We start from the raw sequence: 68,749 nt of genomic DNA, 5'->3' as shown, positions 1-68,749 counted from the left end.
TATACACTGTTCTTTCATTGACTAACATTGTCTTGTTCATTGCACAAAGTCGGCCTATATGTTGTTTGTCTGCACTGTCTTGTCTTGCCTTGTCTTGTCATCCTGTGCACTTCTGTTGTATGTCTAGTTCTTAAAGACTGCACCTTAAGTATAGTTTAATTTTTTAGTTAATTTTAATTTTTAAATTATAGTTTAATTTTTTTATCTCTATGTTATAGTTCTATGTTTGTCTGCGTCACTGTACTTTGTCTGTGTTATGTGTAGCACTTCTGGTCTAGGAGGAATGCTGTTTCACTTCATTGTGTACTGCATCTGCTATATGTGGTTGAAGTGACAATAAAGCTTCGTTGACTTTGACTTTGACTTTGGTGTATGATTCATTTATATTACTAATATACAAATCATTTTAATAAAAAATATATTTGATAACCAAACCTGCCAAAATGTCTGCTTATAAACATTATCGTCATATTTTCTTTGTTTATTTATTTTTTTACATACAGTGTATATAGGAAATACAGTGACTCAAGCTGCGATGGGTGAACACAGACACACAGCAGACAGTGGAGGTGGCACATGGTGATGGGCATATGCGCCAATAAGTTATATACACATCATCTAAGGGCATCTATCACATTACTTCAGCTTTTACTTGTATGAAGGGAGTGTGAGAGGATGCCCCAGGGTGTGGCAAGCCTGAGGCGAGCTTGACGAAGCATCTCATTCCATTCTCAGGGAACCGGGTTATGTACGTAACCCGGTGTAGTTCCCTTTCGAGGGAACTCAATGCTACATCAAGACTGGCTCTATGGGAATGTCAATACTCATGCTGCCACATGCCAGTCGATGTCTGTCCCAGGGGCCATGAGAGAGCATGAGCAAACCAAGAATTAAACATCAACTAGCCCCAAAGGATCTGGGACCAGGTTATAAAACCTGATAAAGGCATGCTGAGAAGACCAGCCTGTGGCAGCACAAATTTCCTGGAGGGAACACCCCTGGCCATGGCATAGGACACGGTGATACCCCTAGTAGAGTAAGCTCTAACACCTAGAGGCAATTTTGTGGTTCACAGCAATGGTGGCCACATACATTTTTAAAGCAGAGGGGGACAGGCCCCGAAAAAGGCGAGACTGTAAGAACTCTAGCACTGTACCGACCGGGTAGTGAACTGGTCCTGTCCACGCTGATCACACCAGAGGTGAAAAAGCCTCTACTTCGGAGCATACAGCTTTCTAGTAGAGGGAGCCCCAGTATTCAACAGCATCTCCACTGAGCATCATCTCCGATGAGAGGACTGCCTCTAGGAATTGGTTCCCTCAGGGTCCAGACCCAGAGCTTCCACATCTCAGTGTGGTGGTGTAAGCTTGCCCCCTGTGCCTGAGAGAGGAGATCTTTCCTGACAAGAAGCTCCAAAGGAGCTCTGTCTAGGAAGGAGACAAGGTCCACGAACCACCACCTGTGGGTGGAGACGCCACTCCCCGGTCTTCAGCACCTGCCTTGACAGGAAGCCTGCATCCTGATTTATGTGTCCTGGGACAAAAATTGCAGCGAAAGAAACCTGGTTTCTGCCCAGAGCAGAATCTCAGGCACCAACCTGAACAGAGGGTGCAAACGCACAATGCCCTGATGATTGATATAGGAATCTACTGTAGTGCTTTGTGCACACCAACACAGGGTAGCCCCTGAGGTGTGGGAGAAAGTATTTCAATGCTAGAAACATGGCCCTCATCTACAGACAATTTATGTACAGTATCTCACATTTTTGTAAATATTTTATTATATCTTTTCATGTGACAACACTGAAGAAATGACACTCTACTACAATGTAAAGTAGTGAGTGTACAACCTGTATAACAGTGTAAATTTGCTGTCCCCTCAAAGTAACTCAAAACAAAGCCATTAATGTCTAAACCATTGGCAGTGGGACCCAAGGTCAGTAACCTGGGTCTTTTCCACACAAGAAAGGTACAAAGCCCGTGGTGCATAACTCTTATGGCTCTGAGAGGATGGCTGCAGGGATGAAAGCCTGTACCCCTGAGCCAGAGCTTGAACGTCCTAACAGGCCCAAAGAGATAACGTTGGCTGCTGCTGCCATGAGGCCAAGCACTCTCTGCACCTCAGTGACAGAGAGGCTTTGGCCTAACCAAATAGCTTTCACCGCTGACAGTATGGAAGCCACCTAAGAAGGAGACAGACATGCCTGCATCATGGTGAAATCCCAAACTACCCCAATGAAGGTGGTTCTCTGAGAAGGAGAAAGTACACACTTCTCTGGTTGCAACTTGAGGCCTTGAGGCCTTAGGGCGTCCTTGTCTCCAGCTCTGAAGGCAGAGTCTCTGAATTTTAGCAGCGCGCACACACCTTTGCAGTCATCCACGGCTTCTGGCTTGATCGTGTGGTGATGGACTTGGAGACCATCACGTCATCAATGCACTATCCGATGTAACTGGTCACTGATGACATGCATTCCTCCAAGTCTGTGGTTTCACTGTTGGTTGCAGCCTCCCTGAACATGTCCCAGCCAGTGTACTCAAAATCAGTGCATTCAGTGTTTGATGTGTCTGACGAGTGGTCTGTATGCTGGAATCAACATAACAGAGATGTGGTCTCAGTAGCCAAGGTGGGGGCGGGGCTCTGCACGGTACACGCTGGGAATGTTTGTATAAACAAGGTCCAGCATGGTCACTCCTCTGGTTGCAAAGTCCACATGCTGATGGAATTTAGGGAGAACAGACTTGAGATTTGCATGAAATCTCTGGCGATAATAAACAGTCCGTCGGGGTGAGCATTTTGGAGCTCGCTAATAGCGCTTTAGAGCTCACACAGAGCCTCCTTAGCATTAACGCTGGGGTGAATGTACACTCAGACAATGAATACGGTGCTGAATTCCTGTGTTAAATAAAATGGTCTGCATCTAACAGTCATAAACTCCACTAGTGATGAACAGTAATTAGACACAAGCAGTCCTTGCACCATTCCATGTTGATGTAAACACACTCACCACCACAAGTCTTACCGCAAAAAGCTGCATTCCTGTCGGCACGAAATGAGATTAGCCTGGCTAGCTGAATGGCAGCATCCAGAACTCTGTCACTGAGCCACGTCTCTGTAAAAACAAAAATGCAGCAGTCTCTGTACTCAAGCTGTGTAGTTCGCTGGAGTTGGATAGGAATATGGAAGGGAGTGCCGGCTGGCTAGGGTTTGCTTTTAGCCTAGCACAGTCACCTGTCCTATTGTTGTGCTACCACTTTTGTCGACTCCTCTTCCGGCCACTGGCATCAGGTGACACAGAGGGCGCGGGGCCTGGCCTCAGCAGCAAGCTGAGATTGTGAAGCTTTTTCCATAGGTCATCATGCATGTTGGCATGATTCCCATAATTCAGTAGCGTCTGGTGGTCGTACACATGAACGCCGCTGTTTCTGGTGTCCATATGCCATAAAAGTCGGGCTATAACAGGATAATAGCACCATTTTTGGTCCGGGGTGGCTGCTGCATGCAACTGCCGCACCGCCATCTTGGACAAGATGTACTTGTAATCTGGATCAGATGGATTGAGATCTGTTTAATTTATAGACCATGTCAACACCTCAAACTTGTTGTTATGTTCATCAAACCATTCCTAAACCATTTTTGGTTTGTGGCATGGTGCATTATCCTGCTAAAAGCCATCAGGGAATACTGTTTCCATGAAAGGGTGTACATGGTCTGCAACAATACTTAGGTAGGTGGTACGTGTCTAAGTAACATCCACATGGATGGCAGGACCCAAGGTTTCCCATCAGAGCATCACCCCAAAGCATGTCACTACCTCCACTGACTTGTCTTTTCCATAGTGTATCCTGGTGCCATGTGGTCCCTAGGTAAGTGACGCACACATACCCGGCCATCCACATGATGTAAAAGAAAACGTGATTCATCAGACCAGGCCACCTTCCATTGCTTCTTGGTCCATTTCTGATTTCCTTCACTATAATGTGTCTAGGATTGCACCATTTGTTGTTCACAAACCGTGACTCCCCCTCCCTTACTCTTTCTGCTTATGGTGCAATTCCAGTCCGCCCTCAGCTGAAATCCAGTTAAATTCACTCCGGTATGAGTCCGGTATGTACATATACAGCCATGTTTCCATGAAGCACACAGAAGCTTCACGAAACACACTCTTTGAGAGTGATGCTAACTTGTCTATCATGTTAGCCAGCTATCTTGTTTCCCATGACGACAGGAGGAAGAGATGGTTTTTATCTCCTTTTACTTAGCCGTCGCCCTTTCCCCAATCTGCTGCCCTCATATTTCCTCCATCTATCCTTGGGAATTTCAGGTCTTTGTCTAAGCATGCCGCTGTGTTGTGGACTCATCAGCTGATCAGCGTAAACAATGTCTTCGCTGTCTCTGCCAGGACAGGAATCCGGCATGATAAACGTGCACCAAAAATGACGATAACAAAAAAGAACGCACCAAAAAAAAAGGCTGCATTGCTGCACTGTGCTATGTTAAAGAAAATCAGTACAGAGCAACTCTGCCCGGAGCAGTGCCAGAAGCCCATAGCCCAAAATTTAGGAATGACATATATTGCTGGTTGGAATTACTATGTATGGACTTTGTTTCATGTTTTTATGATTTACGACTTTTCTTCGCATTTTGTTCATTGCGTATGGATCCTCAATCTTCTTCATCAGGCCAGTCTTTACAACAGTTAACCCATTTAAGGTTTTTTTCCCTCAACAATTATATTATAGTGTGGATGTTGGTACAAGCAAAACTACACCAGGTTACATATGTAACCCGGTTCCCTGAGAAGGTAATGAGATGCTATATCATGGCTGACGCTATAGGAATGCTTCATTGAGGAAGTTATGTCTGAAGCTTGTGCTGTGATGTAATCATGACATCCGCCCGAAAATTGATCAGTACAGTTGGTTCAGTACACAACAAAATGATAAAACATTCCTCCAGGACCACGGTGTTGCATAAAACACAGAGCCACATAAAAAAAACACAGAACTAGTGGTGGGTAGTAACAAAGTAAATGTAATTTGTTACTGTACTTAAGTATCTTTTTTCAGTGGTAAATTGACCTCAGTGTATGAAAATATTTTCGCTGTACTACTCGACCATCAGGAATGTCACTTCATGTTTCATACAGGATTGCAACAGATATCAACATTTCGAACAAAATTTGAACGAATGTTAATGTGAACTGTATTTTCTACAAAAGGGTCCTTTTTCTTATGTTGTGTCCATGCACAAATACCTGTACCCTGTAATCACTGGGAGACACACACACACACACACACACAAATGTGTCATTTCAACAACTACTTGGTAAAGTGTTTTATCAGGTTTAAGTCCTGCTAGTTTACAGCCTCATGTTGCCCTTGTGCTCCTTGGTTTAGCATAATGTTAACTGACATCATGACATCATTTTAACGCCGTAAAAATGAGACGCGTGTTATCGATCCCGCCGCTGGGAGACGTGCCGGATATCGCTACGTTTTATCAAAACGTGATCAGCCTCATTCAAGAATCGGTTGAGGATGCACGAACCATAGCAGAACGGGGGGATGTGGTGCAGATGAGCGTAGAGGGGGAAAATGTAAGAGTTCACGCGTCGGTAGTTGTCAGTGAGACGGGCGGAAACATCCTACCCGTTTTTGAAGATATGCTCGATCACTTAGTACAGTCGAACATGGGCGTTGCGGCGAGCAAACGAGCAGAGCTGATAGTTCAGGTGGTGCAGAACCCTAAAGGCGGTGGGAAACGTAAGCTGGAGAGAACTTTAGACGGCAAGATCGTACGTAAGAAAAAACGACACCTGTATGTTACAGAGGAGTGCAGAGATCAGCTCTGCTTCACCATCGGTCTAGCTCACACGTGTAACGAGGGATTCACAGATGGGCAGTGCAAGAGACGCGCTAGAGAGTGGCAGCGTGCTGTCGGTTTGGACGAGCGGACGCCCGTCGGCTTCGGTGATGTGCGGAAATTTGAAGAGTTGTTAAAACGTAAAATCGTAGTGTTTTACAGAAAATCTAACATCCTCTCGCATTTCGAAACGGATTTCCCCGACCGGTCCCGAACTTTATTTTTATTTTTACAGGATAACCATTATTACAGGATAATAAACCTCAAAGCGTTTATAGGCACGTGCTGTAATTATGGTTACAAGGGTTTTGATTGTCCCTACACGCATTGTTGTCGAGGTTATTGTCATACATGCAACGACGGGGAGTGCCCCATGCAAGAGCACGATCCTGTAGAATGCACTGACTGTCTTAGAAAGTGTCGTTCCCCGGCGTGTTATGCCAGTCACAAAGAAGGTAAGAGGAACGTTGTAACGGGGAGGATGGTCAGTCTCTGCAAGCTCGTTAAAAAATGCGCCAGATGCGGCAGGTGTTACAACACAGGATCAAACGGTCATGTAGGAAACGGTCATCATTGCGCTAAGGCGAAATGTAAAATCTGCGGGGAGACGTTATCGAGGGAGTCGGGAATCGATCACAGGTGTTACAGCCATCCTCTCCCCGTGATCGCCGACTGTCCCGATTTGATTTTTTATGACTTTGAAACGTTTGCCAATGAGAAAGGCATGCACGTTCCTTTTCTGGTGTATGCAGAAACGTTGAAAGGTGAAGAGAGGTGGTTTTACGGTCGGGACTGCGTTAAACATTTTCTTATGCATTTCAGAAACGAACGCTACAGACGTAACGTTTTTATCACTCACAATGCCAAAGGGTTCGATGCCTATCTGGTTTTGAGCGGTATGCTGAAAGAGGGGTTATCGCCTCGGTGTATTCTCATGACGGGGAGTAAAGTCCTCAGTTTTGAGGACCCTCATTATGAGCTGAAATTTATAGACTCTCTGTCTTTCCTACCCATGCGTCTTAGCAATTTCCCAAAAGCCCTAGGTTTCGCTGATCAGAGCAAGGGGTATTTTCCTCATAAATTCAGCTTGGCGGAGCATCTCAAGTACGTAGGACCCTTTCCTCCCGCCTCTGATTATGCTGTAGAGCGCATGTCGGAGTGCGAACGTCAGGATTTTCATGAATGGTACGCTGAGGTCGGGCGTGGTGTTTTTAACTTTAGGAAGGAAGCTCTGCGTTATTGTAAAAATGACGTGATCATACTCTCCCAGGGCTGTGTCAAATTCAGAGATCAGTTTTTCGGAGAGACGCGGGTGGACCCGTTCGGTTCGATCACCATAGCGTCAGCCTGTATGAAAGTGTTTATCACGAATTACATGACCCCTAAGACATTGGACATATCCTGTCCCTACAGTTATGCTCGGACGTGTAAAAGATTCTCGCACGCGTCCATCGAATGGCTAGAATGGGTCATGGTGAAAGAAAAAATCTTTATACAGCATGCTCTAAATATAGGGGAAAAGCAGATCGGTCCTTTTTTTGTAGATGGTTACACCGAGATCGACGGGGAAAAATATGCGGGGGAATATCACGTGTGCTTTTACCATGGCTGTTCGTTGTGTTTCAATCCAGCAGAGACGTGCCTGTTGAGAGAACACGAGTGGCTCAAGATGAAAAAATCTTGCGAGCGCGTCAAAGAGTTTCTCCATACGTTTAATCTGCCAGAGCCTCTGACCCCTCGTGACGCTCTTTACGGAGGATGAACGAGCGCTCTTGAGCTGAGACACATGGCGGGGCCCGGGGAAAAGGTGTTGTACGTAGACGTAACCTCTCTGTATCCTTACATTAACAGCATATGCACTTACCCTTTAGATCATCCTACGATCATATACAAAGATTTCAGAGACCCTAGAAACTACATTGGTCTTATCAGAGCCACAGTCTACCCGCCTCGCGGTCTCTTTTTCCCCGTTTTACTGTACAAAAGCGAGAACGGTAAATTAATCTTTCCTCTACGTTGCACGTGCGCAGAATCCTGCATGCAGAATGACCCTTGCTCACATGACGATTATGCCAGAGCATTGACAGGTGTGTGGGTTACTGTAGAATTTAACAAAGCCTTGGAGATGGGTTACAGAGTAGCTAAAATCACTTAGGTATAGCACTTCGATAAAACCAGCGACTCTGTGTTCACCGGGTACGTACGCGCGTTTTTAAAAGGAAAGCAGGAAGCTTCTGGTTATCCGCTTGACGCTGTGGATCGGGACAGCAGGGAGAGGTACGTCAGAGAGTATATGGAACATCAAGGGATCCGTTTAGACCCCAAAAAGATAGAGGCGAATCCCGTCAAGAGACAGGTGGCTAAACTCTGTCTCAATAGCCTTTGGGGAAAGTTTGCTCAGAGAGATGATCTGCTCCGCACTGAGATAGTCTCGGAACCTGAAACGTTTTTCAACTACCTGTTTTCCGGTAAATATGTGGTCGAGTATTTTGATATTCTGGATGATCGGAGAGCATTGATCAGGTGGAGATACGGTGAGCGTTGCGTTCAGCCTCCGGGTAAAAGGAGTAACGTCTTCATAGCGGCGTTCACAACGACGTACGCGCGTCTCAAGATGTACGACTACCTGGAAAGGTTGAGGGAGAGGGTTCTGTACACCGACACAGACAGTTTGATTTATGTGGTGAAGGAGGGGGAGACGCCTTTAGAATTGGGAAATTACCTAGGCGAGCTGACCGATGAATTGGACGGGGATAGCATACAAGAGTTTGTGTCTGCGGGGCCCAAGACCTATGCCTATCAGACGAAGGATAAAAAAAAAGTTGTGATGCGTGTCAAAGGCATCACGCAGACCTTAGAATGCCGCAAGAGGGTCAACTTTGACAGCGTCAGAGATATGGTGGAGGATTACTTAAGGATCTCTGGGGAGGTGGGGGTTATCGAGATTCCTCAGCAGGGGATAACTCGTGATAAAAAGGGCTTCTCGTTAAAAACCTTGTCATTTCAGAAAAAGCTTCGGGTTGTATATACGACAAAAGATGACTCTTTCCAGACGGTATTACTCTACCGTTCGGATATTAACCGAATATAATTTTTAGAGGGGCAAATAAATAAAATGTCACATCTCAATGTTATAGAAGAAACAGATTTCGAACACAGGTTCGTCTGTCCTTTCTCTTGTATGATAGCAGACCCTAGTGGGTGTGGGAAAACCTATTTTGTGAAAAGTGTATTGGAAAATTGTGAGAGTGTCATGAACGTAGTCCCCAAAAACATTGTGTGGGTCTACACTTCTTACCAGCCTATGTACGATGAATTGCAAAAGATGAATAAAAAGATTAAATTTGTCAAAGGGCTTCCTGATTCTTTCGAAGATGAAAGCCTGTTTCCTCATGACTTAAACCATTTGATCATTCTGGACGACATCATCTTTCAAGCGTCTGAGCATCCTGAAGTGGTTAAAATTTTCACTCAGTACAGACATCACAGAAACATGAGCGTCATGATGCTGACTCAGAATGTGTTTCAGCGAGGTAAGCACAACCGTACCATCAGCCTGAACTGTAATTATCTGGTAATGTTTAAAAACCCTCGGGATAAACTACAGGTGAGCATATTAGCCCATCAGATCTTTCCCTCACAAAACGGTTATTTCCTGGAAAGCCTCGAAGATGCTATGAGAGATCCTCACGGCTATTTAATCGTCGACCTCACCCCGATGTGTCCAGATCGCTACAGGCTGAGGACCGGGCTGCTTCCTCATCAGAGATCGACGGTGTACGTCCCAAAAACCTAAGACATGTCATCTCGTATAAAAAGGAATGCTCCCTTGCTCGCTGCTCTGTACCACGCCGGCCCTGGGAAACGTAAAGACATTCTCGAACACTGCTCTCACGACTTTATCAGAACACTGTGTGAGATCTCTTTAAACCTTCTCAAGGGTAACATCCCCTTAACCCCTTTGCAATATAAAAAATTCAAAAGTGGAGAAAAATTATCAGGCTGTTGGCAGATGAAAAAACCTGTTTAAAGAGCAAACGCAGGGTTCTGAAGAAACAGACGGGCGGGTTTCTTCTACCTTTGCTCTAGACCGTCATACCTCTGATCGGGAATCTTATCGGAGGATTCTCTAGTAGACAGTAAAAAAAAAAAAAAAAAAAAATGACTTTGAAGAAAGCTCAGAAAATGTTTCTCGTCTCTCCCCGTCGATTAAACGGTATGACACGACCTACGGTCAGAGAAACGGCCGAAGACGATTTGGAGTAAAATGAGGGAGGTATTAAATGAACAAGGGTTGAGTTCTTATGAAAAAATAAAAAAATATGACGCTTTGCTGCGGAGATATTTGACGTTGCTGAAGCAGGATCAACGAGACGAGTGTAGGGTTACTCTGACATTACATGGGAGAAACGTGGATGGAGAGGAGGAGGAGGAGGAGGAGGATGCATGGCCCCCCGCTGGGCGCACTTCTCCGCCTCGAAGCGCACAAAACCGACGGTGGCCGACGGGGCAGATTTCGACCGTACAGGGTATGAGGTTTTGAAAAGCCTGCCTCCTCGGGATCGCAAGAACGCCAGATACATCGTCGAGAAATTAAAGGAGAGCGGTGGGGGTTGGAATTTGAAGGGGGAATTTGTTTATAAAAGTGAGACAGCGAAAGGATCTCATATGATCTATTTATTCAAACATCTTTCTCTCTCCTATAAGAAAAAAAAATCACCCCCTCCCACCGGTTGGTCGCAATTTTTGAATACTCTATCAGAACTGAACATCTTTTTATCTTCGGTGAATAACCTGCATGCTTGCGATCAATACCGCTCCCTGAAGGAGGGATTAAAAACACATCGCGAAAGGACCTCGGAGAAGAAGAATCCGTCATCATCCCCGCCTTGGATCACACCCTCGGAGCCTCGTGCTTCTAAGAAGCTCAGGAGCAGAAAACGAATCATTCTGTCCCCTCGGTGGATCGAGTATTCACAATAATAATAGACAGAGACAATTATTTCATCAGTAAAGTGGTTTATTAGACGAATCATTATGCGTACGGTCTTTCATTTTCACAACTTGTTTTTATAAGTTGATAAAGAACAACAATGCTGCCCCCCTCTTTTATTTTTAACCCCACATTTTTTCACAAAATCACGCACCATAATATCATTTTTTATAACATCCTCGTCATACAGAGACAATACTTGCTCGAAAGATAAGCCTATGGCTCGGTGGTAAAGATAATAGATGCAGTGCTGACCGCATACGGTAGACAGTCGATGTTGCAGTTGTCCCGTGTGATACTTGATGTTTTCGGAGCGTTTTTCCAAAAACTCCAGGATGGTCGAGGGGAAGTACCAGAATTCAGGAGATGATCCGTAAGAGTCGAAAAAGGTAGCTTCCCCATCTTTTTCCAGGGTTAAAGCCAGCCAGTGTTCCCCGGGCATGTGAGAAGGATGTGTGTTGACCACGAAATACGTGGGGCATGTGAAGGAAGCGTTCAGAGAGGGTAAGTGGTCAGAAGCCCACATGCTGCAAAACACTTTACCTGTTTTTAGTAGAGTGACGAATCGCGCTTCTCCATCTGGCAATCTGATGGACGAGTCTGGGTTTGGCGGTTGCCAGGAGAACGGTACTTGTCTGACTGCATTATGCCAAGTGTAAAGTTTGGTGGAGGGGGGATTATGGTGTAGGGTTGTGTTTCAGGAGCTGGGCTTGGCCCCTTAGTTCCAGTGAAAGGAACTCTGAATGCTTCAGCATACCAAGACATTTTGGACAATTCCATGCTCCCAACTTTGTGGGAACAGTTTGGAGCTGGCCCCTTCCTCTTCCAACATGACTGTGTACCAGTGACCAAAGCAAGGTCCATAAAGACATGGATGACAGAGTCTGGTGTGGATGAACTTGACTGGCCTGCACAGAGTCCTGACCTCAACCCGATAGAACACCTTTGGGATGAATTAGAGCAGAGACTGAGAGCCAGACCTTCTCGTCCAACATCAGTGTGTGACCTCACAAATACGCTTCTGGAAGAATGGTCAAAAATTCCCATAAACACACTCCTAAACCTTGTGGACAGCCTTCCCAGAAGAGTTGAAGCTGTTATAGCTGCAAAGGGTGAACAAACGTCATATTGAACCCTATGGATTAGGAATGGGATGTCAATTAAGTTCATATGCGAGTCAAGGCAGGTGAGCGAATACTTTTGGCAATATAGTGTATATACATACATACATACATACATACATACACCCTGATGAGCCATAAGATTGTGAGCAGTGCCAGGTGAAGTGAATGAGACTGAGGGTCTCCTCATCATGGCACTTGTTAGTGGGAGATGGGAGAAGCAGGAAAAATGGGCAACTGTAAGGATTTGAGTGAGTTTGACAAGGGCCAAATTGTGATGGCCAGATGATTAGATCAGAGCATCTCCAAAACTGCAGCTCTTGTAAGATTTCCAGTCTGCAGTGGTCAGTATCTATCAAAATTATCCTTTAAGTCCTGTAAGTCGTTGGAGGGCCATGGAAGCCCCACATCACAACTTACAGGACCTAAAGGATCTGCTGCTAACATTTTGGTGCCAGATACCACTGAACAACTTCATGGATCTAGTGGAGTCCATGCCTCAATGGGTCAGGGCTGTTTAGGCAGCAAAAGGGGGACCAATAAAATATTTGGCAGGTGGTCATAATGCTATGTCTGATCGATATATACACTACTCACAAAAAATTAAGGATATTCGACTTTCGGGTGAAATTTCAGGATGCACCTAAAATGCACTATAACCTTTCCAGGTGAACTTAATTTGACCTTCTCTACACTTCTGAATGCACATGTCCAACTGTTCAGTGTTTCAGTACTTTCTGCAGAACTTGCTGTTCTCTAACAAGGTGCTTAACGGCAAAATTGGTGTTTGATCCATGAATCGACCAATACATTTTCTGGTTCCATTATAATTGGTATTTAAACAGTCCTCTTCATCATGCTGTTCACATTTTGACATCATGAGACCAAGACCACACCTAACAATTGATCAACAGTACCTCACCATTGTGAGGCTTCAAACAGGATGTTCTCAGAGGGAAGTGGCCACTGAGCTTAGAGTGTCACAGAGTGTCATCAGCAGGTTGCTGACACAGAGGTACAGAGAGACTGGAAGAGTCACAGAAAGGCATAGAAGTGGACGTCCTTTGGCCACATCCCACGTTGATGACCGCTTCATTGTGAACAGTGCCCTGTGGAACCGGATGATGAATGCCACTCAACTCCAGGCACATTTAAGGGAGGTGAAAGGCACCCAAGTGTCACGTCAGACCATTTGAAACCGTTTACATCAGCGTGGTCTGCATGCTAGACGACCTGCAAGGGTACCTGACCACACCCCCAGGCACAGGCATCAGGCCAGGGAGCATTTACGCTGGACGAGGGACCGGTGGGCCTCAGTGCTGTTCTCTGATGAAAGTTGATTCACGTTGAGCGTAAATGATGGTCGCCAACGATCTTGGAGATGTCAAGGAGAGCGCTATGCATCAGCCACTGTTGTGGTGGTGTTGCAGTCTGGGCAGGTGTGTCCACTCAATACAGAACTGCCCTACATCTTGTGAATGGTACAGTGACGAGCCAATACTACCTGAATAACATCATTAATCCAGTCATTGTGCCCCTGCATGAACAACACAGGCCTAATTTCATCTTCATGGACGACAATGCTCCAGCTCATCGAGGTCACATCATTAGGGAACGGCTGCTGGAGGCTGGGGTACCTCAAATGGAGTGGCCTGCACTTTCTCCAGACCTGAATCCCATAGAAAACCTATGGGATCAGCCAAGTCGCCGTGTAGAGGCTCGTAACCCTGCACCCCAGAACCTCAATGACCTGAGGGCCGCCCTTCAAGAAGAGTGGAATGCCATGCCTCAGCAGACAATAAGTCGACTCGTGAACAGCATGAGACGTCGTGGTCAAGCTGTAATTGATGGTCAAGGGCACATGACAAATTATTGAGACATTGAGATTTTTTGTCGTGGTATACCCACCACTGTTGTTGGCTTCAATAAATTGTTTGAGATGAGGAAATCACCATTGCATGCTTCTACTTAAATGCCCTCCTTTCATGATATAATATCATATATACACACACACATATATATATATATATATATATATATATATATATATATATACACACACATTTTTATATAAAAAATTATATAATATATAACTAATTAATATAACTAAACAAATAAAATCAAAGAAAGGCCTTTTTCTTTTTGTGAGAAAAACAAAATGGATAAAATTACCTACAGGTGAATCACATCAGATGCAAATTATTAGAAGATTGTTCCAGAGCATTTTGAAGGAAGCTTGTCTTATTTAAACCTCAATCATTTAGTTTGGTTTGCTGTGAGAGTGAGAGTATCACCATGATGAGATCCGAAGAGCTCTCTGAGGCCTTCAGAAAGAAGATTGTTGATGCTTATGAGTTTGGTGAGGGATATAAAAAGATCTCAATAGAATTTGTAATCAGCCATTCCACTGTCCAGAAACTCATTTACAAGTGGAGAACATTCAAAACAACTGTAAATATGTCCAAGCAAATTCACCCAGAGAAGCAGACCACAAGATGCTTAAAGACCTCCAAAAACCCTAAAATATCATCATGGGACCTACAGCAAGCTCTTGCTACAGTTTAAGTACATGAATCAGAAAGAGACTTCAAAACTTTAATTATGGGAGGTGCACAAGAAGGAAAAAAAGGAAAGAACAGAGACAAAGGCCAAGAATTCTGGAATAATGTGCTTTGGACAGATGGGTCTAAAATTGAATTATTTGGATACCATAACACGGCATTGTTTGGCGTACACCAAAAAACCTCATACCAACTGTGAAACATGGAGGTGGAAGTGTTATGGTTTGGGGATACTTTGCTGCAGCAGGACCTGGCCAGATCACCATCATATAATCCATTATGAATTATACATTATATCAGAACCATTTTTGACAGACCATCTGTCATAAAAATTCAAGCTAAAATGGAACTGAACCTTGCATCATTACAATGACCCAAAACAAACCAGTAAATTCACCAAGGACTGGCAGAAATGTGAAAAATGGAGAATTCTGGAATGGCCAAGTCAATGCCCAGATCTAAATCTTATTGAGATCCTGTGGGTTGATTTGAAATGGACTGTGCATACAATTAACCCCCCAAACATCACAGCTGAAAAAGTTCTGCATTGAGGAGTGGGTGAACCTTTCGTCCAGTCAATGTCAGGAACTGGAACTGGCTCACTGAGGTTATTTCAGCCAATAGGGAAAACACTAGCTATTGGGGCATAGGTGAAATTCTCATTTTTGTTGATATCTTTTGTTTAATAAGTGAAAACAAAGTGATGTTTTGTTGTTTACATGCAATTACATCACTTTCATCTACAGGTACAAATTAAAACAAGATCAGAAACTGACGTTGACATTTCAGTACACCCCCTTTGAAAAGTAACATTTTAAACAATATCTCAATGATCTATCATTATCCATTCTTCAATAATGACCTCTTTTAGAGACTGGTTGCTGGATGGAGAGTGATGTTCAACTTGTCTCTTTAGAATTCCCCATAAGTGTTCGATTGGGTTCAGATCAGGAGATGTACTTGGCCACTGAATCACTTTCACCCTGTTCTTCTTCAGAAATCCAACAGTGGCCTTAGATGTGTGTTTAGGATCATTGTCATGTTTGAAAAGTGCATGAAGACCAAGGGCACGGAGTGATGGTAGCATCTTCTCTTTCATAGAGTGTAGAGCAGTACATCTGTGAATTCATGATGCCATCAATAAAATGCAGCTCCCTGACACCAGCAGCACTCATGCAGCCCCACAGAAGGACACTGCCACCACCATGTTTCACTGTAGGCACCATGCATTTTTCTTTGTATTCCTCACCTTTGTGATGCCATACAGTTTTGAAGCCATCAGTTCCAAAAACATTTATCTTGGTCTCATAACTCCGGAGTATAGAGTGCCAGTAGTCTTCATTTACAGTTACATTTACATTTCTGGCATTTGGCAGACGCTCTTATCCAGAGCGACATACAAAAGTGCTTTAAGTCTCTATCATTGAAAACATTAACACTGGTTCAATCTTCATCTTTGTCAGCATGGGCCCTGGCAAACTCTAGGCAGGCTTTTTTGTGCCTGGGCTTTAGGAAAGGCTTCTTTCATGGACAGCACCCATGCATGCCATTCCTCTGCAGCGTATGCCGTATTGTGTCACGGGAAACACTCACCCCAGTTTGGCTTTCTACTTCTTTAGGTAACTGCAGTGAACTTGCATGCCAATTTTCTTCAACCCTTCTCATCAGAAGACGCTCCTGTCGAGGTGTTAACTTCCATGGATGACCTGGACAACTCTGTGAGATGGCTGCAGTTCCATCTTTTTTAAATTTTGTATCACTTTTGCTACAGTATTCTGACTGATATGTAAAGCTTTGCTGATCTTCTTGTAGCCTTCACCTTCCTGGTGTAAAGAAATTATTTTCTTTCTCAGGTCTTGTGACATTTCTATTCCACTGCTGACAGCATGAAATGGGAATGGGAAATGGGTTTTCTTTGATTAACACCCTTTTATAGTCAACTGTCTGCTGGATACCTGTCTGATTACGCAATCACACTCTTGTTATCGTCACTATTTATTATTATTATTATTATTATTAGTGTTTTATTACTCTTGTTATTGTCACTATTTATTATTATTATTAGTGTGATTGCATAAGGAGAGCGCACACACTAGTTTGGGTTTTTCTCTGAGGTTATCGGTAGATGCCGTGCGTGTAAAACATTACTCCACTGATCTCAGTAGTATTATAAGCTGCAGTTTAGCTTATTTGTTAGTGCACCTCGCTACCCGCTCGGAGTTGTATATATTATTTGAGAATTTCTTGCAATTGTTTAAGCAACATATCGCTTAAACGGTAATGGCTAGAAACATGGTTCCAATGCTAAAATATTGCTCACGTTGTGCTTAAGTGTGCTATTATTTTCATGCTGATAAGTATTATAGTTTATTTTATATAAATTTTTAAATGTATTTTTCACGGACTTCAGACCGCTACTGTGTGTGACGTCAGCAAGAGTGAGGGAAGAGGTATTTTTTAAGAGGTGTTCCTACAGCTTGAATTCTTACTCTACAACCACATGAACTACCTTAAACTTTTTAAACTGTGACTTTAGCTTGTATATATTATTTGACAATGTATTGCAGTAGTTTAAGCTAGCTCTTTGCTTTTCACAATCACACACATTTTCTTCTGGAAATGCAACATTCTAGCTATTATTATTATTATTCCGTTTCCTGGGCGCTCTACTAGTCCTAAACGATAATAGCTAGAAACATGGTTCCAACGCTAAAATGTTGCTCATGTTGTGTTGCTATTACTTTTCATAATGATAAGTATTATAGTTTAATTTATATTAATTTTTAAATGCGTTTTTCACGGACTTCACTTCCTGGTATCTGTATGGACTAGCTGTGACGTCAGCTTGAGGTTTTTCTTTTTTTAAGGTCGTATCATCTTTAAACTGGTCCTACAGCTTGAATTCTAACTCTTGCAGTCACATACCACCTTAAACTTTAGCTACGGTTCACTTCTTGGTTTTCGTACGGACATTTAAGCATAGCACGCATACTAATTAGTTTTGTCTTCATATTTTAACTGTGACTTTAGTTTGTATTTATTATTTGAGAATGTACTGCAGTAGTTTAAAGAACATAGCTCTTTGCTTTTCGCAATCACACGCATTTTATTGAATAATTAGACTCACCTGTGGTTGAATTCTTGTTAAATTAGACAAATGTAGTCTAAAATTTAGCTTTGCTCCAGAGAATTTCAGTGGGGTGTACTCATTTTTGCATCACCCTAATTTGAGTAAAACTGAAAATTTTGTTCTAGTTATAAAATTTATGTAATAGTTATATAATTAGTGTGATTGCGTGATTGTTATCGTCACTATTTATTATTATTCTTCCGGTTCCTGGACGCTACTAGTCCTAAACGATAATAGCTAGAAACCTGGTTCCAATGCTAAAATCTAAAATGTTGCTTATGTTGTGCTTAAGTGTGCTATTACTTTTCATGCTGATAAGTATTATAGTTTATTTTATATTAAATTTTAAATGCATTTTTCACATGGTTCACTTCCTGGTTTCCATATGGGCTAGCTGTGACGTCAGCTAGAGGTTTTGCTTTTTTTAAGGATGTATTGTCTTTAAACTGTTCCAACAGCTTGAATTCTAACTCTTACAGCCACATAGTATCTTAAATCTTAGCTATGCTTCACTTCCTGGTTTTCGTACGGACATTTAAGCAGAGCGCACACACTAGTTCATTTTGACTTCATATTTTATCTGTGACTTTAGCTTGTATATATATTATCTGAGAATGTCTTGCAATAGTTTAAGCATAATTAGCGTGTATATATTTAATGGAGGCTATCGGTAGGTGCTGTGCAGGCAAAGCGGCTAGTGGTAGGTGCTGTGCATGTAAACCTCACCTTAATTGGTTAACTTGTGAATGAAATTGATGGCTTGCACTTTGTTAGAGTGCCCGCCTCCAATACTGGAGACACGGATTTGAGAGTACATGGGTGTTGTGTGTGTGTGTATATATATATATATATAGATAGATAGATAGATAGATAGATAGATAGATAGATATATTGTCAACATTTTGGAGACTGTTTTTGTGTTTATTGAGATACTGCTTAAAATGTTATTTATATATATATTATATATTTTCAAAGGGGGTGTACTCATTTACACTGGGCACTGTATGTGCATATATATATATATATATATATATATATATATATATATATATATATATATATATATATACACTATATTGCCAAAAGTATTCGCTCACCCATCCAAATAATCAGAATCAGGTGTTCCAATCACTTCCATGGCCACAGGTGTATAAAATCAAGCACCTAGGCATGCAGACTGTTTTTACAAACATTTGTGAAAGAATGGGTCGCTCTCAGGAGCTCAGTGAATTCCAGCGTGGAACTGTGATAGGATGCCACCTGTGCAACAAATCCAGTCGTGAAATTTCCTCGCTCCTAAATATTCCACAGTCAACTGTCAGCTGTATTATAAGAACATGGAAGTGTTTGGGAACGACAGCAACTCAGCCACGAAGTGGTAGGCCACGTAAACTGACGGAGCGGGGTCAGCGGATGCTGAGGCGCATAGTGCGAAGAGGTCGCCAACTTTCTGCAGAGTCAATCGCTACAGACCTCCAAACTTCATGTGGCCTTCAGATGAGCTCAAGAACAGTGCGCAGAGAGCTTCATGGAATGGGTTTCCATGGCCGAGCAGCTGCATCCAAGCCATACATCACCAAGTGCAATGCAAAGCGTCGGATGCAGTGGTGTAAAGCACGCCGCCACTGGACTCTAGAGCAGTGGAGACACGTTCTCTGGAGTGACGAATCGCGCTTCTCCATCGGGCAATCTGATGGACGAGTCTGGGTTTGGCGGTTGCCAGGAGAACGGTACTTGTCTGACTGCATTGTGCCAAGTGTAAAGTTTGGTGGAGGGGGGATTATGGTGTGGGGTTGTTTTTCAGGAGCTGGGCTTGGCCCCTTAGTTCCAGTGAAAGGAACTCTGAATGCTTCAGCATACCAAGACATTTTGGACAATTCCATGCTCCCAACTTTGTGGGAACAGTTTGGAGCTGGCCCCTTCCTCTTCCAACATGACTGTGCACCAGTGACCAAAGCAAGGTCCATAAAGACATGGATGACAGAGTCTGGTGTGGAGGAACTTGACTGGCCTGTCCTGGAGTCCTGACCTCAACCCGATAGAACACCTTTGGGATGAATTAGAGCGGAGACTGAGAGCCAGGCCTTCTCGTCCAACATCAGTGTGTGACCTCACAAATGCGCTTCTGGAAGAATGGTCAAAAATTCCCATAAACAAACTCCTAAACCTTGTGGACAGCCTTCCCAGAAAAGTTGAAGCTGTTATAGCTGCAAAAGGTGGACCGACGTCATATTGAACCCTATGGATTAGGAATGGGATGTCACTTAAGTTCATATGCGAGTCAAGGCAGGTGAGCAAATACTTTTGGCAATATAGCGTATATAAATATATATATATATATATATATATATATATATATATACATATATATATACATATATATATATATATATATATATATATATATATATATATATATATAAATTAGAATATTATAAAAAAAATTGATTTATTTCAGTAATTAATTCAAAAAAGTGAAACTCATGTATTATATAGATTCATTACACACAGCCTGAAAGTGTTTATTTCTTTTAATTTTAATTTTGGCTAACAGCTAATGAAAACCCAAAATCTCAGAAAATTATAATATTACCAAAAGAAAGACCAAAAGAAAAAAAAAAAGATTTTTAACACAAAAATGTTGGACTACTGAAAAGTATGAACATGTGCATCACTTGGTTAGGGCTCCCTTTGCAGGAATTACTGCAGCACTGTGGCGTGGCATGGAGGCGATCAGTCTGTGGCACTGCTAAGGTATTATGGAAGCCCAGGTTACGACTGATAGCGGCCATCAGCTCTTCTGCGTTGTTGGGTCTGGTGTCTCGTATCTTCCTCTTCACAATACCCCTTAGATTCTCTATGGGGTTTCGGTTGGGCGAGTTTGCTGGCCAATCAAGCACATGGTCCTTAAACCAGGTATTAGTACTTTTGGCAGTGTGGTGATTTCAAGTCCTGCTGGAAAATGAAATCAGCGTCTCCATAAAGCTGGTCAGCAGAGGGAAGCATAAAATGCTCTAAAACCCGATAGATGGCTTCGTTGACCTTGGACCTGACAAAACTCAGTGGGCCAACACTAGCAGATGACATGGCTCCCCAAACCACCACTGACTGTGCAAACTTTATACTGGACTGGATTCTGTGCCTCTCTATTTTGGGACCTTGATTTCAAAATGAAATGCGAAATTTACTGTCATCTAAAAAGAGGACTTTGGCCTACTGAGCAACAGTCCAATCTTGTTTGTCCTTAGCCCAGGTAAGATGCCTCTGACATTGTCTCTGGTTCAAGAGTCGCTTGACATAAGGAATGCAACTGACTCCAGCTGCAGTCCACTCCTTGTGAATCTCCCCCAAATTCTTGAATGGGCTTTGTTTCACAATCCTTGCAAAACTGCAGTCATCCCTGTTGTTTGTGCACCTTTTTCTACCACGTTGTTTCCTTCCTTTCAACTTTCCATTAATGTGCTTGGATACAGCAAGTGTCTTATCCTCCATGTGCATGTTGTCAGTGATTGTCTTCTGGACAACTGTCAAGTCCGCAGTCTTCCCCATGATTGTGTAGGGTGTAGGCTACTGAGCCAGACTGAGAGACCATTTAAAAGCTCAGGAAACCTTTGCAGGTGTTTTGAGCTAATTAGCTGATTATAGTGTGATACCATGAGTCTCCAATATTGAACTTTTTCACACTGTTCTAATTTTATGAGATACTGAATTTGGGTTTTTATTAGCTATAAGCCATAATTATCATAATTAAAAGAGATAAACACTTGAAATATATCAGTCTGTGTGTAATAAACCTACATATAATATAATATAATATAATATAATATAATATAATATAATATAATATAATATAATATAATATAATATAATATAATATAATATAATATAATATGAGTTTGAATTTAATTACTGGAATAAATCAACTTTTTGATGATATTCTAATTTATTGACATGCACCTGTATATATAGAGGATAGTAGGAACCAAGCTTCCTAGTCTGGACATGGTCTATGCTAGCCATCTACACAAGAGAGCTAGCAACATCAAGGACCCAACCCACCGAGGACACAGACTGTTTGTCCAAGAGGGTTAAGGCAGTGCTGGAAAATAATGGTTGCCACACAAAATATTGATACTTTGGGCCCAATTTGGACTTTGCACTTAGGGGTGTACTCACTTTCACGGTTTAGAAATTAATGGCTTTGTGTTGAGTTACTTTGAGGGGACAGTAAATTTACACTGTTATACAGGCTGTACACTCACTACTTTACATTGGAGCAGAGGGGCATTTCTTCAGTGTTGTCACATGAAAAAATATAATAAAATATTTACAAAAATGTGAGGGGTGTACTCACTTTTGTGAGATACTGTACATAAATTGCCTGTAGATGAGGGCCATGTTTCTAACATTGAAATACTTTCTCCCACACCTCAGGGGGTACCCTGTGTTGGTGTGCACAGAGCACTACAGTAGATTCCTATATCAATCATCAGGGCGTTGTGCGTTTGCACCCTCTGTTCAGGTTGGTACCTGAGATTCTGCTCTGGGCAGAAACCAGGTTTCTTTCGCTGCAATTTTCATCCCAGGACACATAAATCAGGATGCAGTGTTCCTGTCAAGGCAGGTGCTGAAGTCCGGGGAGTGGCGTCTCCATCTACAGGTGGTGGTTTGTAGACCTTGTCTCCCTCCTAGACAGCATTCCTTTGGAATGAGACGCTGCGTCAAGCTTGCCTCAGGTTTGCCACACCCTGGGGTGTCCTCTCACACTCCCTTCAGACAAGTAAAAGCTGAAGCAATGTGACAGATGCCCTTATATGGTGTGTATATGACTTATTGGCGCATATGCCCATCGCCATGTGTCCTATCCAAGCCTTTAAATTGGTGTATGTGCATAGACACAACTTCCTCAATGAAGCATTTCCATAGCATCAGTCATGACGCAGCATCTTGTTCCCTTCTCAGGTAACTGGATTACAGACATAACCTGGTGTAGTTTTTTTTTTTTTTTTAATTTATGTTTATCCACCTCCAGTGTCTGCTGTGTGTCTGTGTTCACCCATCGCAGCTTGAGTCACTGTATTTCCTATATACACTGTATTTAAAAACATAAACAAACAAAGAAAATATGAGGATAATGTTTATAAGCAGACATTTTGGCAGGTTTGTTTATCAAATATATTTTTTATTAAAATGATTTGTTTATTAGTAATATAAATGAATCATACACTACTTAAGGAAATGAAAACATTTTACATTGTACCAAAGTACAACCAGTATCATCCTGTCTGAGAGATCCTAAGCAGGCAGATCACAATTGAGAAAGTAGTTCTGCAGGGTTATATTTTAGGAAACTCACCTGAGAATCATTCCTTTCTCCTGACGGTTCTGTTTGTGACACATGATTTTAGGTATAGAGAAATTCAACTTTCAACATTTTGGATGTCTTGGTAAGAAAAGGGTGTCAAAGATCTTAATGAAGTTGTTTATTGCAGCTTAGCAGCGACAAAATACATAAAGTACTTTGAGTTCATCGTCGAAAAGAATGCAGGACAAATCCAAAACATTTTATACATTGTTTTCTGTTCGTAATTTAAATGAGTTTCACTAAATGAGTTACACCTTGGCTAGGTATTGTTATACGTTTGATCACCCAAATGGTCAGGTGATACTAAATGGTAATCATGGTCACATATACAGTACCTTTTGTTCAGTAATGGTCCTTGATGTCTTGTTGCTGCTCCCATACTAATAATTGATTGGATTAAGTGTTCTAAATGTTTGGTAAGGCTACTTTAAACCAATGTAAAATACTATACAGATAAACTGAATTGAATTAAACATATTTCTATATGATATGTAAGCCTTTTTGGGGATGAGCTCTTTCTGATGTGTGTGGGATGCAGAACTGATGAAGGAAATACCCTTTACTCAAACACATTATAATCCTTGTTATACAACAAAACATTATGGTAACTACCAGTTAATAGTGAATAGTACTGTAGAGTATTAAATAGTATTGACAGAGCTTGGCAATGTATAATAAAACTGACAGACAATGCCATGGAATTTTGGGTAGTGGATCCCACTGGTTAAGGCTTTGGGCTGCTGATCCGATCTCTGTCTCTGTTTTCAGTCAGGGAAGCACTTTTGCTGCCTGAAGGCAAACACAAAGAGAAGCTTCTTCCCACAGGACATTTGGGCCTTCAACTAGTCCATAGAACTTGGACTTTTCTCGATTTGTCTACACAACACCCAGTACACCAAAAAGATTTTGCACAGTACATATTGTATATATTCATTAAAACTGCACACATCTGCACTTTATGAACAGCAGAATTACAGAAGTATGACTGTTATGAATAAAGTTACCTAGATATTTTCCCTTCACTATCTGTACAGGTAAATTCTATTTATGTTGTAAGTCTGAGAAGCTTTGGGATGTGGTGTAGAAGACGTTATGCAGTATTTAGTCTCTCCCATCATTAATACATGATTTTGGGGAGAAATTAGTGCAACTTTGGACAAAAATAAATGGCATGACATTGCATAAGTTTTTTGAAATGATGGCATAGTGAATGTGTGCCGTAATGTAAGCAAAAGGAGGTCCAACCAATTATGTGACATTTTTGGCCAGGCAGTGTGTGTTGTCCAGTGTCAAGGCCTACAAATATAACTCATATTTTAAGTAAATGTAACAGAACACCAAGAAATGATCTTATTAAAATGTAAGTAAATTTGAATGATCAGAAAAACAACATTTAAAGAGATTTTACGGTTTACAAAATCTGAAACATTTACATCATCTAAAACCGATCAGTTTTACTCAAGTGTTATCTTTAATGGTTCCAGACAGATATAGAGTAATAAATTACCCCAATAAATAAATGCACACACACACACACACACACACACACACTCTGAAACTAAGATAACTTTACCGACACACTTGATCTTTGATCAAAGTTAAATAATTTCAAAGCTCTGTGAATTTAATTGGAATTTAAAATTACACTCTCTCATGTAAACATTCCTTTTTTCTAGTTTTGTGAGTAACTGTAAAGTAATATAAAATTGGGCCGAGGAAAGAACGTGAGAAATAAACTTGGGTTGTAGCCACAGAAATAATCAAATAATGATACTAACAAGAAATATTTAAGTCCAGAACATAAAGCATTAGAGTAATTCCAATAATTAGATTTTTCATTTAAATTCACTGTTGTTGTTTTTATGTCATGTTTAATGAACCACCAAATCATTTTTTCAGAGCTAGAATACAAATATTTCACTTTGGAAAAGTAAAGTGGGAGTAAAGTGGTTAGCAGTACTTGGTGAAGAAGAAGGGATGGGGGGTAACAGCTTAACTATTAGCTGTTATAATTTTGTGTGTGTGTGTTTGTTGGGGGGGGGTTACAATGAGGGTTACGTGATGCAAGTTACAGCTCTGGTGAAGAAGCTGTTTCTTAGTCTGTTTGTGTCTTGATTGTCCTGTATCTTTTGCCCAATGGGAGGTTCGCAAACAGTCTGTGTCCTGGGTGGGTTGGTTCCTACTATCCTCTATATATACAGGTGCATCTCAGTAAATTAGAATATCATTGAAAAGTTGATTTATTCCAGTAATTAAATTCAATCTCATATTATATTATATGTAGATGTTATTTGTGAAAATAACAATGAGTGTGTGTATATATATCTACATACATACAGTGCCCAGCGTAAATGAGTACACCCCCTTTGAAAAATAACATTTTAAGCAGTATCTCAATAAACACAAAAACAATCTTCAAAATGTTGACAATGTATCTATATCTATCTATATCTATATCTATATCTATATATCTATATATCTATCTATCTATCTATATATATATATATATATACACAACCCATGTACTCTCAAATCCGTGTCTCCAGTATGGGAGGTTGGCGCTCTAACAAAGTGCCACATTGCAAGCCATCAACTTCACTCGCAAGTTAACCAATTAAGGTGAGGTTTACATGCACAGCACCTACCACTAGCCGCTTTGCCTGCGCAGCACCTACCGATAGCCTCCATTAAATATATACACGCTAATTATGCTTAAACTATTGCAAGACATTCTCAAATAATATAATAAATATGAAGTCAAAACGAACTAGCGTGTGCGCGCTGCTTAAATGTCCGTACGAAAACCAGGAAGTGAAGCATAGCTAAGATTTAAGGTAGTATGTGGCTGTAAGAGTTAGAATTCAAGCTGTTGGAACAGTTTAAAGACGATGCATCCTTAAAAAAAGCAAAACCTCTAGCTGACGTCACAGCTAGCCCATATGGAAACCAGGAAGTGAACCATGTGAAAGATGCATTTAAAAATTAATATAAAATAAACTATAATACTTATCAGCATGAAAAGTAATAGCACACTTATGAATGCTATTCTTACCACATACATCTCGTTTTTCTCTGAAGAAATTGGTGATGTGCCATTCAAGGACGAGTCGGTTTAAATCCCATTTCCCTCATTTACATACATTTAGGGACTATGGTGATACAAAATCCAGGAAATAATGAAGTTTATAATGATAAATTCTGCTAAAGAGAACAGTAGGCTACTAAACTATGGATATAAAAAAGATGTCTTACGTTCTTTATTCTTTAATAGCAGCCGATCACCAAGACCTGAGAGAATCATTATATAAAGTCAGAAATGTTCACCATTAATGTTTTGTGTGTGAATAAAATGTAAATAATGTGAGACTTGATGTCCACTCTTAAACAAACTTTTATTTTAAACTGACCGCTGTAGCTGTAAATGTAAAATAAATGACTTGTACAGGACGTCTGTCAGAGACACGCCCACCAAACCACAGGGGTTTAGAATAGAAACAGCAGAAAGCTTTTATGAACTGTGTGTGTGTGTGTGTGTGTGTGTGTGTGTGTTACAGCACTATTGTGTAATATCAATTGCAGATAGACAGCAGCTACATTAATATGGAATTATATGAAAATGTTGATCATTACTTTAATAATTATCTCTCATGCATAAACACCCACCCTTAGTTAATGAACAAATTAAAATATTTACATTCCTGGTGCTAATTTTCTGTGCAGCACAAATACCTAAAATAGATCATTTTTATTCCTCCAACACTGTATTATAGCAGGGTAGGAATAACCATCTGTACTCCTTACTGCTGTAATCCAAAAGGATGGAATATTAATAACGCAATAGATACACTACTGATCTGGTATACAGGATGCAAGATTGGCACACAATCTCTCACAAACATAAAAAAATATTAAAAACATTGTCCATTGTCAATCCCATCTTTCCATGTATCCTAACTGTCCACCTCATCTGTACTCTGATATGAAAACCACTGAGTTATGATCATATTGAGTTTAACATTAAACTGTCAGGAACAGCTGGACAGTTCCCTGCCAGGCCCAGAGAGGGCGCTGGCAGGTGAACCTTGGAAGCCTGCTTCTTTGTGTGTCTTTTGTTACGCCCTTCCTATTGTTCCTATCCTGATTGTGTCACCTGTATCCCATTAGCCCTAATGTCTACCCCTATAAATAGGGATCCTTGTGTTTGTGTCCTTGTCCATGATTGTTATCTGTACCGTGGTTTCTGTTGGGGTTTTGTCAAGTTTTATGTCCAAGCTAAGGTCTAGGTTTTGTTTTCGTTTGGTTTAGTTAACCACGCCATGTCTCGTGTTCCGTTTGTTTCCCTATGTCGTGTCTTAACTGTAATAAAAGCAGTGCTTCGCTGAATCTGCGCATGGGTCTCATTCTACCATGTGCTGGCGTGTGCACACACACCACGGGCGTCTGGGTTCGAGCCCCGCATAGGGCGGGGGTCCCAGACGTTACATAAACTAGCATCCAGTAGAGCTGGGCAATATGTCCAAAAACCTGAATCTCCGATTTTTTAAAACAAAATTCGATTTTCTATTTTAAAACGATTATTTTTCTTTAAAAAAATGTAATAAAACACTAGAGACTATAGAACAGATTTTTTTTATTAGAGCAAAAACAGTATAACCAAACATATGAACTGCTAATAAACTAACACGCTAAATAAAATCAAACAGGAGCCAGAATGCATTTTACATCTGTGTATACGGCACAATCAGGGGTGAGTCTTGGATTTTCATGTAAGGGGGACTCAGCCCCCAATGAGGGTATAACAGTAAAAAATATAAATAAATAAATAAATGAATGAATGAATAAATAAACAAACAAATATAAAATAAAATAAAATAAAGGTTTGCCTAACAGGGTAGGATGGTAAACTTATTGCAGCATTCCATTGTATTGCATAGATGTGTATAACATTTGAGTACTGAACAAGCCAAATACGAGTCTTCCTAATCTCACACACACACACACACACACACACTCACACACACACACACTCACACACACACACTCACACACACACATCCTCTGATCCTCACTCTGCGACGCCGCGGTTTCTTCAGTAGGATTGAAGAACGCACTGAAAGACGGGGAGGAGCCGAAGTCTGCCACCGTTTTCGTCGCTAGGCCATTTTTAACATTTCTATTCAGGCACCCAAAGAATTCTGCGATTTTCCATAAACTCTACACAAATTTGTGATCGTCTCAGTCCCTTCTAAATTTCATATGAAAACGGCGGCAGACTTTCGGCTCCTCCCCGTCTTTCAGCGCATTCTTCAACCGGACTGAAGAAACCGCGCCTCTCTTAGAAACAAGCTCTTTGCTTGTTTCTACAGAAGCTCGCTCTGCCAAACCAAAGTGAAATCATAAAATCGATTCTCGTTTTTTCAACATCGACATAAACCATAAATTCGAATTAATCGAAAATAATGATTAATTGCCCAGGTCTAGCATCCAGAGTCTGCTTGTCATACATTGCTGAGAGAAAATGTGCGGTTTAAAGTCAACTCGTTTTCATGCTACACAGAATCTTCATGAAAATATGATTATCCTGACCTGAGCTAATTTACTGAATCAACCAACTCACATCTCCTTTCTTTCTTTTCATCCATGAGGACATTAAAGTCATCTGTTACTGCTTCTGGAGTTTCAACGCTGACTGTCCCACAACCGTGAAACCTGTTCATTACACCTGTTCATCACACCTGTTCATCACACCTGTTCATTACACCTGTTCATTACACCTGTTCATTACACCTGTTCATTACACCTGTTCATTACACCTGTTCATTATACCTGTTCATTACACCTGTTCATTACACCTGTTCATTACACCTGTTCATTACACCTGTTCATTATACCTGTTCATTACACCTGTTCATTACACCTGTTCATCACACCTGTTCATTACACCTGTTCATTATACCTGTTCATTACACCTGTTCATTATACCTGTTCATTACACCTGTTCATTACACCTGTTCATCACACCTGTTCATCACACCTGTTCATTATACCTGTTCATTACACCTGTTCATTATACCTGTTCATTATACCTGTTCATCACACCTGTTCATCACACCTGTTCATTATACCTGTTCATTATACCTGTTCATTACACCTGTTCATTACACCTGTTCATTACACCTGTTCATTATACCTGTTCATTATACCTGTTCATTATACCTGTTCATTACACCTGTTCATTATACCTGTTCATTATACCTGTTCATCACACCTGTTCATTACACCTGTTCATTATACCTGTTCATTATACCTGTTCATCACACCTGTTCATTACACCTGTTCATTATACCTGTTCATTATACCTGTTCATTACACCTGTTCATTATACCTGTTCATTACACCTGTTCATTACACCTTGTTCATTACACCTGTTCATTATACCTGTTCATTATACCTGTTCATTACACCTGTTCATTATACCTGTTCATTATACCTGTTCATTATACCTGTTCATTACACCTGTTCATTATACCTGTTCATTACACCTGTTCATTATACCTGTTCATTATACCTGTTCATTATACCTGTTCATCACACCTGTTCATTATACCTGTTCATTACACCTGTTCATTATACCTGTTCATTACACCTGTTCATTATACCTGTTCATTACACCTGTTCATTATACCTGTTCATTATACCTGTTCATTATACCTGTTCATCACACCTGTTCATTATACCTGTTCATTACACCTGTTCATTATACCTGTTCATTATACCTGTTCATTATACCTGTTCATCACACCTGTTCATTACACCTGTTCATTATACCTGTTCATTATACCTGTTCATTACACCTGTTCATTATACCTGTTCATTACACCTGTTCATTACACCTGTTCATTATACCTGTTCATTATACCTGTTCATTATACCTGTTCATCACACCTGTTCATTACACCTGTTCATTATACCTGTTCATTATACCTGTTCATCACACCTGTTCATTACACCTGTTCATTATACCTGTTCATTATACCTGTTCATCACACCTGTTCATTACACCTGTTCATTATACCTGTTCATTATACCTGTTCATTACACCTGTTCATTATACCTGTTCATTACACCTGTTCATTACACCTTGTTCATTACACCTGTTCATTATACCTGTTCATTATACCTGTTCATTACACCTGTTCATTATACCTGTTCATTATACCTGTTCATTACACCTGTTCATTACACCTTGTTCATTACACCTGTTCATTACACCTGTTCATTACACCTGTTCATTACACCTGTTCATTATACCTGTTCATTATACCTGTTCATTACACCTGTTCATTATACCTGTTCATTATACCTGTTCATTACACCTGTTCATTATACCTGTTCATTATACCTGTTCATTACACCTTTCAGTGAGCTAGTGCTAGAGTGTGAACGCGGCGTTCTTGGATGCAGACACGCGCATCGACACAGGCAGACTCTGTGTCCTGCTTGGGCCTGCTCCTCCGTGGCGATGACGGCGTAGGTTAAAAAATCATAACAAACGAATATGAAAAGTGGAGGGACACAAACGGGATTTTGAAAGGGGGGGGGCATGTCTCCCCTGTCCCCAGTGGAAATTACACCCCTGGCCAAAAGTATTTTTAATTTATTTATTAAGTCATTTTTTTATATAGGAATACAAATGGAAGGAATGAACAGCTTAATGATTAAAAATATTTTGAACAAAATTTTTTCAAATAGCTTCATTGGCATGGTAAAAAGCTTTGTAGTATCAAAGGACTGGTCACATTGATTTACAGAAACACATTTACACACAATTTCTTAAAACGTCATAGTCATCATAGTCCATCACCATGCACACAAACACATTCACACAAGGAAAATAGAAAATACTCTGAAGATTTATTAGTAACTACAATTTACTATTAAGCAAACCTTAATATTAGTTATATTGTATGCAAAATATAATATTAGTATTTAATGCAAAGGACTTCTTATATTAATGGTAAGTGGAAAATGGTGAATTTGGTCAAATGTATTAGTATCTCCTATTCTAAGATTACAACAAACCAATTAGGTTCCATAATTTTGTATTTGGTTTAATGTAAACTTATTATAAGAAATACTAGATACATTTGATGATATTCAAGATATTTTCACTGGCAAAGAAAGAGACTTATTGTTATTAGTAGTAGTAGAATGTAAGTTGGTCAGCATTTTCCTCAGACCCAAATTAAATTTCTGCATTGGTGCTTTTATATACTTGCTAATACACTTATCTTTTTCTCTTTCAAAAAGGTGACACTAGGGTGACGTATCAGTGTGAACAACAGAACAGACTGTCTGAGAGGGTTAAACTTACATAATTTACCATCACTTTCTGGATTTTATTTTCACAAATCCCCTATACTACTGAAAGTGATTACATGAAAAAGTAGGAAACATTATTTAATAGTAATGTTATTTTTTATGTTCTCAACGTATACTGAACAAAATTATAAATGCAACACTTTTGTTTTTGCACATTTTTCATGAGCTGAACTCAAAGAAAAAGACTTTTTCTATGTACACAAAAGGCCTATTTCTCCCAAATATTGTTCACAAATCTGTCTAAATCTGTGTTAGTGAGCACTTCTCCTTTGCCGAGGTAATCCATCCACCTCACAGTCCAAAACTAGTCAGTATCTGGTGTGACCACCATTTGCCTCACGCAGTGCAACACATCTCCCTCCCAGGCCCTTTTGACATCATGGGTTTGGCATAAGTACGTATGGTACATGCATCATTACTCTGGTTAAATATCCCATTTACCTGCTCTACATTTTACACTTTGTCACTACCACTGGGCAGAGAACGCTCCACATCTGCTACCTGAAGACACCTGAGGTGAGTAATGACTTTATTTTCTCCCTAGTCATATTATGTAGAATATCTATGACATTATGTAGAATCACCAGCCTGAAAGATGATATGAAGTGAATCACTCTCTTATAGACAATTTAAATATTATTATAATGTAATGTGTACTGAATATAAATAAAAAATAAATAAAAAATAAAAATAAAAATATGGCATTATCTATGTAATAAGTAATTGCTTTAAATATACAAAGTATAATAAAGTATATATTTAAATACTTTTACATATTTATCTATTTTATATATATATATATATATATATATATATATATATATATATATATATATATATATAAAATAGATAAATATTAAAATAGATAAATAACTAAGTTTTAGTTATAATATATTATAATATATAATAGTTATAATAGATTTAGTAATTATAGTTATTTGTTAATTATTTAAGTTGAATTGAATGTTTATATTTTTTCCATGAATAATTTATAGTGACCAAGTATCTAGCTAGCTGCCTGCCTGCCTGCCTGTCTATCTGCCTGTCTGTCTGTCTGTCTGTCTAATCCATTGTGTAACTGCAGGGCTCTTTATTGATTAGATTTCCTACACAGAAGACACAAATTAGTCACTTACTATCAAAATACAATATTTGTATAATATATATTCCTTTTTTTCTGTTTTGATTATAAGCACCACAATGGACTGGAAGCTGGTACTGACTGTTTTGTGTATGACTGGTAAGTCTTCTCATTTTGATTTTTTCAACTGAGAATCTGAATTCTACAGTCACTTACGTCATCCTGCTCAAATGTAATGCACATATTCAATGAATCTGCTGCTTGCTCACTTCAGAAGCTGTTCAGGATATGAATTTAAAGTTACAGTTGTGCAAAAAAAGTTCTCAAAATTTTCATATTAGCACTACACTGAAATCTGATTTGTCCCCCTTATTTTAATATATTATGCTACTTTTTTAATCAAAATGCATAAATATTATAAAACAGTGGAATTTGAACTATCAAATAGATCAAATACTCTAGTCAAATATATTGTGAACCAAACAATGTGCTGGAGCTGAGCATCAAAGAGTCTGTACTGTTGTGTTTCAACACAATACCACTTGGCAGCAGATGTAAGCAGTTGCAAAGTGTGTATTCAGAGCTCAAACTCAACAATACAGGGGTGTAGTTTGTCTGAAACAGAGCTGTCTCAGTTATAGCTGAATCTGACGTCAAACTAAGGACAAGTTTCTATCATGGCTTTGGCTCAAGTGAAGAGCATTGTTAAATTCAGTGCTACTGTCTGACTCTGACATGACCACAATATGTAACATTCTATTTTTATTACAAATTTGGCTGTAAATACATTTAGAAAATGTAATATAATACCAGACCAATAGGAAATACATTAAATCACACTATTTACAAATAATGCTGCCATTTTAAAACCATGTACTCTGGCAGTCACTGCAAGTAATCAGTGCTGCACATTTTAAGAATATTGAATTTCAATACAAATGTATGGTACATATGGAAATCATAATTCAAATGAAACCTCTAAATCAACAGTGACAAACACCTCTACAACAAACACAACTTCAGTAGCTGCAGTATTCAACTTGGTCTTCAGCATCAATGAGACCTTTGATCCAGCACTGGCCAATTCCAACACTCTAGAGTTTGTGGCAAAAGCAACAAGAATCATAAAAGGGGTAAAGCTTTAGTCATCTTTTTTTAAACCCCTTTATAGTTTAAAATCTTAAACTATAAGTGACCAAAAACAAATAGACCAGTGTTTATAATCAAATAAATTTATGTATACTTTTTTTTTTCAGCTTGAACCAATATGCAGAAATATCTTTAGTAATTTTGTCCAGATGAACATTTATGGTTTCAGGTGGGAAATTATATATGAAAACATTGCTCTGAAATTTGTTGTTTTTACTGTTTACTGTCAATGATATAGAACTTCACCCTGTTTTTAACTCTGCTTGTGTTTCAGCAAGGGTTCAATTATGACAAATTCCAGCCTTGAATTTAGTGCCAACGACACCATCCCAACTAATTCTACACTACAAGAAATTCTTGTTAATGAGACTAAATCCAACTCAAGCTTAAATATTATTCCAAGTTCTATAAATGTAACCCAGATTCCTAGTAAGTATAGACATTTAATGATGTTTTAATTTAATGATGTATTTTAATAAATGATTGGATGTGATGGATATTCTAACTGCAATTTAACCTCAAACTCAACAGTGACCAAAAACTCTACAAAAAACACAATCCCAAGCATGTCCACAAACACAACTTCAACGAATTCAACAATCACCTCTTCAATACTAAGCACAACAACAAACACCTCGACAAACACTTCCACCCCGAGCACGTCCACAAACAGCTCAACGACAAACACATCCACCCCAAGCACATCCACAAACAGCTCGACAACAAACACTTCCACCCCGAGCACGTCCACAAACAACTCGACGACAGACACTTCCACCCCGAGCACGTCCACAAACAACTCGACGACAGACACTTCCACCCTGAGCACGTCTACAAACAGCTCGACGGCAAACACTTCCACCCCGAGCACGTCCACAAACAACTCGACGGCAAACACTTCCACCCCGAGCACGTCCACAAACAGCTCGACGACAAACACTTCCACCCCGAGCACGTCCACAAACAGCTCGACGACAAACACTTCGACAGAGATTACATCCACAAACAACTCGACAACAAACACGTCCACCCCAAACACGTCCACAAACAGCTCGACGGCAAACACTTCCACCCCGAGTACGTCCACAAACGGCTCGACGACAAACACTTCCACCCCGAGCACGTCCACAAACAACTCAACAACAAACACTTCCACCCCAAACACGTCCACAAACAGCTCGACGACAAACACTTCCACCCTGAGCACGTCCATAAACAGCTCCACGACAAACACTTCCACCCCGAGTTCTTCTACAAACAGCTCGACGACAAACACTTCCACCCCGAGCACGTCCACAAACAACTCAACGACAAACACTTCAACCCCGAGCACGTCCTCAAACAACTCAACAACAAACACGTCCACCCCAAACACGTCCACAAACAGCTCGACGACAGACACTTCCACCCCGAGCACGTCCACAAACAGCTCGACGACAAACACTTCCACCCCGAGCACGTCCACAAACAACTCAACGACAAACACTTCAACCCCGAGCACGTCCTCAAACAACTCGACAACAAACACGTCCACCCCAAACACGTCCACAAACAGCTCGACGACAAACACTTCCACCCCGAGCACGTCCACAAACAGCTCGACGACGAACACTTCCACCCCGAGCACGTCCACAAACAGCTCGACGACAGACACTTCCACCCCGAGCACGTCCACAAACAGCTCGACGACAAACACTTCCACCCCGAGCACGTCTACAAACAGTTCGACGACAAACACTTCCACCCCGAGCACGTCCACAAACAACTCAATGACAAACACTTCAACCCCGAGCACGTCCATAAACAGCTCGACGACAAACACTTCCACCCCAAACACGTCCACAAACAGCTCAACGACAAACACTTCCACCCCGAGCACGTCCTCAAACAACTCGACAACAAACACGTCCACCCCAAACACGTCCACAAACAGCTCGACGACAAACACTTCCACCCCGAGCACGTCCACAAACAACTCAACGACAAACACTTCAACCCCGAGCACGTCCTCAAACAGCTCGACAACAAACACTTCCACCTTGAGCACGTCCACAAACAACTCAACGACAAACACTTCAACCCCGAGCACGTCCTCAAACAGCTCGACGACAAACACTTCCACCCTGAGCACGTCCACAAACAGTTCGACGACAAACACTTCCACCCCGAGTACGTCCACAAACAGCTCGACGACAAACACTTCCACCCCGAGCACGTCCACAAACAGCTCGACGACAAACACTTCCACCCCGAGCACGTCCACAAACAGCTCGACGACAAACACTTCCACCCTGAGCACGTCCACAAACAGCTCGACGACAAACACTTCCACCCCGAGCACATCCACAAACAGCTCGACGACAAACACTTCCACCCCGAGCACGTCCACAAACGGCTCGATGACAAACACATCCACCCCGAGCACGTCCACAAACAGCTCGACGACGAACACTTCAACCCCGAGCACGTCCACAAACAGCTCGACGACAAACACTTCCACCCCAATCACGAACACAAACAGCTCGACGACAAACACTTCCACCCCGAGCACGTCCACAAACAGCTCGACGACAAACACTTCCACCCCAATCACGAACACAAACAGCTCGACGACAAACACTTCCACCCTGAGCACGTCCACAAACAGCTCGACGACAAACACTTCCACCCCGAGCACGTCCACAAACAGCTCGACGACAAACACTTCCACCCCGAGCACGTCCACAAACAGCTCGACGACAAACACTTCCACCCCAATCACGAACACAAACAGTTCGACGACAAACACTTCCACCCCGAGCACGTCCACAAACAGCTTGACGACAAACACTTCCACCCCAATCACGAACACAAACAGCTCGACGACAAACACTTCCACCCCGAGCACGTCCACAAACAGCTCGACGACAAACACTTCCACCCCGATCACGAACACAAACAGCTCCACGACAAACACTTCAACCCTGAGCACATCCACAAACAGCTCCACGACAAACACTTCAACCCTGAGCACATCCACAAACAACTCGACGACAAACACTTCAACCCCAAACACGTCCACAAACAGCTCCACGACAAACACTTCCACCCCGAGCACGTCCTCAAACAGCTCAATGACAAACACTTCCACCCCGAGCACGTCCACAAACAGCTCAACAACAGACACTTCCACCCCGAGCACGTCCACAAACAGCTCGACGACAAACACTTCCACCCCGAGCATGATCACAAACAGCTCGACGACAAACACTTCCACCCCGAGCACGTCCACAAACAGCTCAACAACAGACACTTCCACCCCGAGCACGTCCACAAACAGCTCGATGACAAACACTTCCACCCTGAGCACGTCCACAAACAGCTCGACGACAAACACTTCCACCCCGAGCACGTCCACAAACAGCTCGACGACCAACACTTCCACCCCGAGTACGTCCACAAACAGCTCGACGACAAACACTTCCACCCCAAACACGTCCACAAACAGCTCGACGACAAACACTTCCACGCCAAGCACGTCCACAAACAGCTCGACGACAAACACTTCCACCCCGAGCACGTCCACGAACAGCTTGACGACAAACACTTCCACCCCGAGCACGTCCACAAACAGCTCGACGACAAACACTTCGACAGAGACTACGTCCACAAACAACTCGACGACAAACACTTCCACGCCAAGCACGTCCACAAACAGCTCGACGACAAACACTTCCACCACGAGTACGTCCACAAACAACTCGATGACAAACACTTCCACCCTGAGCACGTCCACAAACAGCTCGACGACAAACACTTCCACCCCGAGCACGTCCACAAACAGCTCGACGACCAACACTTCCACCCCGAGTACGTCCACAAACAGCTCGATGACAAACACTTCCACCCCAAACACGTCCACAAACAGCTCGACGACAAACACTTCCACGCCAAGCACGTCCACAAACAGCTCGACGACAAACACTTCCACCCCGAGCACATCCACAAACAGCTCCACGACAAACACTTCCACCCCGAGTACTTCTACAAACAGCTCGACGACAGACACATCCACCCCAAACACGTCCACAAACAACTCGACGACCAACACGTCCACCCCAAACACGTCCACAAACAACTCGACGACCAACACGTCCACCCCAAACACGTCCACAAACAGCTCGACGACAAACACTTCCACCCCGAGTACGTCCACAAACAGCTCGACGACAAACACTTCCACCCCAAACACGTCTACAAACAGCTCGACGACAAACACTTCCACCCCGAGCACGTCCTCAAACAACTCGATGACAAACACTTCCACCCCGAGCACGTCCACAAACAACTCGACAACAAACACGTCCACCCCAAACACGTCCACAAACAGCTCGACGACAAACACTTCCACCCCGAGCACGTCCTCAAACAACTCGATGACAAACACTTCCACCCCGAGCACGTCCACAAACAGCTCGACGACAAACACTTCCACCCCAAACACGTCCACAAACAGCTCGACGACAGACACTTCCACCCCAAACACGTCCGCAAACAGCTCGACGACAAACACTTCCACCCCAAACACGTCCACAAACAGCTCGACGACAAACACTTCCACCCCGAGCACGTCTACAAACAGCTCGACGACAAACACTTCCACCCCGAGCACGTCCACAAACAGCTCGACGACAAACACTTCCACCCCGAGCACGTCCACAAACAGCTCGACGACAAACACTTCCACCCCAAACACGTCCACAAACAGCTCGACGACAAACACTTCCACCCCGAGCACTTCTACAAACAGCTCGACAACAAACACTTCCACCCCGAGCACGTCCACAAACAGCTCGACGACAAACACTTCCACCCCGAGCACGTCCACAAACAGCTCGACGACAAACACTTCCACCCCGAGCACATCCACAAACAGCTCGACGACAAACACTTCCACCCCGAGCACGTCCACAAACAACTCGACGACAAACACTTCAACCCCGAGCACATCCACAAACAGCTCGACGACAAACACTTCCACCCCGAGCACGTCCACAAACAGCTCGACGACAAACACTTCCACCCCGAGCACGTCCACAAACAACTCGACGACAAACACTTCAACCCCGAGCACATCCACAAACAGCTCGACGACAAACACTTCCACCCCGAGCACGTCCACAAACAACTCGACGACAAACACTTCCACCCCGAGCACGTCCACAAACAGCTCGACGACAAACACTTCCACCCCGAGCACGTCCACAAACAGCTCGACGACAAACACTTCCACCCCGAGCACGTCCACAAACAGCTCGACGACAAACACTTCCACCCCGAGCACGTCCACAAACAGCTCGACGACAAACACTTCCACCCCGAGCACGTCCACAAACAGCTCGACGACAAACACTTCCACCCCGAGCACGTCCACAAACAGCTCGACGACAAACACTTCCACCCCAAACACGTCCACAAACAGCTCGACGACAAACACTTCCACCCCGAGCACGTCCTCAAACAACTCGACAACAAACACGTCCACCCCAAACACGTCCACAAACAGCTCGACGACAAACACTTCCACCCCAAACACGTCCACAAACAGCTCGATGACAAACACTTCCACCCCGAGCACGTCCACAAACAGCTCGATGACAAACACTTCCACGCCGAGCACGTCCACAAACAGCTCGACAACAAACACTTCGACAGAGATTACATCCACAAACAACTCGACAACAAACACTTCCACCCCGAGTACGTCCACAAACAGCTCGACGACAAACACTTCCACCCCGAGCACGTCCACAAACAGCTCGACGACAAACACTTCCACCCCGAGTACGTCCACAAACAGCTCGACGACAAACACTTCCACCCCGAGTACGTCCACAAACAGCTCGACGACAAACACTTCCAGTACAGATTTACAGATATTACTGTTACTTATTAATTTCTGCTTATTAATAAGAAATGAGCCTAAATAATTAAAATTTAATTATATATTTATGTATTTATATGTTTATATTTTGCAGGTAATTCAACACCACCAGTGATTGCCAGCTCAGTCTCCATGATTTGCATGTCTCTTCTTTCACTTCTACTTTCTCTTGCATTGCCTTTCTAGCTCTAGACCTGATCAGAAAACATTAATAATAATAATTTATAAGTTAAAGAGAATATAGGGGAAATGTTTCATTATTGTAAATGAAGATATCTTTACATATTAATATTATGAATTGAAATGCAAGACTTAATGAGGGTTCTGATTAGCCTGAAAATTTCTCCACATTCTAACAGTCCTGCAAAGATTTTCTTTCATTTATATTTAAATATATTTGATTTTTTTAAACAATTGTGCATTTAATAGTATAATTAATATTGTACTATACATTACAGTTTCTAAACACTGGACAGAAGATTAATTGACATATTGCTAAAGATTGTTTCCTAAATATAAACACTGATTAAAAAGAACATGTCAGATAATCTGTGCTTCTGATCTATTTTTGTTTAAGTTATCCTAATTGAATTAATTGAAGTGTTAAAATGAGTCTGAAAATCTAGCAAGAAGTAATATATACAAAATGTCAGCAGGGAAAATACATTATTGCCTTTTTCAGATCTTTTAGAGAGCCTTTCAATCCTAGTGTAATCTACAGAGCCACACCTTCAAACTGGTCCTGCAAGATAGGATAAGATAGTATGGATATAATATGGACTGTCAGAAAAGAATTGCGGTACAGTGTAAAGAAGGTGAGGAAGGCGGGCTCAATTGTAGGCTCAGAACTGGACAGCCTGACATCAGTGGCAGAGAGGAGGACGCTGAGCAGGCTCCTGTCCATCATGGACAATCCACTGCATCCACTGTACAGCATCATCTCCAGACAGAGAAGCAGCTTCAGTGACCGGTTGGTGTCACTGCCCTGCTCCACTGACAGACTGAGGAGGTCGTTCCTCCCCCATGCTATGCGACTCTTTAATTCTACACGGGGTGGGAGGAGTCAGTGCTGACACTACTCTCTCTCTGTACTGGACTGTACAATAAAACACACACTACACACAATACACTCCGGTTTATACAGAACTCTCACTACACTCCGGTTTATACAGAACTCTCACTACACTCCGGTTTATACGGAACTCTCACTACACTCCGGTTTATACGGAACTCTCACTACACTCCGGTTTATACGGAACTCTCACTACACTCCGGTTTATACGGAACTCTCACTACACTCCGGTTTATACGGAACTCTCACTACACTCCGGTTTATACGGAACTCTCACTACACTCCGGTTTATACGGAACTCTCACTACACTCCGGTTTATACGGAACTCTCACTACACTCCGGTTTATACGGAACTCTCACTACACTCCGGTTTATACGGAACTCTCACTACACTCCGGTTTATACGGAACTCTCACTACACTCCGGTTTATACGGAACTCTCACTACACTCCGGTTTATACGGAACTCTCACTACACTCCGGTTTATACGGAACTCTCACTACACTCCGGTTTATACGGAACTCTCACTACACTCCGGTTTATACGGAACTCTCACTACACTCCGGTTTATACAGAACTCTCACTACACTCCGGTTTATACAGAACTCTCACTACACTCCGGTTTATACAGAACTCTCAATAAGCTGAGATTTGCACAGGACTCATAAACACACAGTTTTTGTACATAACAGTTTTTGCACATCGATTAGGTCTGTAACCTTAAACACTTGTTCTGCACATTACTTATCTTGTTTCTCATCTCATACTCCATATTTATTCATAAATCTCTGTATTTAGTATTTTTCTATTATATTTTGTTATATTGTTATATTCTGCTATATTTTGTAGTATTTTATATTTTGTTTTTTGATATATTTTTTGTTATATTTTTGTACCCTAATTTGGGTTTTTTAATATTTTTGTTATATTCCTTCCTATTTTATCTATTACCTGTGTTTGCGGATACTGCTGGAAACTGTGAATTTCCCTTTGGGATGAATAACGTATCTATCTATCAATCTATCTCTATCTATCTATCTATCTATCTATCTATCTATCTATCTATCTATCTATCTATCTATCTACCTACCTACCTACCTACCTACCTACCTACAGTGGGCAGCAATGCCAGTTCCAGGGTTTCCAAATCAACCATTAGCTTGGGTTACTGTTTGACTTTTGCATTGTCCCCACACCCTAGGTGTGGCTGTATGTGTATATTGTGCCCTGTGATGTACTAGAATCCATCCAGGGTATATTCCTGCCTCAAACCCATGTGTTCACATGTGGTATCCACACACCTTTAACCATATACTGTAGGTAAGATATGAGATATGCTAGATTGCTTTAGCGCACACTGAAACACACACACACACTCAACTGAGACTTTTTTGAACACATATGTAAAAATAAACAGTTTATGGCATTTTGAATAGGTTACATTCATGTCACAAATTGGTCTAAATTATGAAATAGCCTGGCCTGTTCTCTTGCATTTGAACATCCTGTTGCTGCTGTGTAATAGCCACACCCTTTTTATGCATGGTTATTCTAATCTAGCATAAATACACTGGAATTCGATTGGGAAATAGTAAATCCCAATTCACTAATATAACAATTATACATATCTGTAATAGAGATTAATATGCTGCTAATTATATGAATAAACATGACTAGCCTGCTCATGGAAGAGAGAAGAGCTATAAGAGCCCTTTCAATAGCTACAAACAGGGGTCGGACAATAAAACTGAAAAATGAAAGTTTGCTCGTGAGTGTATTGGTGCAATGTTTTAACTGGGTGCATACAATCCTCCAGAATGGTTCAGTAGTTCTTGGCAGAGACACAACAATCTAGTAGAAGTAGTGGACCTAAGGAATACCATGATATTGCAGTCCAAACCATCACTGATCCACTGTTATTTCAACCATCACAATCTGCTCTTGGGAAATCAGTGAAGATTGGCTACCAATTAATAATTATGTAAAATTTATAATTTTACATAACTTTGCATCACAGTTGTTCTATTATACACCTCCTGTATGTACATTTTACACTTTTACACATACATATTCTTATTTTATATACATATTATATATACATACCCTACTTTATTTATATTTATTATATTTTATTCTGTTTTTTATTCTATTATATTTTTTTGCTACTGTGAACTTGTTTTTATATTTTTATATTTCGTATTTTAGTATAATTCGTATTCTTATTTTTTATATTTCGTATTTTTGTATTTTATTTTTTATATTTTTTATCTTTTCTTTGTTCTGTCCTTATACCTTATCCCTTTTCCTTGGGTAACATGTAACATAACTGTAACATAACAGTGGTGTAAGCATTTCACTGCATATCACACTGTGTACCATTATGTATGTGACTAATAAAATTTGAATTTGAATTTGAATACCAGGCTGCATATATCGGTATGAACCCTATATATAAAAACCCTATGCTATAAAAGACTGTGCATGTGGAGATGGATTTGCTTGACATGGCACCATGACATTACAAACTATATAAATGTGCAAATGGAGGTAATTGTCTCTGTTATAAACTTGCTGAATTAATTATACAATACCAATGACAACAATGGCAGTAAAATAACAATGACATTGAAAGAGCTTGTTAAAAATATACCATTGCACTGCTGTTTACTGGTCTCAGCTATTCACAATCAACAAGGTCATTACACAGTCTCATAGCACAGACTTCACCCTTCGTGAGGGTAGAAATACAGATTGGTTAATCTGGTCGTTGGTTAGGTGAGATGAGGAGGGGGAGGCCATTGTGTTGTGCCTCACAATTTGGCAGATTTTTTTCAGGTTGGTCTCCTACTTGATAAATCCAGAAAACTGAAATATAAATCTGCAACAATGACTTGGGATTTGGGAACCAGACATTGTTGCAAATTGTGCTTTTTATGTTGTTCTCTTCATCCAGTCTGTATGGAAATCCAAAGTATGAACTTATTCCAACCAATAGAGCTACATGATGGCACATTCCCTGGCCCATTGGATAATTCTCTCTGAAAACACTGTTTGCCAGAAATGAATCCAAAAGTTGTGCAGACCTGTAAGCAGACATATATTTCATAATGATCACTCTAAACCTGGGGACAACTCAGCATATACACTCACCCAATGTTTCATTAAGAACATCTGTACACCTTCTCATGCATTTTATTATTTAATCAGCCATTTGAGGTGACAGCAGTGTAATGCATAAAATCATGCAGATACTTGCCATCAGCTTTGGAAAATATTCACATAAGCAATCAGAGAGAGAGTTAAAATATAATCTGAGTGATTCTGACTGTGGCATGATGATGTCAGAAGGGCTGGTTTCAGTATTTCTATAACTGCTGATCTACTGGGATTTTTATTCACAACACTTGAGTTTACTTTATGATGCAATAAAGAAAAAACTTCTGGTGAGCTGAAGGTCTTTGGACAGAAATGCCTTGTTGACAAGAGAGGTCAATGGAGAATGACCAAGTTCTAGATCAGAAATTATATGGTTCGTGATCTGTACAATTATGGTGAGCAGAAAAGCATCTGAGAATGTACAACACATCAAAATTTGAGATGGTTGGGCTACAACAACAAAAGACCAAGTTGGATTCCAGCCAAGAACAGAAATCTGAGCCTGCAGTGGCTCACCACAACTGGATAGGATTCTAAGACGTATTTTTCTGAGCTCCGTCAAGTTGACCTACAATTTCGGCTAAGTTTCCTAGTTTTCTATCCTAGAGCACAACTTTTTATAACATCTTCACTAACTGATAGTGCCTCACAACATTCTCATCCCAAACGCTTTTTAAATCACTAGTTTTATTTGTTTTTCTGAACACCCGCTTACAGCTTGTTAGCCCACTAGCACGCTAACCCGTTAGCCCTGCTATTAGCACACTAACCCACTAGCCCGGCTATCTCGAGTCTGTTTAGATTTTACATTTTCACCAATTATCTCTGTTATTCTACTTCATTTTAACACTATCGGTTGTGGGTTTGCCTTTGAGTGCAGGTGAGGATTCCTTCGAGCTGCACTTGGTGGATGCGGAGCTGGAGGCCGTGGAGAAGCAGATCCGCGACCTTCAGGTGAAGCTAGCCCAGCTGCGACAACGGAGAGACACTCACCTGTCCCAGGTAAATCCGCGGCGTGATACGGTCACTCCCACAACCTCAACACCGCGTGTTTCTCTGCCCAGGCTACCCGTCTCTGCCGCTACCCGTCTTCGAGATCTCGACCCACAACCGCTTCGCTCCCCTACACGAGGCAGCACGCGACGCGGTGATCATCGGAGACTCCATCGTCCGGCACGTCCGTGCTACCGCGGCTAAAGGTAAGGTGCACACTCGTTGTTTTCCTGGTGCTTGTGTTCTTGATGTCGCTGCACAGGTACCGGCGATCCTCACCAAGAACATCGGAGCCGTGGTCCTCCATGCTGGCACGAACGACATCAGGCTGAGGCAGACGGAGATCCTGAAGAAGGACTTCAGGAACCTGGTGGAGAAGGTTCACACCACATCGCCCCCGACGAGGATCATCATGTCAGGACCACTTCCCATGTTCCAGCGAGGAATCGAAAGGTTCAGCAGACTTTTCGCATTTAATGAATGGTTACAGTCTTTATGTCAAGAACAGAAAATACCATTTGTTGATAATTGGAATGTTTTCTGGGAGCGTCCTAGGCTCTACCGTTACGATGGCCTGCACCCAAGCAGAGCTGGAGCAGCAGTCCTCTCGGACAACATCTCCAGGACACTGCACACCATCTGACTGGTAAGTCATTCCTCAGATTATATCTATAATAGCTACTGTTCAAATCACCAGACTAATACAAGCTTACACATAGCTCGTCCTATAGAAACTGTGTCTGTTCCTCGATTAGTGAGATTAAAAGATAAATTTGTTAATAACTCTCGAAATAATATGATCACAATTAATCCTGAAGAAGACCAAATAAGTAAAGAAAAACAATTTCTTAAGTTTGGGCTTCTGAACATTAGATCCCTTGCACCGAAAGCACTTATTCAAAAAAACTTCATTATTGAAGTTATTCATTATTAATGAAATGATCTCAGATTATAGTTTCGACGCACTCTGTCTTACTGAAACCTATCTTAGACCAAATGAATACATTGGCCTAAATGAGTCTACTCTGTCAGGATATTCATATAAGCATGAGCCCCGTCAGACAGGTCGTGGTGGTGGTGTTGCAACAATCTATAATAATTCTCTTACCGTTACTCAGAAAACAGGACCCAGGTTTAACTCATTTGAAGTGCTTGTCCTTAATGTTGCACTCTCAGACAGGCATAAAAAATCCCTACTATCTCTTACCCTGGCCACCGTGTATAGACCCCCAGGGCCCTACGGTGTTTTTCTTAATGAATTTTCACATTTACTCTCAGATCTTTTGATCAGTTTTGACAAAGTGTTAATCGTAGGAGACTTTAACATTCATGTAGATGATGCTAACAATGAGTTAGGACTTGCATTTATAGATTTACTAAATTCCTTTGGGGTTAAACAAAACATTAGACCAACCCATTGTTTTAATCATACACTAGACTTAGTTATATCACATGGGACTGATGTGTCCGATATAACCGTTCTACCTCAAAGCGATGACATCACAGACCATCACCTCTTAATGTACACTCTACCTGTAGAACATATTAGACACGTCTCTCCACGTTATAAACTTGGCAGAACTATAACCTCGACCACTAAAGACAGATTTACAAACAATCTGCCAGATCTGTCTCAACTTCTTACTAGACCCCGAAATGTAGATGCACTAGATGAAGTAACTAACCGCATAGGCAATATTTTTACCAGCACACTAGACACTGTTGCCCCCATCCGACTAAAAAAGGTCAGAGATAAAACACCTGCACCGTGGTACAATAGTCATACTCACGCCCTCAAGAGAGCAACCCGTAACTGTAACTGTAGCAGTAATCTGATTCTGCTTTACATGAAAAACTATGAAAAAGAAATGTTACTTGGTGACCGGTCAAATATCAACAATAAAAGTTGAGCTCTTGGGTTATTGTGTTGCGGTAGAACATCAGTAACATTATTGTAAACTGCTGCTCAAGAGTTACTCATTACGTTAGCTTACTTAGCTAACTAAAGCATAACTAGCCATACACCACATCGTTAAGATAATGACAGATTTATTCACATACATAAAATCCTTCATTGCTGCGAGCTAACATTAGATTCATATTTTAAAAAATGGCCATTATGATGACTACAGGATGTGTTCACCTCTACATGTTGAATTCTTGTAAAAGGAAATCATATGTTTCTAAGGCAAAGCAGGAATCTTCTGTTCTACAACTTAGAACAAATCCTGCAGGTCAGGCTATGGGTCATGGGTGTGTAGGTGGTGGGATGTGGTCAGGGTTCTCTTCCACTGTAGGCTATAGTATTTCAGGCTGTGACACTGCAGTGTTAATGCTGTACAGAACCGTTTGTGCTCGCTGCATTTAATGAAATGACAAAGATGCATTGGTTCAAAAATAATGCACGCATTTTAGCTCGGTTTGCTGTGCTGTATTCGTACAACTGCTTTTTTTTTTTTCTTTAATAAGTAATGATAGATGTGGGGTAATGTAGTGGAGTGAAAGTAAAATGTCTCAAAAAATTTTTTATACTTTAGTAAAGTACAGATACCTGAAAAAGATACTTAAGTACAGTAACAAATTACATTTACTTTGTTACTGCCCACCACTGGAGACCATCTCAGGTCAGGATAAGCATATCAAGAAGATGCAATGGTAGTTTTTTCATCGTTTAACTAAAATGGTTTTCTAGCAAGTGATCAAGCTGAAAACAATCTACAAATAACCCCAAATGTCTAAGAAAAGAAAAAGAAAAAAAGACAATATAATGAAAGATGGGAAAGCAAATACGCTTGAATGTTTGTTTTCGAAGCAGAAAAACCAGTTTGTCTTCTGTGTTACGAGACTGTGATAAAGGAAGAGCGTCAGCATTTTGACACCAAACACAGAGCCAAGTTTGCCAAGTTTACCCTCCAGGAAAAACTACAAATTAATTAAGGAGACTAATCTCAGCAGAATATGTTTACAAAAGCTACAGCCAAAAATGATACAGCGGTGAAAGCTAGATTTATTGAGGCTGAAAAAAATCTCCTGAGCTTCTACTTTTAAAATGACCAATAAACACCATCACAGACCGAGTTAAGGTATTAGCAGGTGATCTGGCAACACAGCTGGCCGAAGACTGATAAAAGCACAGACAACACAGATACGGCGCATTTATTTATTTATATTTATGTATAAGAGGCGTGAAAGCAGACTCATTGTCAGTAAAGAGCTCTTGGATGTAGCTGCTATGCATTTTTGATGCAGTGAAGTCTATAAGTCAAAATAAATGTTGAGTTAATTGCATATACTACTTTGCAAGCGTATCAGTTGTAGCACACTGAGCGGGGACAGAGAACAACACACAGAGCCCGGGAGCACGTCAACACCAGCTTTTAATTACTCCGAACTGAAAGTAGGGAAGACAGGAACTCAGGTTAGCAGGAGGGCAGAAAAAAAAAGACAAAAAAAAGGATAGTCAACTAAGGAGATTCTTCCCTGAAAGGGCGCCTAGGCCAGTAAGGGCTAGCGGCGGCAGCAGCGTCCTGGCGAAGGCTGAAAATGGCTGGGGACGTCAGGTGCAGATCCAGGAGGGGCTGAGCTTCGGTGGTTCCACGAAGGCCTTGCTTTAGTCCAAGCTGCCTGCAAAACAAAACACACCAGCCCTATTAGTCCAGCAGGAGGCTTCCCCTTACTTTCTGGGGCCAGCGGGGCCAGCCTCTCTGTTGTGTTGCTCAGCTGGAGGGTGAATAGTTTAGCGGCGCTTCTGATTGGCCCAGAGCGTTTTGGCGCGCTTTCTCCTGCTCCGTTTTCTGTGCAGCACAAATACCTAAAATAGATCATTTTTATTCCTCCAGCACTGTATTATAGCAGGGTAGGAATAACCTTCTCTACTCCTTACTGCTGTAATCCAAAAGGATAGAATATTAATAACATTATAGACACACTACTGATCTGGTACAGGACACAGGATTCTCACAAAATCTCACAAACATAAAAAAATATTTAAAACATTGTCCTCCATCTGTCCATTCAATCCCATCTTTCCATGTATCCTAACTGTCCACCTCATCTGTACTCTGATATGAAAACCACTGAGTTATGATCATATTGAGTATAACATTAAACTAGCATCCAGAGTCTGCTTGTCATACATTGCTGAGAGAAAACACACGGTTTAAAGTCAACTCGTTTTCATGCTACACAGAATCTTCATGAAAGTATGATAACCTGACCTGAGCTTATTTACTGAATCAACCAACTCACATCTTTCTTTCTTTTCATCCATGAGGACATTAAAGTCATCTGTTACTGTTTCACTGCTGACTGTGCTGCAAACATGATACCTGTTCATTACACCTGTTCATTATACCTGTTCATTACACCTGTTCATTACACCTGTTCATTATACCTGTTCATTACACCTGTTCATTACACCTGTTCATTACACCTGTTCATTATTCCTATTCATTACACCTGTTCATTATACCTGTTCATTACACCTTGTTCATTATACCTGTTCATTACACCTTGTTCATTATACCTGTTCATTATTCCTATTCATTACACCTTTCAGTGAGCTAGTGTTACAGTGTGAATGTGGCGTTCTTGGATGCAGACACGCGCATCGACACAGGCAGACTCTGTGTCCTGCTCGGGCCTGCTCCTCCACGGCGATGACGGCGTAGGTTAAAAAACCTATTTTTTAGGGACACAAACGGGATTTTGAGTGTGTGTGTGTGTGGGGGGGGGTCATGTCCCCCCTGTCCCTGGTCAAAAGTATTTTTAATTTATTTATTAAGTCATTTTTTTATATAGGAATACAAATGGAAGGAATGAACAGACTAACGATTAAAAATATTGCGAACAAAATTTTTTCAAATAGCTTCATTGGCATGGTAAAAAGCTTTGTAGTATCAAAGGACTGGTCACATTGATTTACAGAAACACATTTACACACAATTTCTTAAAACATCATAGTCATCATAGTCCATCACCATGCACACAAACACACACATTCAGAATTATGGGCAATTTAAAAAAATACTCATCTAGAATGGAAAAATAATAATAATACTATTTCATTGTCTGTACTGCTTATCCGATCTATCCTCAGGTCACGGGGAGCCTGTGCCTATCTCAGGCGTCATCAGGCATTAAGGCAGGATACACCCTGGACGGAGTGTCAACCCATCGCAGGGCACACACACACTCATTCAATCACGCAATCACACACACTATGGGCAATTTAGAGACTCCAATCAGCCTAGTAGCATGTCTATAAAATGTGTAGAATGAAAATTGCAAGCAAATTATTAAGCTTAATTTATGAATAATATTCCTAGAGATCCTAGAGTTGAATAGATAATTTTTGCATTTTTACAGAATAAATGATTTGTTTTTCTCCACTGTACTTTAGATTAAGGGTTGCTGATGACCAGTAGATGGTAATGCTTGACCAATATGCTGCTGATAACCATTGAGTTTGCTGCAACTAATGCATGGTGCTGAAGCCATTTGGATGGAATTTTACTGTACAGTCTGTTCAGTAAGTATGTTCTTAAAACTTGTTCTAACACACACACACACACACACATTCAAATCCAAGAACATAGCAATATCTTCTTTCAGTGCCCACATCTGTAGCAGAAGTATTATGAATACAATTAACTTAATCTGTAACCTCTGGAAAAATACATTTTAAATTCCTGCTCTGGTTGTAGAAAAGGTTGAACTTAGCAGATGGGTTTAATCTAACTTTTATAAGCTAGCACTGACCGACTATTAAAGTAAATGGCAATTGACAAATATTGATATTAGTGCCAGTGTAGTAACTGCTTGTTACTATTAAACACTGAGAAGCTTGAAAAGAACATTCCTGAAATGGTATTTAACACCTTAGAGCAGTGGTTCTCAACCTTTTTTTTTCAGTGGGCCGCACAATGTCTGAGTTCAAGTCTCAAAGGCCGCATATCATTTACATATGATGTCACCAATGCAAACTAATCAGATATTAAGGTATCTAAATGATTACAATTAGATTTATTATTATTATTATTAGAGAGTATAATTCTACTTACCAATAATGGGACATATGATTGGGAGCATACCAATTTGGTGAAATTCGGCTCAAAAGGAGTAAAAGCACAATGAAGTTGCGACTAAGTTGCAATCTGTAAGACGTGCACGGAAATATGACTTGATGCGCATCATTGCAGAAAATGTGCGTTATCAAATGTATGTTGATCCAAATATGGAAAGCACTTCTGAACTTAATAATCTGAGGTTTTGTCCAGAGATATTTTGCCAAATTACTGCAACTGTAATGGGCACGCCGGCCCCAGCTACACGTTTCCGCTCTCAATCACCGGAATACTAATCACGTCACCTGCATGCAATCATCTCGGCGCCTATTTAAAGCCCCCTCTCGCTAACGTCAGCGGCGAGTATTAAGACTGTTTAGGTGCATGTGCCGTAAGTGCATGCTCCGTTTGTCAGCCAACCTGCCTTTTCTGATTTATCTGAGTTACGTTTTACCTACCTGCCCGTTTGCCTTTTTTAGTTACGCTTTTCCTGCTCCTGACTGAGTTCATTAAAGCACATTTGGATTCTCTCTCTGCCTTCTGAGTCCTGTCCTTACAGAAATACTCGCCCCGCTATAAAAAGAAAAGACTCACCTGAACATGCAAGCCCTGCATTCCGACGAGCCTCCCATGCTGGACTCGCAGCAAATCCTCGATGGACCACCTCCTGCACCAGATCTGATCACGTCCCTGGCAGCCTCGCTACGGGAAGCAGTACTGTCCGCGGTGGCCTCACCGACCTGTCCCTTGGCTAAACCAGCTGTATACTTTGGTGAGGTATCGGAATGTATGAGCTTTATTATGCAATGCCAACTCCACTTTGATGTTGTTCCCCAGCAGTTTCCCAACGATCGCGCTAAGATCGCCTTCCTGTTGTCGCTACTGTCTGGTGAGGCTCGACGCTGGGCTGAGGAGTTGTGGACATCCAAGAGCCCAGTACTCGCCTCCCTGGACAGTTTCTTGGCCCACTTCAAGGCGGTCTTCGGCAGAAGCGCTTCCACTCTTGCGGTGCATGACGAGTTGCTCACCCTACGGCAAGCCGGGAACACCATTTGTGAGTACACGCTCCGTTTCCGCACGCTAGCGGCCTCTAGTGGCTGGATGAGGCGGCGCTACTCACGGTCTATCAGCGGGGTTTACAGCCCAAGCTCAGACGGCAGACAACAATCTACACTGACCCGACCGATCTGGAGTCATTCATGCAAAAAGCGCAAGAAGTATCTCAACATCTCGCCGCGATCGCTGCTGAGGAGAACCATAAATCCGATACCTCACCCCACGCTGATCCTCCCGTGCCCGCAGCCATGCGGAAGGCTGAATACGCCTTATCTCCGGTCGAACATCAGCGTCATCTCCAGCTGGGACTCTGTGGGTACTGCAGTGAGTTCGGTCACTTTCTCCATACCTGCCCAGTCCGTCCTCCACGCCCAGCAGTGAGTACCCTCCATCTAAGTTCCATTATCACCAACCCACATTACCATGAAGCCATTTTAATTTATGACTCTCGATCTTATCCAGTTACCGTGCTCTTCGACTCTGGTGCGTCAGGGAATTTTATCTCCTCACGTGCCCTGTCCACCTGTCACCTCCCCAGACACCGAAGCTCGACACGTTATCAAATAACAGCTATCCAGTGAAAACCTCTGGGTCGTGGGCTGGTGCAGTGGATCTCTCCAGAGTTGACCCTCCGAATTGGCTGTCTCCACGAAGAGACACTCTCCCTTCCGGTGTTGGAGGAAGCTTGGGTAGACATCATCCTGGGACGCCCCTGGTTAGCGCTCCACCAACCCTACATCAGGTGGAGCACCGGGAATATTGAACAGTGGAGCGATTTCTGCTTACAGTCCTGCCTCCGAGCTCTCCCAATTCCGGTCCCTGAGCCATTGTGGGGGCAACAACCATAGAGAATCCCCAACAAAACAGCAATGTGGATGTTCCTGCTGAGTATACGAGCCACCAGGATGTCTTTAGTAAGGCCGCCGGGACAAAACTGCCACCACACTGACCTTGGGACTGTGCCATAACCCTTCTACCCGAAGCTAAGATGCCTAAAGGGCGCATCTATCCATTGTCCATCCCGGAGCAACAAGCTTCTTTTTTGTAGCCAAAAAAGATGGTGGGCTTCGGCCGTGCATAGATTACAGGAGTCTCAATTCCCAGACGGTAAAATTCGCCTACCCCCTGCGGCGCTCGAGGAACTACAGGGAGCTCGCCATTTCACCAAGCTTGATCTGAGAAGTGCTTACAACTTGATCCGCATACGGCACGGCGATGAGTGGAAGACAGCATTCATCACTCCATCCAGGCACTATGAATACCTAGTCATGCCGTATGGTCTTGCCAACGCCCCCGCAGTATTTCAAAGTTTCATGAACGAGATATTCCGGGACATGCTCCACCGGTTTGTGATTGTTTATATCGATGACATCCTTATTTATTCATCCAACCGGTCGGAGCACATCGTTCATGTTCGGCAGGTGCTCGACCGTCTCCACCATCACCGCCTCTATCTAAAGTTTGAAAAGTGCGAGTTCCACCGTCCCAGCATCCAGTTCCTAGGTTATATCATCTCAGCAGAAGGTGTTCAAATGGATCAATCCAAGGTGGAAGTGGTGAAGAACTGGCCGCAACCTCAGTCAATCAAGGAACTTCAGCGCTTCCTGTGGTTTGCGAACTTTTACCGTCGGTTTATCGCCAACTTCAGCACGCACACCGCACCCCTCACCTCCCTCTTACGCGGCAACCCCAAGTCACTATGCTGGATGGCTCCAGCGATTGAGGCCTTCAAGAAGTTAAAAGCCGCTTTCTGCTCAGCACCTACCCTCGTGCACCCAGATCCCCAGCGACCATTTGTGGTAGAGGTGGACGCGTCAGCCTCAGGCGTAGGGGCGGTGCTATTACAAAGAGGAGGTGAACCGCCTGCGCTCCGCCCATGCGCGTACTTCTCCAGGAAGTTATCCCCGGCGGAGCAAAATTACGACATCGGCAATAGGGAACTACTTGCCATTAAGCTGGCCCTAGAAGTGTGACGGCATTGGCTGGAGGGAGCTAACCACTTGTTCGAGGTTGTCACGGATCACAAGAACCTTTAGTACCTCAAAGAAGCAAAATGCTCTTTGAGAAAAGGATTCTCTCTCTGCCTTCTGAGTCCTGTCCTTACAGCAACTGAGGAAGACTGCTGCACAGTATGGCTGTTTCCTCTTGCCTGCGGAACACACGATTGTAATTGCGCGTGTTAACTGTGTAATTGCATCAGTTCATAGCTGCGTCAGTACAGCGCATGTCTGAAAACAGTACTAAGTCATGTTTTGCAAAGGGGTCAAATACTTATTTCACTCAATAAAATGCAAATCAATGTATAACTTTTTTGAAATGTGTTTTTCTGGATTTTTTTGTTGTTATTCTGACTCTCACTGTTCAAATAAACCTACCATTAAAATTACAGACTGATCATTTCTTTGTCAGTGGGCAAACGTACAAAATCAGCAGGGGACCAAATCATTTTTTCCCTCACTGTATCTGTAAGATGTCTTTTAACCTTGCAGATTGTCAAGCATGTGTAAATAGACAAGCATTGTGCCTTTTTTCACCATCGTCTTCATGAATTTCTATATAATTTCTAGATTCAGTATGTTCAATGTGTCTGTTTTGACAGAATGAAGAAAATGAGAAAGGCTGCAATCTTCTAATATTGAGTTTAGATGGACTAACCTTCTAATTGTGGTTCATTTTAGTTCCACACAGTATAGTTAATTAACTGAATGTTATTGGGTAATATTAATAATATAATACTAACAATTAATTGTGCTATCATTCCAATAAAAGGAAAATAGAAAATACTCTGAAGATTTATTAGTAACTACAATTTACTATTAAGCAAACCTTAATATTAGTTATATTGTATGCAAAATATAATATTAGTATTTAATGCAAAGGACTTCTTATATTAATGGTAAGTGGAAAATGGTGAATTTGGTCAAATGTATTAGTATCTCCTATTCTAAGATTACAACAAACCAATTAGGTTCCATAATTTTGTATTTGGCTTAACGTAAACTTATTATAAGAAATACTAGAGACAATTGATGATATTCAAGATATTTTCACTGGCAAAGAAAGAGACTTATTATTAGTAGTAGTAGTAGAATGTAAGTTGGTCAGCTTTTTCTTCAGACCCAAATTAAATTTGTGCATTGGTGCTTTTATATACTTGCTAATACACTTATCTTTTTCTCTTTCAGGCATTCAGTCTTTGTTTAGAGAAAGGTGACACTAGGGTGACGTACCAGTGTAAACAACAGAACAGACTGTCTGAGAGGGTTAAACTTATATAATTTACCATCACTTTCTGGATTTTATTTTCACAAATCCCCTATACTACTGAAAGTGATTACATGAAAAAGTAGGAAACATTATTTAATAGTAATGTTATTTTTTATGTTCTCAACGTATATGAGCACCTCAGCTGTGATTGGCTCCCAGGTCCTTTTGACATCATGGGTTTGGCATAAGTACGTATGGTACATGCATCATTACTCTGGTTAAATATCCCATTTACCTGCTCTACATTTTACACTTTGTCACTACCACTGGGCAGAGAACGCTCCACATCTGCTACCTGAAGACACCTGAGGTGAGTAATGACTTTATTTTCTCCCTAGTCACATTATGTAGAATATCTATGACATTATGTAGAATCACCAGCCTGAAAAATGATATGAAGTGTATCAATAATAATAATTTAAATATTATTATAATGTAAAGTGTACTGAATATAAATAAAAACTAAATAAAATAAATAAAAAATATGGCATTATCTATGTAATAAGTAATTGCTTTAAATATACAAAGTATAATAAAGTATATATTTAAATACTTTTACATATATATTTGTTATAAATATATATATATTTATGTTTATATAATTATAAGTTTTAGTTATAATAGATTTAGTAATTATAGTTATTTGTTAATTGTTTAAGTTGAATTGAATGTTTATAATATTTTTTCCATAAATAATTTATAGGGACCAAGTATCTGTCTATCTGCCTGTCTGTCTGTCTGTCTAATCCATTGTGTAACTGCAGGGCTCTTTATTGATTAGATTTCCTACACAGAAGACACAAATTAGTCACTTACTATCAAAATACAATATTTGTATAATATATATTCCTTTTTTTTTATTTTGATTATAAGCACCACAATGGACTGGAAGCTGGTACTGACTGTTTTGTGTATGACTGGTAAGTCTTCTCATTTTGATTTTTTCAACTGAGAATCTGAATTCTACAGTCACTTACGTCATCCTGCTCAAATGTAATGCACATATTCAATGAATCTGCTGCTTGCTCACTTCAGAAGCTGTTCAGGATATGAATTTAAAGTTACAGTTGTGCAAAAAAGTTCTCAAAATTTTCATATTAGCACTACACTGAAATCTGATTTGTCCCCCTTATTTTAATATATTATGCTACTTTTTTAATCAAAATGCATAAATATTATAAAACAGTGGAATTTGAACTATCAAATAGATCAAATACTCTAGTCAAATATATTGTGAACCAAACAATGTGCTGGAGCTGAGCATCAAAGAGTCTGTACTGTTGTGTTTCAACACAATACCACTTGGCAGCAGATGTAAGCAGTTGCAAAGTGTGTATTCAGAGCTCAAACTCAACAATACAGGGGTGTAGTTTGTCTGAAACAGAGCTGTCTCAGTTATAGCTGAATCTGACGTCAAACTAAGGACAAGTTTCTATCATGGCTTTGGCTCAAGTGAAGAGCATTGTTAAATTCAGTGCTACTGTCTGACTCTGACATGACCACAATATGTAACATTCTATTTTTATTACAAATGTGGCTGTAAATACATTTAGAAAATGTAATATAATACCAGACCAATAGGAAATACATTAAATCACACTATTTACAAATAATGCCATTTTAAAACCATGTACTCTGGCAGTCACTGCAAGTAATCAGTGCTGCACATTTTAAGAATATTGAATTTCAATACAAATGTATGGTACATATGGAAATCATAATTCAAATGAAACCTCTAAATCAACAGTGACAAACACCTCTACAACAAACACAACTTCAGTAGCTGCAGTATTCAACTTGGTCTTCAGCATCAATGAGACCTTTGATCCAGCACTGGCCAATTCCAGCTCTCCAGAGTTTGCAGCAAAAGCTACAAATGTCCTTAATGCGGTAAGGCTTCAGTATTTTTTTTTAAACTTTATCTAAACCTAAGAAGTGACCCAACAAATATGTCAGTGTTTATAATCAAATAAAGTTATGAATACTTTTTTTTTCAGTTTGAACCAATATGCAGAACAATCTTCAGTAATTTAATCCGGATGAACATTCATGGATTTAGGTGAGAAATTATATATGAAATCATTGCTCTGAAAGCTGTTTTTTGTACTTTCAATGATTTAGAACTTCACCCTGTTTTTAACTCTGCTTGTGTTTCAGCAAGGGTTCAATTGTGACAAATTCCAGCCTTGAATTTAGTGCCAACGGCACCATCCCAACTAATTCTACACTACAAAACATCCTTGTTAATGTGACTAAATCCAACTCAAGCTTAAACATTATTCCAAGTTCTATAAATGTAACCCAGATTCCTGGTCAGTATTCACTTTTAATGCTATTGTGTTTTAATAAATGATTGGTACATGTGATAAATATTCTTACTGCAATTTAACCTCACACCCTACAGTGACCACAAACTCTACAACAAACATGACCCCAAGCATGTCCATGAATACAACTTCAACAAACTCAACTTTAACAAATTCAACTTCAACAAATTCACCTTCAACAAATTCAACTTCAACAAACTCAACTTCAACAAATTCACCTTCAACAAATTCAACTTCAACAAATTCAACTTCAACAAACTCAACTTTAACAAACACCTCTTCAACCCTAAGCATGGCAACAAACACCTCTACAACAAAAACTTCTTCAGTAGCTGCAGTATTCAACTTGGTCTTTAGCATCAATGAGACCTTTGATCCAGCACTGGCCAATTCCAGCTCTCCAGAGTTTGCAGCAAAATCTACAAGTATCCGTAATAGGGTAAGCCTTTAGTGGTAATGCTACCAGGTGCAATTTAATTTATTCTTCTGAAAAAGAGGATTTTTGCCACAAAGAAAATAGCTTTTTATAAAAACAATTAGATGTTCTGGATATATTTGTGTTATTTGAATACTATGGCCATAATGACCACTGCCTTGACGTGGCATAGTTCTGTTTGAATCTGGACTTTTCTATAAGTTTATTTAGTTTTTCTGGTGTTTTTTAAAAACTCTATCTAAACCTAAAAGTGACAGAAAACCCCAAAACAAATCAGACAATGCCCCTGAGATCAGTGTTTATAATCAAATAAATATATTAATTCTTATATTTTCAGTTTGAACCAATTTACAGACAAAACTGCAGTAACTTCCTCCAGATGATTATTCATGGTTACAGGTGAGAAATTATATATGAAATCATTGCTCTGAAAGCTGTTTTTTGTACTTTCAATGATTTAGAACTTCACCCTGTTTTTAACTCTGCTTGTGTTTCAGCAAGGGTTCAATTGTGACAAATTCCAGCCTTGAATTTAGTGCCAACGGCACCATCCCAACTAATTCTACACTACAAAACATCCTTGTTAATGTGACTAAATCCAACTCAAGCTTAAACATTATTCCAAGTTCTATAAATGTAACCCAGATTCCTGGTCAGTATTCACTTTTAATGCTATTGTGTTTTAATAAATGATTGGTACATGTGATAAATATTCTTACTGCAATTTAACCTCACACCCTACAGTGACCACAAACTCTACAACAAACATGACCCCAAGCATGTCCATGAATACAACTTCAACAAACTCAACTTTAACAAATTCATCTTCAACAAATTCAACTTCAACAAATTCATCAACAAATTCAACTTTAACAAATTCAACTTTAACAAATTCACCTTCAACAAATTCAACTTCAACAAATTCAACTTCAACAAATTCAACTTTAACAAACTCAACTTTAACAAATTCACCTTCAACAAATTCATCTTCAACAAATTCAACTTTAACAAATTCAACTTTAACAAATTCAACTTCAACAAATTCAACTTCAACAAATTCATCTTCAACAAATTCAACTTTAACAAATTCAACTTTAACAAATTCATCTTCAACAAATTCAACTTCAACAAATTCATCTTCAACAAATTCAACTTTAACAAATTCAACTTTAACAAATTCAACTTCAACAAATTCATCTTCAACAAATTCAACTTTAACAAATTCAACTTTAACAAATTCATCTTCAACAAATTCATCTTCAACAAATTCAACTTTAACAAATTCAACTTTAACAAATTCACCTTCAACAAATTCAACTTTAACAAACTCAACTTTAACAAATTCACCTTCAACAAATTCAACTTCAACAAATTCAACTTTAACAAACTCAACTTTAACAAATTCACCTTCAAAAAATTCATCTTCAACAAATTCAACTTCAACAAACTCAACTTTAACAAATTCATCTTCAACAAATTCATCTTCAACAAATTCATCTTCAACAAATTCAACTTCAACAAATTCAACTTCAACAAACTCAACTTTAACAAATTCACCTTCAACAAATTCAACTTTAACAAACTCAACTTTCACAAATTCAACTTCAACGAATTCAACTTTAACAAACACCTCTTCAACCCTAAGTATGGCAACAAACACCTCTACAACAAACACTTCTTCAACCCCGAGCACAAATTCAACTTCAACAAACACAACTTCAACGAATTCAACTTTAACAAACACCTCTTCAACCCTAAGCATGGCAACAAACACCTCTACAACAAAAACTTCTTCAGTAGCTGCAGTATTCAACTTGGTCTTTAGCATCAATGAGACCTTTGATCCAGCACTGGCCAATTCCAGCTCTCCAGAGTTTGCAGCAAAATCTACAATTATCCGTAATAGGGTAAGCCTTTAGTGGTAATGCTACCAGGTGCAATTTAATTTATTCTTCTGAAAAAGAGGATTTTTGCCACAAAGAAAATAGCTTTTTATAAAAACAATTAGATGTTCTGGATATATTTGTGTTATTTGAATACTATGGCCATAATGACCACTGCCTTGACGTGGCATAGTTCTGTTTGAATCTGGACTTTTCTATAAGTTTATTTAATTTTTCTGGTGTTTTTTAAAAACTCTATCTAAACCTAAAAGTGACAGAAAACCCCAAAACAAAACAGACAATGCCCCTGAGATCAGTGTTTATAATCAAATAAATATATTAATTCTTTTATTTTCAGTTTGAACCAATTTACAGACAAAACTGCAGTAACTTCCTCCAGATGATTATTCATGGTTACAGGTGAGAAATTATATATGAAATCATTGCTCTGAAAGCTGTTTTTTGTACTTTCAATGATTTAGAACTTCACCCTGTTTTTAACTCTGCTTGTGTTTCAGCAAGGGTTCAATTGTGACAAATTCCAGCCTTGAATTTAGTGCCAACGGCACCATCCCAACTAATTCTACACTACAAAACATCCTTGTTAATGCGACTAAATCCAACTCAAGCTTAAACATTATTCCAAGTTCTATAAATGTAACCCAGATTCCTGGTCAGTATTCACTTTTAATGCTATTGTGTTTTAATAAATGATTGGTACATGTGATAAATATTCTTACTGCAATTTAACCTCACACCCTACAGTGACCACAAACTCTACAACAAACATGACCCCAAGCATGTCCATGAATACAACTTCAACAAACTCAACTTTAACAAATTCACCTTCAACAAATTCACCTTCAACAAATTCAACTTCAACAAACTCAACTTCAACAAACTCAACTTTAACAAATTCAACTTTAACAAACTCAACTTTAACAAATTCACCTTCAACAAATTCATCTTCAACAAATTCAACTTTAACAAATTCAACTTCAACAAATTCAACTTTAACAAATTCATCTTCAACAAATTCATCTTCAACAAATTCACCTTCAACAAATTCATCTTCAACAAATTCAACTTCAACAAATTCAACTTCAACAAACTCAACTTTAACAAATTCATCTTCAACAAATTCATCTTCAACAAATTCATCTTCAACAAATTCAACTTCAACAAATTCAAATTCAACAAACTCAACTTTAACAAATTCACCTTCAACAAATTCAACTTTAACAAACTCAACTTTAACAAATTCAGCTTTCACAAATTCAACTTCAACGAATTCAACTTTAACAAACACCTCTTCAACCCTAAGTATGGCAACAAACACCTCTACAACAAACACTTCTTCAGTAGCTGCAGTATTCAACTTGGTCTTTAGCATCAATGAGACCTTTGATCCAGCACTGGCCAATTCCAGCTCTCCAGAGTTTGCAGCAAAATCTACAAGTATCCGTAATAGGGTAAGCCTTTAGTGGTAATGCTACCAGGTGCAATTTAATTTATTCTTCTGAAAAAGAGGATTTTTGCCACAAAGAAAATAGCTTTTCATAAAAACAGTTAGATGTTCTGGATATATTTGTGTTATTTGAATACTATGGCCATAATGACCACTGCCTTGACGTGGCATAGTTCTGTTTGAATCTGGACTTTTCTATAAGTTTATTTAGTTTTTCTAGTGTTTTTTTAAAAACTCTATCTAAACCTAAAAGTGACAGAAAACCCCAAAACAAAACAGACAATGCCCCTGAGATCAGTGTTTATAATCAAATAAATATATTAATTCTTATATTTTCAGTTTGAACCATTTTACAGACAAAACTGCAGTAACTTCCTCCAGATGATTATTCATGGTTACAGGTGAGAAATTATATATGAAATCATTGCTCTGAAAGCTGTTTTTTGTACTTTCAATGATTTAGAACTTCACCCTGTTTTTAACTCTGCTTGTGTTTCAGCAAGGGTTCAATTGTGACAAATTCCAGCCTTGAATTTAGTGCCAACGACACCATCCCAACTAATTCTACACTACAAAACATCCTTGTTAATGCGACTAAATCCAACTCAAACTTGAACATTATTCTAAATTCTATAAGTGTCATCCAGGTTCCTGGTCAGTATTCACTTTTAATGCCATTGTGTTTTAATGAATGATTGGTTCATTTGATAGATATTCTAACTGCCATTTATCCTCACACTCAACAGTGACCAACTACTGGACAACAAACACATCTTTAACCATGAGCACAACAAACATACCTCCAACACCAGAAAACGCATCTGCAGTTTTCAACCTGACCTTCAGCATCAGTGAAACCTTTGATTCAGCACTGGCCAGTACCTGCTCCCCACAGTTTGGAGCAAAGGCTGCAAATATCCGTAATCAGGTACGTTTTATTGATCATGCTTCCATTTACAATTCATTTGATTTGAGTCATTTTGACACTTGAGCAATTTGCTGCCATATAAGAAAACCTGAAAAACACATAATGGTTCAAATGTTGGTTTCTTAAAAGAAGGAATACAGAACTTTTAGCACTTGTCTGATTTTTCAGTTCAGTTTTATTCCTTTATACGAATACTGCAACATTGAATTCAATGTTTAAGCCATAGTGCATGTATGAATTTGAACATTTTTAGGTTATTATGTATTATTTATTTATTGTCTTTAACTCTATCAGGTACTAAATGTGACAGACTAGTTTATCAGTATGTTTGACATTGCTGTTGATACACAACTGATTCATTTCTTATTTCTTTTAGGTTGAACCATTGTACAAGAAAGCCTTTAAAAACTTCATTCTCATGCAAATTCTACGATTTAAGTAAGAAGGGTGATATTTTATGAAAATTTGTTTCTTGTTAAATTTAGTTATTGTCATTGTTGATAACTGACTGAATTTGAACCTGTATCTCTACATTTGTGCCCTTTCAGGAATGGGTCTATTATTGCAGAAAGCAAGCTTTATATGGATCCTAGTGGTTCAAATGTTACTGCAACCCAAGTGAAAGACGTCTTTCTCAATGGAATCGCCATCTTCAACTTTAATGTTGATCCAGCCTCCATCAGGGTTACCCAGATTGGTCAGTACAGATTTACAGATTTTACTGTTACTTATAAATTTCTGCTTATTAATTAGAAATAAGCCTAAATAATTAAAAATTAAATATATATTGAAGTGCATTAAATTGTACATATATATTTACATTTTGCAGGTAACTCAATGCCACCAGTGATTGCCAGCTCAGTCTCCATGATTTGCATGTCTCTTCTATCACTTCTACTTTCTTTGACATTGCACTTCTAGCTCTAGACCTGATTAGAAAACATACACAATAAATTAAGAGTTTATCTATTAACTATTAACAATCTAATATATTCTACTGAAGTAAAGAATTTTTTTATTTTTAGCAGAAACATTAATATGAATGCTATTTTGCTATTTTTAAAGAAATATTTAAGATAAAGGGAATATGGGAGAATGCATTTCAATCTTAAAATCTATGTAGATTTATATGAGAAATACAATTATGGTTAATTGCTGAAACTAGGGATTTAATGAGGGTGATTTACCTGAACATTTCTCTGCATCTGAACAGCCTGTACAATGATTGTCATTTATTACATTTAAATCAATTAGAATATTCTTTAAACAATTGTGTAGTTAACAGTATATGTTTATAACTGTTATACACTCATATGTAAACCTACATATAACTTCTTTATATCAGTGTACAAATATTATAAACAGCATATTAAATAAAGCTCGACATTTGGCTTCCTAAGTTCTCCTAAGTCTCTTCTTCTTCTATCCAAAACACTGTAGGATCTCCATGGGTTACAATTTTTGCCATAGAAGCATAAAATGTGGAAAAACTGTAGCTGTATATGTGAACAGGGTGCTTTCGAAATTTAGGAATGATTGTTATTACACTTGTCAAGTTGCAACAGCATAACATCCATAGCAACCAACTGGGTTAGCATAGCCACCACCTAACAACACCATAGCAACCATCTCATAGTAACACCCTAGCAACACCAATACAACCCACTGGATTAGCATAGCAACCACCTAACAACACCACAGAAACCAACTGGGTTACCATAGCAACACTCTAGCAACCAACTGGGTTTAGTGTGACCAGTATACAAAAAAAACAAAAGTCAAGAAAGGAAAATATTTTTCAAGGCACTGTCCCTCCCTCATGGACAACATGAAAGTAATAGATAACAAAGTCAGCTTAATGAGGGAGGCCAAATCAACTGGAGTGAGAACTGGAGTGATGCAGCTGAGGTTGAGGAACTGAGAGGAACTGTCAGAACTCCATGGTGATACTTGCTGACACTTTTTTGAGGAAGTGTTTTCCAGTGTTTCCACAAAAATAAATAAAATAAAAAGATAAAACTAATTAATTAAGGTTTAGGTATATATATATACATATATATATATATATATATATATATATATATATATATATATATATATATATATATTTCAGCAGCCATCCCCTTATTTTGTCTTTATTGCTTGGTAACTTCAATGTTTTACTTTCTATTTTGGGTGTTTATCTACTCCGAAATTAAACCCCAGCTCATACAAAAACTTCAGTATGACAAAGGGCTGTGGCCTTCAGCTTGTGCTTGGGTGGTTCTGAAACCTGTACTGCTAGTTAAGCTACCTTTGTTATTAACATAAATGCAGTTTATTTTTACTTTCACTGTAAAAATGTTGCAGTGGGACACGTCAATGTCCACGTCAAAACTCGCTATGTTCATCTTCTTTGTCAGATCTAATGTCATTAATAGGCTCTGACAGAAAACAAGCTACACATTCATTTGACAGATGTTGCCAATACAGAAATAGATAGTGAAGGCCTACAGACTGTTGTATTGTCTATGCTCAGTGTTTCTGCATAGTAACATCTACCAGTGTTTTACTCGCCTACAAACTGGGTGGTCTGATATAAAATGTATGCATTCTGTCATTTAACACATCAATATATAAAGTCCATATAAAGTCTCTTTTTTTTATCTATCTCAAACTGGAATGTCTTCTGTCTACAGCAAAACACATACATTGTTCTTGCTGTTCTAATAGTTTTGGAACAGTTAGTGTTTTTCCTCACTATGTGAACATGACAAAATAAATCTTAGATTATTAAATCTATTTCCAAATTTTTTTTTATTTCTCTTGTTCTTTTGTTGATAGAGTTGCTTATTATTATGAATAAATGCTTGAGAAGTTCAAGCTTTGTTTTTATTGTATAACCAAGTATGAACAAATAGGCCAACCACAAAAGGTGTGTCAGTAACAAATGCATGCTTTGTGCCGTGCCCTTCTGTTATTCTGTGGGCATGTCTCAACAGACGTGTCATCAAGAAATGTCTGAAGTCAGAGAACAAAATATTGAATGCTGAGACTACTGATGAAATATAATAGTCAAAAACATCTTCTATACCAGTTCTTTGGATCAAAGGATGACTTCACAGCAGCCACAAACAAGCCACACAGGATTGTTATGTGGAGAATCATTCTCTCACAATGTTCGTGGATCAGTCAGAATTGTAATAGATCTTTTTTTAGAGAAAACCACAGCCTCAAACAGGTCACTGAGGTCAACAAGTAGGATATATTATTAGGGAGTAAATAATAATAAAGGAGAAAGAATGTAGGGTATCTGAGAGCTATAAGATTTGTAAAGTTGAGTATTTCCTGTTCTCACAACTACCAGTGTTTTTTGTATGTCTTTCCTGATATCTAGGCAAAACTGGCAATAGTACAGAGATCTGATAACATCTAATAACCCTGGACAAGTATGGTATCCATGGCAACAGATAAAATATGACTGTGCCTTTTACCAAACACTCAATACGGACCTGTTCTGTGGTGTCTTTGGGTTATTTAAGTCTGCCATTCCTCATTAAAATTTCATCTGCCAGCTCAATAGTATTTTTTTTTTTTAATGTCATTATGTGTGACATTTTAATCTGAGGCAGAATAGTGCTCTCTGTATATGTGAGAATCAAATCAAATCAAATGTACAGGTACAGTAGTCATTTGATTTAAATTAGACTTAACTAGACTTATATGAACTTCAGGCACGGTGGATTTAAGTGTTTCGGCTCTGAGATACTGTACCGTGACGAATGACTGCCTCCTGTGGTCTCATGTCTGAAAAGCTGCATTTGAACAGTGAAGAGATGATAGTTGATGGGTGGTTCTCTTTTCTGCATAAAAGAAAGCACCAGAAGGTGACTCTATTCAGCATTCCTCATCACAAAGAAAAGAGTTGCGTGTAGCCAGGCATTAAACCAATTCATAACAAAACAAGTGTATATCACCTGACGGGTAAGAGTTCACAGTGCAGTAAATAAGCTTTACCATTTATTTGAAGGTAAAAACAGTAGTATTTAATTCCCTTAAAACATTTCCTTGAAGAAAATATCTGCTGGACAACATTCTTGTGTTGTCTGAATAATTTACTACATTTTTTAATTCATTAATTCATCTTCAGGAACCGGTTTACATACAGTACAGGATGGTGGTGGCACTAGGTGGTGTACTGCAGAACACCACACACACACACACACACACACTCGAACTTTTCCACATTTTGTATTATATCTCGTAAATTTCCATGAAAAAATACCCCATAATAATAAAAAAAATGGTAATAATGAATATAGTTTCCGATTAATTTTTATAAGATTAAAAAACATAAAGGATTATATAAGCATTTACTCCTGTAGTGAGGATTAGGTCCTGAATTTATTGCTTTAATCTGCCCTCTAGTGGAGCAACAGAGACTAGCTCATGTATTATTTGTGAGTTAGTTCATTCATTTATTAATGGGTTATTTAAGCGGTTTATTTAAATGTTTAAGATGCCTTTATTATACAGTGAAACCTCGACTAACGAGTGAATCAACTTACGAGTTTTCCGAGTAACGAGCGCGCGAGCTTACTCCACCCGTCACTCGGTCGCCCAGCGAGTGGTCAGTCCACGTGGTGATCTCTCCAGGTCGTGCGTTGGCGCTGTGTAAAGACACTTCATCACTCATTTTCCAAACATTTTGAAAGGGAGGAAGAAACAAACCTCCTTGGACAGGTTTTTATTGAAACGCGCTACAAGAGAAAGCGAGGAAAGTGTGGAGAAAAAGGCAAAAGTCAGAGAAGATGATTAAGTGAAGTGAAAAAAATAAAAAAGTAGCAATTAAGTTTAGCAATAAAGTGTAGGATAGTGTGTAAGTTAAATTTAATTAATTGTAGCATTAAGTGTGTATTGAGTAAGTTAGGTTAAGCGATAGGGCAAGAAATGAAAAACTCCGCCTCCCTCCTCCGCCAATCTCCTCCCCCTCCGCCAGCATCTTCATCTGATCTTCAACGTAAAGACACTTAATAAAACCAGTTTATTTCTTTACATTCCCTTTTATTATGTATTATTATTTTTTATACATTATTTGTTATTTATGTACATTTTTCTTATTTAAAAACATGTAACAAAAAATGGGTGTGGTTTTTTGGGGGCTGGAACAGATCAATAGCATTTCAGTTCATTTTAATGGAGAAATTTGATTTGATATACGAGCAAATTGAGTTACGAGCTCGGTCACAGAACCAGTTAAACTCGTAAGTCAAGGTATTACTGTATACTGGTTTATTTTACTGTCATTTGGGAGTTTATTATATACCTTTGATCTCTGATACACATCTGCCTGTGTTTAGTCTGAAATATTGTTTATGTGATGAATATACAGGGTGGGGCACAAAAACTTCCTTTTTTTGAAGGCGAATGAAAGAAAAATTGTTGCTGATAAACAAAATTTATTTTTTGATAATGAAAGAACCGTTATTCGGCAGGAAATAGCGCGAATTCCGGTGGACATGTTGGAACGTGTAGAGGGAAACGTCGGAAATCGGGTGCATCAGTGCATAGAGAACGGTTCTTTGTGGCACCGGCACCATCCTGTTGGAACCAGACATTTCCTAGGTTCATTTCTTTATGAGCCAGTTCGAAAAAGTTTTGAATCATGTCCACATACCGCTGTGAATTGACAGTAACTGCTCGATTGTCCTCCTCAAAAAAAGGAAAAGGAAGTTTCTGTGCCCCACCCAGTTTTGAGGGCAATGTTCCCCGGACGACCCATCTCGATTCGAGGGGACATCCCGCGGGCGGCGCGCTCACCCGATCTAACGCCCTGTGAATTTTTTTTATGGGGATACCTCAAGACAGAGGTTTTTAAACATCACTCCACAAACCTGCTTCAGTTGCAGAATGTTATTCGGCAGGAAATAGCCCGAATTCCAGTGGACATGTTGGAACGTGTAGAGGGAAACATCAGAAATCGGATGCATCAGTGCATAGAGAACGGTGACCACCACCTTCAAGATATTTTGTTTAAAACAGCATCATTTGAAATTTGAAATTATGTTCTTTCATTATCAAAAAATAAAGTTTGTTTATCAGCCACAATTTTTCTTTTATTCACCTTCAGAAACAGGACGTTTTTGCACCCCGCCCTGTATATTCACTGCTCAAAAAAATTAAAGGGACACTTTTTAATCAGAGTATAGCATGAAGTCAGTGAAACTCCTGGGATATTGATTTGGTCAGTTAAGTAGCAGAGGGGGTTGTTAATCAGTTTCAGATGCTTTGGTGTTAATGAAATTAACAGCAGGTGCACGAGATGGGCAACAATGAGATGACCCCCAAAACAGGAATGGTTTTACAGGTGAAGGCCACTGACATTTTTACCCTACTCATCTTTTCTGACTTTCACTAGTTTTGCATTTGGCTAGGGTCAGTTTCACTACTGGTAGCATGAGGCTATACCTGGACCCTACAGAAGTTGCACAGGCAGTCCAACTCCTCCAGGATGCACATCAATACGTGCCATTGCCAGAAGGTTAGCTGTG

General features: G+C 40.1%; 3 protein-coding genes across 5 annotated transcripts; all 3 read left to right on the top strand.

The window, feature by feature from the left end:
* Positions 1–10,308: 10,308 nt before the first annotated feature.
* On the top strand, positions 10,309–40,795 carry LOC131349160 (uncharacterized). Its single transcript, XM_058384577.1, has 4 exons — positions 10,309–10,468; positions 10,625–10,832; positions 34,176–39,545; positions 39,662–40,795. The coding sequence occupies exons 1-4, from the start codon at positions 10,309–10,311 to the stop codon at positions 39,663–39,665; spliced, it is 5,742 nt and encodes a 1,913-aa protein (XP_058240560.1). The 3' UTR covers positions 39,666–40,795.
* A 3,460-nt stretch (positions 40,796–44,255) lies between these two features.
* Positions 44,256–46,701, top strand: LOC131349392 (uncharacterized). Its single transcript, XM_058385031.1, has 2 exons — positions 44,256–44,798; positions 44,861–46,701. The coding sequence occupies exon 2, from the start codon at positions 45,728–45,730 to the stop codon at positions 46,697–46,699; it is 972 nt and encodes a 323-aa protein (XP_058241014.1). The 5' UTR covers positions 44,256–44,798; positions 44,861–45,727; the 3' UTR covers positions 46,700–46,701.
* Positions 46,702–55,354: 8,653 nt separating this feature from the next.
* LOC131348837 (uncharacterized) lies at positions 55,355–63,606 on the top strand. Of its 3 annotated transcripts, XM_058384008.1 has the most exons (20): positions 55,355–55,487; positions 56,051–56,097; positions 56,925–57,067; positions 57,175–57,236; positions 57,335–57,489; positions 57,582–57,943; positions 58,278–58,339; positions 58,438–58,592; positions 58,685–58,765; positions 59,348–59,847; positions 60,182–60,243; positions 60,342–60,496; positions 60,589–60,668; positions 60,744–61,295; positions 61,631–61,692; positions 61,791–61,945; positions 62,038–62,219; positions 62,596–62,657; positions 62,768–62,916; positions 63,049–63,606. In XM_058384008.1, the coding sequence occupies exons 2-20, from the start codon at positions 56,058–56,060 to the stop codon at positions 63,138–63,140; spliced, it is 3,111 nt and encodes a 1,036-aa protein (XP_058239991.1). In that variant the 5' UTR covers positions 55,355–55,487; positions 56,051–56,057; the 3' UTR covers positions 63,141–63,606. The 3 variants fall into 3 exon arrangements, with proteins under 3 accessions (XP_058239991.1, XP_058239990.1, XP_058239992.1); XM_058384007.1 differs by having other exon boundaries at positions 55,356–55,487; positions 60,589–61,295; XM_058384009.1 differs by lacking the exons at positions 60,589–60,668; positions 60,744–61,295; positions 61,631–61,692; positions 61,791–61,945 and having other exon boundaries at positions 55,359–55,487.
* The last annotated feature ends 5,143 nt before the right edge of the window (positions 63,607–68,749 follow it).

The sequence above is a fragment of the Hemibagrus wyckioides genome, linkage group LG29 (assembly GCF_019097595.1).
Source record: "Hemibagrus wyckioides isolate EC202008001 linkage group LG29, SWU_Hwy_1.0, whole genome shotgun sequence".
NCBI classification, from domain to species: Eukaryota; Metazoa; Chordata; class Actinopteri; order Siluriformes; family Bagridae; genus Hemibagrus; species Hemibagrus wyckioides.
Note: the sequence above shows the minus strand (reverse complement) of the source record. Positions and strands in the feature narration are given on the sequence as shown.

What these genes read in the sequence shown, in the direction of transcription:
- LOC131349160 (XM_058384577.1), top strand. Translation starts at nt 10,309, where the DNA reads ATGGCCCCCCGCTGGGCGCACTTCTCCGCCTCGAAGCGCACAAAACCG. An exon ending in CGAGAAATTAAAGGAGAGCG is followed by an intron (nt 10,469 to 10,624) that starts GTGGGGGTTGGA and finishes ATACTCTATCAG; the next exon opens with AACTGAACATCTTTTTATCT. An exon ending in CTGTCCCCTCGGTGGATCGA is followed by an intron (nt 10,833 to 34,175) that starts GTATTCACAATA and finishes CAAACTCAACAG; the next exon opens with TGACCAAAAACTCTACAAAA.
- LOC131349392 (XM_058385031.1), top strand. Translation starts at nt 45,728, where the DNA reads ATGATCTCAGATTATAGTTTCGACGCACTCTGTCTTACTGAAACCTAT.
- LOC131348837 (XM_058384007.1), top strand. Translation starts at nt 56,058, where the DNA reads ATGGACTGGAAGCTGGTACTGACTGTTTTGTGTATGACTG. An exon ending in CTACAATTATCCGTAATAGG is followed by an intron (nt 59,848 to 60,181) that starts GTAAGCCTTTAG and finishes TTTTATTTTCAG; the next exon opens with TTTGAACCAATTTACAGACA. An exon ending in CTGCAAATATCCGTAATCAG is followed by an intron (nt 62,220 to 62,595) that starts GTACGTTTTATT and finishes TATTTCTTTTAG; the next exon opens with GTTGAACCATTGTACAAGAA.